This window comes from Rattus norvegicus, chromosome 6 (assembly GCF_036323735.1).
Source record: "Rattus norvegicus strain BN/NHsdMcwi chromosome 6, GRCr8, whole genome shotgun sequence".
NCBI classification, from domain to species: Eukaryota; Metazoa; Chordata; class Mammalia; order Rodentia; family Muridae; genus Rattus; species Rattus norvegicus.
The window spans coordinates 94,673,696-94,745,784 of NC_086024.1; the positions used below are offsets into that span (position 1 = coordinate 94,673,696).

The 72,089-nt window shown below is 42.7% G+C and overlaps 1 protein-coding gene and 1 long non-coding RNA gene across 4 annotated transcripts; one reads left to right on the forward strand and one right to left on the reverse strand.

Moving 5' to 3' along the window:
- Positions 1-13,853: 13,853 nt before the first annotated feature.
- On the reverse strand, positions 13,854-23,012 carry LOC102551922 (uncharacterized). Of its 2 annotated transcripts, none has more exons than XR_010052261.1 (2): positions 22,790-23,012; positions 13,854-19,842 (listed from the first exon to the last, which is right to left on the reverse strand). It is a non-coding gene; the product is annotated as an uncharacterized LOC102551922 (long non-coding RNA). The 2 variants fall into 2 exon arrangements; XR_593062.4 differs by having other exon boundaries at positions 22,744-23,012.
- Tmx1 (thioredoxin-related transmembrane protein 1) lies at positions 23,004-34,056 on the forward strand. 2 transcript variants are annotated; one of them, NM_001024800.2, is made up of 8 exons: positions 23,004-23,223; positions 25,869-25,984; positions 26,427-26,472; positions 28,594-28,722; positions 30,067-30,112; positions 30,198-30,299; positions 30,403-30,469; positions 31,976-34,056. In NM_001024800.2, exons 1-8 carry the CDS (start codon positions 23,072-23,074, stop codon positions 32,152-32,154), a joined length of 837 nt encoding a protein of 278 aa, NP_001019971.1. In that variant the 5' UTR covers positions 23,004-23,071; the 3' UTR covers positions 32,155-34,056. The 2 variants fall into 2 exon arrangements, with proteins under 2 accessions (NP_001019971.1, XP_006240240.1); XM_006240178.5 differs by lacking the exon at positions 23,004-23,223 and adding an exon at positions 23,550-24,642.
- Positions 34,057-72,089: the final 38,033 nt, after the last annotated feature.

Genomic DNA, 72,089 nt, shown 5'->3' on the forward strand with positions numbered 1-72,089 from the left:
TAATCAGGGACACCCCAATGTGTCAGGCAGCCAGCTGTGACCAGCAGGTGGCTGTGACCTAGCAGATGGCCCATCATTCAAACACATTTGCAACACCTGCTCTTGAGGGGAGCCCCTTAATGCAGGCATTTTCCCTAAAGTCAAAAATATTTCCGGGGCTGGGGATTTAGCTCAGTGGTAGAGCGCTTACCTAGGAAGCGCAAGGCCCTGGGTTCGGTCCCCAGCTCCGAAAAAAAAAAAAAAGAACCAAAAAAAAAAATATTTCCAACACTTGTACAAGTTATTCTATTATATTTTATCACTTATCACACACACACACACACACACACACACACACACACACACACACACTCCTTTTATCTCGGTCTGTATTGAGAGTTGGGGAGGCAGAGACAAAGGGGGCTGGTTTTGAGCCCACCACAGGAATACATGGAAATGAGACAAGTACATGGACACAGAGAAAGAGACAAAAAGATTATTGTGACCTGCGAGTGCAAACCCAGGCCTCCCCCAGCCCCAGCTGCCCTCTGCTCACTGAACCATGTGCTCTGCAGCTGGGACACCGCCAGAGGCTGTGCTGAACAATTAAATTATCTCCACAGATGGCCACTCCTTAGCCAGACGCTGAACCGTCTTCCCGTTGGATGTGTTAGTGATGATCTGTAACCTATTAAAAGTAACCAGTCAAATCTTAAGATAAAAGATGGGTTTTTAAGAGACTTAGGGAGCAGATTATTAAAAGAATCTTCCCATCTTGAAATTTTATTCCTTTCCTTCTGATTATTTGAAGGTATAATAAGTTTGTATATTTGGACAAATTATCCCTGTTGTCATGAATAAAAGAACTAGGTAGCGATCCCTGAACTATTTTTATCATAAAATACCTTAGGAAGATTGTGGTGATGGAGGCAAAAATTACACCCATAAAAATCCCTTGAACATTGATACTCTTTGCAGGTTAGGAGTTATGAATGACTGTCTGCCACAAGCATGCAATCAAACTGCATCAATTCAGTACTTCTACATCTCAACTGCAGCACAAAATTCAGGTGCCACTGTTGGTTTGAATTAGGGAAAAAAAGGTAACCTGTGATTTAAAATAGAATGCATCTAAGAGCAGGTCTACTAAAACTAAACCTCAAAGTTGTTCATTAAAGAAATTAGTGAGGGCAATGAGGCCACGAGACAGAGGGAGGTCTAGTAAAACCAGCCAAAGCAGGTCATTAGATCGATTCTTGACAGCAAAGGCAGCTGGATGGCAAGCGACGATGCTCTTAATGAGGCAACCTCAGCAGCAGGGGGCAGAGAAAGAGCTTCCCATGGGAGCAAAGGAGAGTCTAACAAGGCCATCCTGTGTGCATCCTTCACCCAAGAGTGTGCCGATAGCTGCTTGGGATGAGTTTATCTAGAACTCTCTAGATGTTTTTCTAGAACTTTCTAGAATATTTCTAAGTCTTTCAGAGAATTCTGGGAGTGGTTGGGGGCCACAATCCCAGAAAGCGGTAGTCCCTAACTACAAGGTTGACTATCTAAAAATCAAATAGGCAAAGGGCCAGCCACTAGAAGAACATGTCTGTCCAAGGGGGTATGTGGCGAGCCTATTTGAAGGCTAATGTGTGATGTGCGGCGTGTTGTTATACACTGCGGATCCAGTGCTGAGTCAGGCCCGGTCTACCTCGCTTCAGCTCTGGTGGGGTGTTGGGCTCCTTACCAAGGCAGTAGAGGTTAGCAGGAAAGAAAACAGATTTGAGTAACTGCCCTATTGTCCCATATCGATGCTTCATTCCGGGGTTAGGCAGAGGAAAACGGAACAAAAGATAAGGAACTGAAGAAGAAAGGAAAGAATGCAGATTTTAGAAGTGAATAAATTGGGGTGGGGGTGATGGCTTCACCGGCTAAGAACTCACTCAGCTCATGTATGGTTCTCAGCCCCCACATGGCAGCTCAGAAGCTCTGTAACTCCCAGGTCCAGGGGCTGATGCCCTCTTCTGGCCTCCATAGGCACTGCATGCATGTGATTCACTTAACCTACCTGTAAGAAAACCACTTACACATACAAAATAAAATCAAAACCTTAAAAAATACATAAATCAGAAATAATAGATATTGTATTTATTAAATATACTAATAAAATTAAATGTATTTAAATATATTTTAAGGGTGGCAAATCCTAAAAATACTATGTGCGGTAATTTACTGGTTAAAGTCTAACAATAGTTTTCAAAACAAACAAAAGTTTGTATTGCTGTGTTCCTGATTTCTTCTAACCACCAACCTGAGATGCCACTGAACGTGGTAGCCAACTAGAGCTTTGCAGCCAGTTTCCCACCTTACATGTTAATTGTACGTATGTACACAAAGACGTAAGCAACTTTGGAAACATAGGTATTAAAGTGAGTGTTTTGAGCATTTACTTTTACTTCATATAATGTGTTTATTAATCGCTTAATTTCTAATGGGAGTTATCTTTAACAATAACTTGAAAATCCTGAAAATCCAGCAAGAGTTCTTATAAATATAATAGATTAAACCCTAAGTCAATGTTTGCATAATAAGCACTGTTATTATCTACACTTTACATTAAGGGAAAACTAAATAACAGAGTTCTGGACATTGCATACTCTTCTATAATTTGTGCATCTGAGCTAGGATAACAAATGCAGACTCTAAACTTTCCTAAGGTTTAGCCTCTAAAGCTTTAGAGTCGAAAGCTTTTCTGCTTTGTTGATGGAAACGTACAAACTCAAAACAGTCCCTATTCTATCTCCATTTGCAGTCTAATTACGGATATGGACGGAACTCTCTTAATAGATCCCTCAAGGGAGGAACGGCTGATTCCAGAGCCTACAGGAGCTGGTGAGAGGGAAAGTCAAAGAATAAAGGGGACGTTACTTCCATTCTGCGCGCCCGCGGGAGGCCACGTGCCAATCAGCTTCCGTCTGCAGAGAATAGCCCTGTGAATTCACCTTGTTCTTAAAGTTAGCATCCGGCATCATTTCTGGCTAAGACACACTGACTGATAGAAACATAACAGTCACTGGGCTAAATATACATTTTTGTCAGTGCTTTAAGGGAGTCTTCTGAGTGAGTCAAAATTCTAAATATAAAAGACAATATTTGGAGAAGAAATGATATCATTCAACCAGAGAGCCTTTCACAGGAGATAACTGAATACTGCTGGTCATTAACTATCATTACTCAAGCAAACGGCAAACTTTCTGACATGATTTTTTTTAGTGAGTTTCATTTTATCTCTATATTTTGAAACAATTATCTTAAATTAGAATAAGGTATGCTATAGAATATAGACAATTTAAAAGATTTACATTAGTCTTGCTATTGTGCATAAGATTTTCCATCATAGTTATATGTTTAAATGACACAACTGATGAGATCAGTTTAATCATTAGGTTGCTTTTTCCCCTCCTTTTATTGAAAACAGATCTTTTTCTCACATCCTGGTTATAGTTTCCCCTCTCTCTTTCACACCTCCCTACTCAGACCCATCCCTCTTTCTGACTCTCATTAGAAAATCAACAGGCTTCTAAGAGATAATAGTATAATATAATCAAACAAAGCTAACACGTGGGAACAAGAAGATTTAAAAACAAACAAACAAAACAAAAAGAGCCAAGAAAAGGCAGAAGAAAAAAGACCTGCTCATTTACACACTCAAAAAATCTCACAAAACTGGAAGCCATAATAAATACACAAAGGATCTGCAGGATAAAAAGAGAAAAGAAAAAAATACAAAAACAGATAAAATTAACAAAACGAACAACCTCCCCCCCCCAAAGAAAAGCCCAGACATGACATTCTGTGACAAGGGACCTCCAAAGACGCCCTTGATTTTGTTTGTTGTGTTCTGACGGCCGTAACTGCTGGGTAGGCTGTGTACCTCTACGAGATTGTCTCCCCAGTGAGCCGCCGTGGAGAAAATTACATTTTCCGTTGTAGGTGGTTGTCTACTGGACTTTGCTTCTGGGTTAGGGATGTGGAGCATGTGTTCATTTCTCCTTTCAGTTCTACGACCCCTTCTATATTGCTTTTCAGTTGTGACATTTTGTGGTGAAGTCATGAGTAACTCTAGACCCATAAATCAAGTATTTCAATGAATTAATTTTATATGTATAACCTATGGGCTTTGACTGCATATTTAAAAACTCAAATAATTACAAAAAAATCCATACTTGTTTTTACCTAAAAATATGAGGATTATTTCAATAACTATTACAGCGAGGAGCTATATAAAAAATATTAATTGCCCTCGCCTGCTGCAGCACTTGGGAGAGCAGGCCCTGCATCTTGTCTAGGTGACGTAATAGAGTTGGCCCTGCTGGCATGGATCACTGAGGGCATAAGAGCAGGAGAGCTGGCCTTGCCCCTTGCTGGCTAAGCTTTGGGTAAGCTAGCCTGGGCAGTGCTAGAAAGCTCGCCCTGACTGATGGTGTCAGTGTAGGTGCAGGACAGCTGGCAAACTGACCAGCTCAGCTACAACCCAACCAGATCCACCGCTTTGAGTGCCCACCCCAATATCAAACCCACCTATGAACTACTGGAGCACACGAAGCACAGCCAGTCCTGCAGATCCAAAGCTGCAGGATCTCCATTGCACAGGGCAACAGCAGGATATCCGAGTAGAGTCCTGGTGAGAATCCAGTATCGATTGTGTAGCAGAAGCCAGAGGCCTCCAAGGGCAGAGGGAGGGTACAACGGGGCAGGGAGATGAATGGGATTGGGGTGCATGATGTGAAATTTATAAAGAATCAATAAAAAGTATAATTAAATAACCCAAAACATTAATTGCTTTGTAGTTAATTTATTTAGGTTATGAATTTAGAGAAAGATGGTGCCCGTGCTGGCAAGTTTTAATGCCAATTTGTCTCAGGCTGTATTTATATTTAATTGTGCATATACATAACACATGCATATATGTATGTAGACAATAACAATAATGTAATAATCAAAGGAAAAGAGTATCAACTTGAAAGGGCAAGATGGACAAATTCAATGCAGGGTAGTTGGGAGGGGCTGGAGGGTGGGGACTCACTGGTTTTGTGTGTCCACTTGACACAAGCTGGAATTATCACGGAGAAGGAGCCTTCCTTGAGGAAATGCCTCCAGGAAATCCAGCTGTAAGGCAGTTTCTCAATCAGTGATCAAGGGTGGGAGGGCCCATTGTGGGTGGTGCCATCCCTCAGCTGGTGGTCCTGGGTTCTATAAGAAAACAAGCTGAACAAGCCAGGGGAAGCAATCCAGTAAGCAGCACCCTTCATGGCCTCTGTGTCAGTTCCTGCCTCCCAGTTCCTACCCTGAGTGAGTTCCAGTCCTGACTTCCTTTGGTGATGAACAGCAATGTGGAAGTGTAAGCTGAATAAACCCTTTCCTCCCCAACCTGCTTCTTTGCACAGGAATAGAGACCCTGACTAAGACAGGATAGTAGTGATTTAATTCTATTTCCATTACAAACATGTTTGTTTGTTTTTTAATTTGCCTATAGGCAAGTGTATAATGTATTTTCTTGCTTGATGGTTGATGTGGAAAGACCCAGCCTGTGGGAGCTGCCACCCACAGGACTGGTGATCTTGAGTGCTACAAGAAAACAAACTGAGCAAGCCATGGGGAACAAGCCAGTGCGGTGTTCCTCTATAGTTCCTGGCCTGGCTTCTTGGAACGATGGACTGCAAGCTGCAAGATGAAATAAACCCTTTCCTCCACAAGTTGCTTTTGGCCATGGTGTTTGTCACAGAACTGGAATTCTACCTAAGACAGTGCTTCCTGTCATCTCCATGGTAACGATAACAGAGCAAATTAACAGAAGAGGTTTTTCTTAATCATCACAAAAGGGATTAACCCTTTACTGAAGCCTGAGCCATCTCATTAAGCTAACACCTAGGCAACTTTAAATATTTTTAAAAAGATGAGTATACTTGGATATAATGTCTAATAAACAACCTGATTAACAAATTCAGTGCTATGCACTAGTGTTGTTCACACGACATGGGTGAAAGCCTTTTGGGGGAATCAAATGACCCTTTCTCAGAGGTCACACACAAGAGATCGTGCATATAGATATTTACATTACAACTCAGAACAGTAGCAAAGTCACAGTTATGAAGTAACAACAAAACAACTTTATGGCTGGAGGGGTCACCACAGCATGAGGAACTGTATCAAAGGGCCACAGTATGAGGAAGGTTGAGAGTCACTGCTCTAAATGAAAATCTGAAAAATGCCAACTTCTAGATAATAAATAAGTTGCTGAGATCTGTGGCGAGGGCAGGTCTTCTGGGGAAAGTGTGAGGAAGGAAAGACAGCGCGAGTTTATTGTCAGAGCTCCAACCGTAAGAGCTGTGGCTACAGTGTGCAATGAACGGTCGATGAAGACAGAGTCAATGTGTGTATGTACGCACAGGAAACACAGCACAGAAAGTGTTAGCTGTGCTTTCAGTGGACTGGGAGCCTTGAAGCAGATCTGCGGTGTATATGGAGAACTGAGTCATAGTTGTTCTAAAGTAGTGGTTCCCAACTTATGGGTCGTGACCCCTTTAGGGGGGGTGGATCGAACGACCCTTTCACAGGGGTCACATATCAGATAGCCTGCATATCAGATAATTACACTACAATTCATAACAGCAGCAAAATTACAGTTATGAAGTAACAACGAAATATGGTTGAGGGTCACCACAACATAAGGAACTGTATTAAAGGGTGACAAGATTAGGAAGGTTGAGAACCACTGCTCTAAAGGTTCAAAGTGTAGGGGTGAAGTGTTGCAGGGCCATTTCCTGAAAGTCCTGCAGTCCAGGGACCAAAATCAACCCTGTACAAGAAAGACTTGCTGTGAGTAGCTTCTATGAGACTAATATCACAACCATGGGCATGGCAAAGACATGCTCGAATGCCTTGTCTTTTCTCCCCTGGCTATGGACTAAATCCTTACTTCTTGGCCTGCCTTGCATGTAACTGAATGGACGTTAAGGAATGAGAGCTGAATGACAGTGCCCAATCCCAGGCTTGCCATGCCAGTGTCCCATGGGACCCATCATATCCTTAGAGTCCTCATTTGCACCTGGGTACAGAGGATCCTGCACAGCAGCTGAGGTCCTCAACGAGAGAAGAGTCCCCCTGAATGGTGTCACTGAAGCTCCCCTCAGGCCAGAACACCTTCCCGCCTCATGAGTCAATGTGAATGGTTGGGTGAAGCCACTAGCGTCTTAAGGACTGAGTTTCACAGCAGCTAGCCGTACCTGCCTGAATAATGTGGAAAGGATACACCATGTGAGCAAACAAAATCAAACACAAAAATCAGAACAAGTCAGGAATGGTAGCACACTCCTGTAACCCCAGACCCTGGCAGGCAGAGGCAGGGGGCCTTTGTGAGTTCCAGGACAGCAGAACTACATAGTGAGACTCTGTTTCAAAGACAAGAACAACAAAAACAATACAAATGTATACATAAAACAAAACAACAACAAAAAAATCTTTGCTTGTGCTAAGGCTGTACCCATTTTGTTTAAATGAAACTGTCACTTCTGATGGAGAGATGATGGTTCTTGATGCTTATTAGATAACAAAAGCACAGCCATTTTCAGCAGGAAAACAAAGGGCTTTGGAGATATAAAGAAAAGGAGAAAGGTTTTGAGAAATTTACACATCTCTTTTGTCCAAGGGAGAGCAAGGGGAAACATAAGAATAAGTAAATCCAAGAACTAATTAAGCCAATCAATTGTAGTCCTATAAAATTCTGCATGAATTAGAGCCTATGTATGTATTGTACAGGATTTTGTGTGTCTAGATCAGCAAACTATCTTATTTAGGTGGGCAATTATATCTTATCAATTGGATCAGAGGTTCTTGTATTGTGTATTCTTTCATGTGGTGATTTAATTGAGTTCAAGAGGGTGTGTGGTGGCAGGACACATTTGACCTGCCATGGAATTAGGATGTGTATGTGTGGCATGGTGGCAACCTGCCTTGGGAACTAGATGGATAGAGAGATTGTTGCCGGACTCAGAGAGTAGCCATCAACAGTGTGATATGGGATGGAGCCTAGTGGGTGAGATGCTTTGTTGACTAAGATGAAAATATCCCACAGATGCCATGTGGCCCTACGGTGCCAGCACTAGTGTGGGTTAAAAGAAACCTTTTTTTAATTTTACCAAAATAAGTGGCGGCCAACGTGGGGCCTAAAACCATGACCCTGAGATTAAGTGTCTCATGTTCTACTGACTGAGCTAGCGGGGCAAGTATACAGTAACAATATAAAAATCTACGTGCATATACAAAATAAAATATTCTGGATCACCTTGTTTCACATTTGAAAGCCCATATTGGTTTCAAAAAATCTCTCACTTCCCCTCCATATATTTCAGTTATTAATTGCTATGTAGGAGATAAAGAGAAATGCCTTTTATTATCATAAATGCCTTCTGTTAGCTGGATGTCTTCTTAGTGTATGATGTAGTTATTTGAAGACAAGCACCCTGGACTTAGAAATGTGATTTTTAAATAGCTCTGGCATTTTGTTTTACATAAGTAAATTGATATCAACAATATTCTTGCCCATCCCACTTTTGCATGGGATTTAAAATTTAGGGATTTGAGAGGCATAATGGGAAAACTGGCTTTGGTTAAATAATTATTTATTTAGAAATATTGGTGTAATAGTAAGGAGTGTAAGGAGAATTTTAAGCATGGTTAGAAAGATGAGAGGGAGGTTGGTTTATATGGTCGTAAGTCCTTTATAAACACTCAGTTCCATAGAACATCAAGTATCAAACTCATTAATTTTGCATTGACACTGAAAATATGATATCAGATCTGAGGTCAATACATGCCTGATACCAAATCCATTACAAGACAATACTCCCTTCCGAAAATAAAATATGCCCCATGTCTAGACCTATGGAGATGGACCTATGGAAGTGGACCTATAGAAATGGACCTATGGAGATGGGCCTATGGATATGGACCCATGAGATGGACCTATGGACATGGACCTATGGAGATGGACCCATGAGATGGACCTATGGACATGGACCTATGGACATGGACCTATGGAGATGGACCTATAGAGATGGACCTATGGACATGGACCTGTGGAGATGGACCTATAGAGATGGACCTATGGACATGGATCTATGGAGATGGACCCATGAGATGGACCTGTGTTCTGAGGAGTACAACAGACCCAATCTGGATCCAGTCCCTATTTACTGATGACTTGGGCACATTGTACATCCTCTTCAAAGCTCAATCTCCTCTTCTGGATAATGGTGATTTGCATATCTAGCTGCCTTGTGGAATAATCAGCCCGAGGTGTTAGACCCTCTTAGTCTGCACCTGGTACGTAACAGACACAGCATAAACCTCTGTGGTCTGGCTGTTGTTATCCATATCGTTACTGTGAACAGTGGGCTATCTGCTCACACCAGGTCACTACTGAAATGGCAAGTGCATCTATGACATCTATAATGTGATTTTAAAATTTCTTTAAATCCCTTTCCTACTGAAGTTCTTAAAGCTATTTTCATAAGAAAGGCATCCTCTGCCCTCTAGTGGCTCCACATAATCAGCCAAGAAATGAAACAAAACATTAAAGTTATTATAAACAAAAGACTATAGTGTCGGTTTTTGGAAAGAAACATATTCAGGACAAGATTCCTTCATTTCAAACACTGAATCACTATTATAATTTTTCTCCCTGGTAGCATATTGATCATATTCCATTTTTATATTAAATGTTGTCACCACCTCCACAGAACGATGAGGAATCTTTGCAGCTTATAGGCCACAACTAAATTCCTTGGCTTCTTCATGGTAGGAAGTGAAATATCAACACAGGATTATATTTGTCTAAGTTTCGAAAATACAAATAGAAAAGTTATGATTTTTTTTGAAAAAGCAGAGTGCTCCTGGGCCTCTCTTTATCTCTTAACCTTGGGGATGGGGCAAGCCTGTGCTTATTTTATTAGTCTTTAAACTAAGTATGTATTCCTAAAAGAATGATAGAATTGGTCAACCCAATCAAGAACTGTGTTTAGACAGAGAAGACTGCATGTCAAGACAGATAGATGTGTGGAGATTCAGAACCCGTGTGTGTGCATGGGGTAGGGGTGGTGATAGTGGGGAGAGAGAGGAGAGGAGAGACACAGAGAGATTGAGATTGCTGTAGAGAGCTGGCTGACAGCCATGGAGACTGGCATGTCCCAGCAGGGTGAAAGGATGGTTGACCAGCCTAGGAGAGTGGAGAGATTGGCTTGGCTTCATGCTGAGGCAAAGCCTGAGAACCCAGAGAGCAGACGGTGCAGCTCCAGTGTGAGACTGGCAGGTGTGAGCCCCGGAGAAAGCTGGTGCTCCCATTCAAGCCCAAAGGCAGGAAAGAGTCTGTTTTCTACTTCAAAGGTCATCAGGCAGGAAGACATCTCTCCTCAGCAGCCATTTTGTTCTTGCTAGGCCATCAACTGACAGGATAAGGCCACACAACATGAAGGGCAATGATCTTCATCCAGTCGCTTAAGGATTAATCTCAAGAATAGAGACCTAGCTCAGGGGTGTAGAACATTTGCCTCCCATGTGTAAAGTGCTGGGTCCAATTTCCAGTGTGCTAAAAAAGAAGTACATTTAAGTACTTCTTAATCTCATTTAAGACACCCGTAATATCTAGCTATGAATCTGGATACCCATTAAGTTGGCTAAATAATCAATTGTCCCTCAGATGGCCTGTAGTGTCAAGTTCTGGATCTTTGCAGGAGTCTATTGTGCTTGGGCAATGAGGTAAGGGACATTAGTAGGAAAGCCCAGATTCCCACAAGCCTTGGATATATGTCTGGATTTTGATCTGTGGAACCTCTAAATGTCTCTACAAAGAAAATGAAATTATGACAGTGAAAATACCAGTGAGGACTTAAGCCATCTTTCACTACATACCTCCTAAGGACCTGTGTTAGTCAGGGTTCTCTAGAGTAACAAAACATATAGAATGAATCTCTTTCTGTGCTGTGTGTGTGTGTGTGTGTGTGTGTGTGCGTGCGCGCGCGCGCACACGCGCGCACACCAGGTTCTGTAGAATAACAGAACTTATAGAATGAATACACACACACACACACACACACACACACACACACACACACAGGGATTTGTTAAAAATTACTTACAGGCTACAGCCCAGGCAATCCAACACTGTCTGGCCAGGAACAGAAAGTTCACGAATCTATTAGTTAGTTGTTCAGTCCATAAGGCTAGATGCCTTCATCTAGTCAATCTTAAGAATACTCTCAAATCCTAAAGAAGTACGCTCTAACGCCAATAAAGGAATGCACTTGCTAGCCAGGCAAAGGCAAACAAGCGAAGAGCAAAAGCTTCTGTATCCAGGCTTCCGACAAAAGGCGGCCCAGATTAAAGGTGTGTCTTTCTGTCTCAAAAGCCCAGATTAGAAGTGGATCTTCCTACTTCAAATTAAGAACAAATTCCTCACAGGTGTGCCCTCCATTTCCAGATTTTAGCTAATTCCAGATGTAGTCAAGTTGACAACCAAGACATCAAAGGACCACAGATCTTTTAGTTTCCTAATATTATCTCAATCTGTACAATAACCCACAAAATATTTGCTATTGTTTTAGTTTAACTAATTTTACTCATAGAAAACTGAGACTCAGAGAAGTATCTTGAGGCTCTACCGCTAATAAGTGAAGAAAGACGAGTGTCATGCAAAGCTTTGCTAATATGTCTTTGGACGAGAACTGTTATTTAGGTTTTGATTGACTGTTCAGAAAATTGAGGTGTCCATGGAGGATGATCAGGATTGTTGAGATCTTTTGTCTGTCAGTGTGCACAAGGTGCTTGCTACATGACTCACCCTCTGGTTCCAGAAAGGGCGTGTGGTAGGATGAGGCAGATACAGTCTTAGGAGGGACTGCACTTTCTTTTAATTGCTCATACTTGTCCAGGAACATGGTGTTTGAACACCCCCCTTGAGGTTTCTGTGAATCTGGAGTTAATAAGTACACTGCATGGAGTGTGCATCCCATATACTAACTCCTGTTTGCCTCAGAACATTCCAAGACTACTTGCCCTAAGCCACAGGCTATTCTCAGTGAGAGACAGGATTCGAGGCAGTGCCGTCTCTCTTCAGGAACTGTGAGCACGTGGCCATGGCGTCATTCTCACTGCCTCTTAGCTCCACTAAGTGTGATTAGCACTGTCCCAGTCTCCTTGGACGACAGAGGAAATATGGAAAGGCTGCAGGTGGGAAGTTGTAGTGGGAAATACTAAAAAGGGGGCACTTCATGCTCATGGTACACATATACACATGGAGGCAAAACAGCATATTCACAACATAAAAACAAATAATCTAAAAGTAATTACTAAACTTGGGCTGGAGAGATAGCTCAGTGGTTAAGAACACTTGCTGTCCTTGCAGAGGACCTGAGTTCAGTTCCAAGCACCCACAGGGTGACTCAAAACCTCTGTAACTCCAGTTCCAGAGGATACTTTGCCCTCTTGTGCCCTCTGAGGACACTGCACACATATGGGTACAATACATACATGCAGGCAAAATGCTCATAATCATAAGATAAAAATATATCTTATAAATACTAAATTTTCCTAAAAATAGAAATAAGGTAGCTGTTAACAAGAGAATATTTCCAATAATTCTACATCTATGAGCTCCTTGTAGCCTTGGCATGCCTGGCTCTTACTATGTAGCACAGGCTAGCCCTGAACTCAAAGAGATCTGCTTGCCGCTGCTGCATCCCTGTGCTAGAACTAAAGGTGTGCACCACCAGCCTGTCTTACAAGGCACTTCTAACATAGATTTTAAGCATAGGGGTTATGGAAAAATAAAATGTATCTATGTGTGAGCATGGGCTCCTCAAAGGAAAGTCTCAATTGAGTGAGAGTCTTAGTTTTGGCCATTTGTACCATTTCGGTGATATCTCTAGAAGCTGCTAGGAGCTTTTTTCCTTTTCTCTTTCCTTTTGATAGTGAGATTATAGCATTGCTCCAGAGGTGTCTTGAACATATTTATAATTGAAAAGTAAAACCAGGAGCCAACAGGGCGGCACAAAGGGCTTACTCGGGACATGATTTTTAATGTCAACGGGGCTTCGGTTAAGATTCCTAGGAAACAGAAGGTGTACAGTGGGGAAGGGAGAAACATACTAAAAGTTGCTAACAGCGCTGGAAGTTTTGCTTTTTGGTTGGTCAGATGCTTCAAGCAGACTCCCGGGCAAACCATTCCTTTCTGTTTTCACCCCTAGTTCTCCTGTCTTTTTGTCTTGCCTAATATCAGGTCTGGTGGGAAGTTAACAGAAGACTTTGAGCTGCAAAATAACATAATCTGGCAGAAAGAAGCCTTCTGCACCATGAATGTACCCACTTCTTACAGAAAGTTTATACAATAGACTTCTTGATTCCATATAAAAGAGAAGGAAATGGATTAGAGAGCAAGTGAGAATACTGCTCCATCACACATGCATGCACTCACTCACGTATGCATCCATGCACCCACCCACCCACCCACGCACAGGACCTCACTACCAAGGTTTGTGCTGAGCGGGTTGCTACTCAGGAGGCTGAGGCAGTAGGACAAAGCAAGTTTGAGGCCAGCGAGAGTGAGTTCCAGGCCAGTGAGATCCCGTCTTAAAACAACAAATGGGGTAGCTGACCAGGCTCCAAAATGGCTCTCAGTGGACCTGGCGGTCCTCTCCTGTGGTGAGTAGGTCTAACCTATAAGGACAGAGAGCTGCTCCTGAGACAAGATCATAAAGTTTTAAAGTGAGTTTTTGAGTATGAGTATAGTCTAAAATAATGGCTGGAATGATGGGCAAAGAGCCAAATGGCCACGGCTTTACTTTTTTTCTTTTTCTTTTTTTTTTTAAATTTATTTATTTATATGTAAGTACACTGTCGCTGTCTTCAGACACACCAGTCGAGGGCATCAGATCTCATTACAGGTGGTTGTGAGCTACCATGTAGTTGCTGGGATTTGAACTCAGGACCTCTGGAAGAGCAGACAATGCTCTTAACCACTGAGCCATCTTTCCAGCCCTACGGCTCTGCTGATTACCAGCCACGTGACAGTTACTTTGGGAGGGGTCTTCCAGCATGGGTGAAGCTTTCAAATAACAGTTCCCTGATCAACATTTTGACATCATGAAACATTCTGATCTGGACCATGAGGATTAAGCCACTCCTGACTTTTACTGATAACACAGAAACTCAGCAATAATGTTAATTGTTGCTTAGTTCACTGGAGGTAATTGGTAGCATTGAAAAATAACTAATACATTATGCCTTTTTTAAAAAACCACAAAAAAATCCTATAAAAATGTTTTTTAAATTTAATTTGTGTGTGTAGATGATAACCTGCAGGTATGTCTGTGAAGCCATGGGTGTGCAGAGCCTACAGAGGCCAGGAGAGGGCATCAGATTCCATGAAACCAAAGGAACATAGGGGAACAGTTGCTTTTAAACATCATATAAGCCCTGGGAATTGAACCCAGGTCCTCTGGTAGAGCAGCCGGTGCTCTTAAGTGCTGAGCCATCTCTCCAGCCTAACACACTATAATTTTGTAAAAACAATTACCTCTGATTCTATTGGATCCAAACAGGATTTAGACTGGAAATATTAAAACTGAAAGTGTGATAACTTACTGTCTTGACTTCCCTTAAATAACTGGCCATTTTCTATAATTATTGAATTTTAAAAAGATAATGATGTGTAAATGGAACATGCTTATATGCATGAAGTTTATCCTTAAATGATAGTATGTAGATATAATTTTGTGGTATTTATTCAACTTCCCATTCTCAAGGGCAAGGTGTTTCCTTCAGACCTAGGAGGACTTGCGATCCCATTTCCGTGCTTGTCTAACTCAAGTGTCTCTTGCTGTCGTCTTGGCTCTGCATCACTTAAAATCATCTTCTTTCCCTCCGACCTTCTGCCTGGAACATTGCTGCTCCTGTCTGCACCTCAGTGCCTCAAACTCAGAATTTAAATTTGGTGTCTGTGGCCCTGGTTTTCATGGTGCCTTTTGCACAGTCCCAGGAACTTATTAAAATAACCCTGAGCTACAAGCCCTCTGCGACCTGCCTTGACTACTGTAGTAGTTAGTGAGCTATCTGATGGCCAGATCTTTCTTTACGAACTCTAAAGTGGGGATTCACATGAGAAAAGACTCTCTGAGCTGTCAGGATTTTCTCTAGGAAAATCACTAGGTTTCAATATTTTATGCATGAGTAAGAACACTGTAAAATATTTAATAAGCTTTTTACAAGTTAAATGTGAAAGCCAACCTCATAAATTTAGAATGACCCTGACTCGTGCCTTTCCCCTCACGTCTCAGTGGGAGAGGAGAACAATCAATTCATCTTCTCAGTCTTGGCTTAAAGGCCTGCGAGACTGTGATGTAGTTGCATCCTGTCGTGGTGACATCCAGCCAAGGCTTCTACAGCTGAGCTCCGCTTCCGGTTTCCTCCTGAAAACTCTTAGGTGTAAAACTCTTTCCCCTTGGATTATACAGACAAGGCAGTTTGCCACTCTGCTCATAGGGTCAAATAATGCCATAATTTATCTGGAATTGTAAGCACCTATCAAAAAGGTCATTATATACATGATGGGGAAAGTCCACATTTTTGGTTCATTTCTTGTGAAAAAAGACCTGGAGTCAGGTCCTAGAGTGCTCTGACACAGTTCCGACTCTTAAAGGAGACTATTATTCTAAGTATACAAGTAAACTAAGGATTCCAAACATGTCACTCAGATTCATCAGCTGTCATGCCTGACGGCTTTAGTGTCGGATCCTCTGTGCCCACAGGTTCCATATCTGTAGATTAAAACCATAGGCTAAAAATATTCCGGTGAGGCCTGGGGTGACTCAGTTGATACAGTGCTTGCTTGCTGAGCAAGCATGAGGACCCAAGTTCAGATCCCCCACATCTGTTTAAATGTTGGATGCAATGTGTGCTTCTGTAATCGTAGAGCTGGGGTGGCAGGGATGGGAGGCCTAGGAGACAGGAGGGCCAGTGAGCTCTAGTTTTAGTGAAAGACACCGACTCAAAGATACAAAAGGTGGAGAGAATGAGGAAGACACCTGACTTGGACCTTTTGAGCTCCACACATAACACCTGTGCACATGCACAACTGTGCACACAGACGTACACACGTGAACATGTACATATAACACACACATATGACTGAACTGAACACGAAAAGGTTTTTATCGTTATTTCTCACACTACCCAGTAATCGCTATTTACATACTTTTAAACTGTGTCACATGTTGTGAATAAACGGAAGGTAATTTAAATGTCTGGGAGGATGGACATAAAGCACATGCATATAAAATGTCATTTCATATCGGGAGCTTGATCGTCCAAGGATTGTGCTATTTTTTAGAGTCAGAATCAATTCTTCCATATGCCAATGGATAATTATTTTTTAATTTTAAAAACTTTTACACTTGATCTTAGCCAAAAGGCCGAGAAGCGATAATTTTAAAAACTTTTAAGATAAAATCAATTCACAGAATCTATAGTTATGATATATACAAATACATTGTCACACTGACTGAATGTGTGTATTCACATATACATGTAGATGTGGATATATATATTATACATTTATGTCTGTATTGTTAAAGACACAAAACTTCCATAGTTCTTATTTTTAATTCTTTTTATTTTAACTCATGCGGATGAGTGTATGCCATGAGTGTGAATGGATGCCATGAGTGTGCAGGTAGCCAGTGATGTCAGAAGGGGGTGTCAGCTCCCCTTGAGTTGGGCGACTATGAGCTGCCCAGTGAACTGGGAACTGACCTGGGACCTGAACTCCAGGTGCCTGGAAAGGCAGTCAGTGTTCTTAACCACAGAGTCACCTTTCCAGCCCCCATTCCTGCGTTTCTAAAACATTTGAGACCACTAACTCTTTGGGTTAAAGGTTTAATTGACCTATAGAATCTGGTAACGCCAATGACCTGTAGCTATCAAAGATGCACTGATGAACATGACAGACACAGTTCAATCAGGAGACACCATGTGAAGGAGACACCACCGTACAGGCAAATGTAAGATGCTATGATAAAGGTGAAGTCCAGTGTTCAGTGTGGGTGTACCAAGAATATGCTTACTCTAAAAATAAAAAATAACAAAGGTAAATCTAAAGGTAAAACAGCCAGCTATCAGTTTCCTGTATCTTCATATAGCTAGCTATTTGCCTAGGTAAATTAAATGCCAGCTAACAAGAACATGAGAAACTGTATTAAAATATTTGAATTTGGGGCTAGAGAGACAGTTCGGTGGATAAGAGCACTTGCCGTTCTTGCACGGGACCTAGCTCAGATCCCAGAATGTTTTGAGGAGACTTGCAACCACCTGATCCACCCTCCAGGGGGAAGCCCCTCTGCTGGCCTCTATGAGCATGCACATGCACACACATATACATGATAATAAAAATAAACCTTACAAAAATATACTTGAACTTTGAGAATAATGGAGAGCCTATTACTCATCCATTAAATAATTTTTGCAAGGAAATACTCAGCCTTGAGTTCTAGGAAGCCTTTTTTGGTTTCAGTTGGGAAATGAAAATGGATTTGATAGCTGAAGGCATGGAGTGGGGTTCTGTGCAAGCATGAAGGTACTGGGGCTAGCAAAAGTTTTCTCATGTTATAATGACGTAGTTCTGGACAGCATTGCAGATGGCTCTGCAGCCCCACTCCTCAGCAAAACAAGTATAGCTGGTTAGTTCTGAGCGTGCCCTAACAAAGTTCCAACACAGCCCACGTTTTCCAAACAACACACAATTTCCTTCCAGTCCTGCAGGCTGGAAATCTAAGGTCTAGTTAGGGTTACTATTGCTATAATGAAACACCAAAGCAACTCAGGGAGGGAAGGGGCTTTATGTGGCTTAGGTGTTCACTTCAGTGTATATCATTTAAGGAAGTCAGGACAGGAATTCAAACAGGAAAGGGACCTGGAGGCAGGAGCTGATGCAGAAGCCATGGAAGAGTGCTACTTACTGGCTTCCTTCATATAGCTTGCTCAGTCTGCTTTTTTATAAAATCCTGAACCATCAGCCCAGAGGTGGCACCACACACTGTGTACTGGGCCCTCCCACATCAATCCCTAAGGAAATCTCATCTAGGCTTGCCTACATCATGATGAGGGAGGCATTTTCTCAGTTGAGGCTCCCTTTTCTCAGATGACTATAAAAATAGCCAGCACAACGGTTCGATTTTTATTTATTTATTTTTTTTTTGAGAAATCTCCAAACTTGATTTCCACAATGGCTGTATTAATTCGCACCATCACCAGTGTGAATAAGGGTTCCGCTCACCAAACAGCTCTCTAACACTTGTTATTGGGTTTACTGACGAGAGCCATTCTGACTGGGGCAATGTGGTATCTCAGAGTAGTTTTAGTTTGTATTTCCCTGATGTCTAGAAGTATAGAACATTTAAAACAATAGGTACTGGCAATCTGTGTTTCTTTTTTTGAAAAGTTGTCTATTCAATTCACTTACCTATTTATTGTCAGTTTTATTTCCTTGGTATTTAATTTCTGCAGTTCTTTGTAGTCTGTCTGAGGCGTAGCTGGTGCAGATGATATCCCGTGCTGTGGGCTGTCTGTGCTGTGCTGACCATTTCCTTCGCTGAGCAGAAACTTGATTTTCATGTAAACCCATCTGCCGATGCTAGTTCCCGTGCTGTTGGTCCTCCATTAAAAGGGTTCTATATTCCCCTCTATCTGTGTTTTCTTCTAGAAGTTTCAGTGTTTCCGGCTTTACATTAAGATATTTAATCCAATTTAAATTGATTTTTGTATGAGGTGAAAAATACGAATCTAATTTCATTCTTCTGCAAGTAGGTATCAAATTTTGCCAGAACCATTTGTTGAATAGGCTTTTATCTAGTGTATGTTTTTTATTCCTTGTAAATAAATAAGTGGGCACAGCTTTCTTGTTTGACCTCTTTTCTACCCCATTGGTGCATCTGTCTGATCTTATGCCAGTATCATCTATCATCTAGGATTGCTTTGGCTGTTTTGGATCTCTCTCTCTCTCTCTCTCTCTCTCTCTCTCTCTGTGTGTGTGTGTGTGTGTGTGCGCGTGTGTGTCCATTCTCACAATATTAACTGCCAATCCAGGAGCATGAGATGCCTTTTCATAATCCAATATCTTGTGTAATTTCATTTTTAAATATCTTGATAATTTTTGTAAAGGTCCTTTATTTCTTTGCTTAGATATATTTCTAAATGCTTAATTGGGGCTGATTATTTTAAATGGAATATTGCCTCTGATTTCTATTCCTGGGAGTACAATGAAGGCTCTTCTTTTTTTTTTTTTTTAAACATGTATTTTGTATATGGTAACTTCACTGTATTTATTAGTTTTCTAGCAGACTCAATAGGGTCTTTTAAACAAGAATTGTGTCATCTGTAAATAGAGATGGGTTTATCTTCTTCCTGTCCTATTTTTTTTAATCCTGTTTATGCCTTTCTCTTGTCTAATTGCTATAACTAAGACTTCAAGCACTTATAGATAAGAGAGTGTGAACGTCCTTGTCCTGTTCCTGGTTTTAGAGAAAATGCTGTTTGTCTCCATGTTATAACATTGATTATAGGTTTATCGTACGTAGCCATTATTTTGAGGCTTGTTCCATCTGTTCCTAAAATCTCCAGAGGTTTGACGACATCCCTGTGTTGTGAGCTCCTTCCCGCCTGTGGATTCCCTTTGTCTTAGCACTTCTCTTGCTGTGGTGACACTCCATGACCAAAGGCACGCTGGGGACGAAAGCCTTTATTTGGCTTATATCTCCACATTGTGGTCCATCACTGAAAGAAGTCAGGACAGAAACTCAAACAAGGCAGGAACCTGGAGGCAGGAGCTGATGCAGAGGTCATGGAGGGGTGTTGCTTACTGGCTTTCGTAGTCTGCTTTCTTTTAGAAACCAGGACAACCAGGCCAGAGATGGCACCACCCATAAAGGGCTGGGCCTTCCTGTGATCTATCACTCCTTACAAAAAGGCTTACAACCAGATTGCCTGTAGGCATTTTCTTAACTGAGGCTTGACCATCTCACCTTAATTGTCTTCACTGTATCTCAGGTGGCTTCAGCTTGTGTTAAGGTGACATAAAACAATCCAGCATACCCCCCCCCCTTTTTTTAAAATTGAGGCCCCTGGATGACCTCATTTAAACTACCTCTTTAAAAACCCTATCTTTAGCTTGATGCCCCAGCATAGGGGAATGCCAGGGCAGTGAGGTGGGAATGGGTGGGTGGGTAGGGAAGCACCCTCACAGAAGCAAGGGGGAGGGGATGGGATAAGGGGTTTGCAGAGGAGAAACTGGGAAGGGGGATAACATTTGAAATGTAAATAAAGTAACCAATAAAATATTTAAAAAAAAAAACCAAAAAGATGTCACTGAGCTTTGTAGGGTTCTAAATGGGAACAGAAACAAGGGATATTTCATTTGACTTAGGTACTTTCTGTTGTGCAATTTTAAATAAAATGAATATAAGTTACTGGAACTCAAAAAAAAAAAAAAAGACCTTATCTTTAAATGCACTCTCAGTTCTGAATTACTGAGCATCAGGACTTCAGTGCATGAATTCCCAGAAACAGAACTGACCTGGGAACTACATAAACAAAAACTCACTAAAGGTTTCTGGAAATTGCAAACAATGAATGATGCTTTTGCTGCTGCTATTGTTGTTCCTTCAGTAGAACCGAGACCCTGGCATCCACCCCATCTCAAACTCCTGTTCTCTTATCACTTTCTTAGCCCAGGCCATTGTGGTGAAAACTCCACTGTAGGTGGGTGTGACCAAGAACACAGGGCTCCACCTCCTCTCCATTCCCAATCGAAAGACAGTGTCTGGTCAGGAGGGGAAGGTGACTGGCATCTTAATCTCTCCCAAGTCCAGGCCACAAGGACAGAATCTGTGATGCATTGCACACCACAGGCACAGTGAAGCTCTCGTTATGGCAGATGGAGACGTCTCCAGACGCCTCCTCAACCTTTTTGCCCATGTAATAGAGGCTATAGGCCATTAGAAGTAAGTCCAGAAAACCAGATCCTGCTGGTCTACACTGTGCAGAGAATGATGACTGAGGCTGCCTGTGCCCAGGAGAGTTAGTTCTGAACTCTTCCCAAAGTAATGGACTTTATTAAACAAGAGTACAGTCAAGCCTAAAGTCACTCTTTTATCTTTTTACCTTTTTTTTTTTTTTTTTTTGCCTAAAGTCACTCTTAAAAAAATTTTTTTCCCTTAAGAGCAAGATGCTAGTGCATAAGCCACTTAGTTCACCAGAGAGAACTAAGAAAGGAGACAATGAAGAATCATCTTGGGGTTAAAATAAATCTCAACCACTAACCTCAAAAACTATCTGCCAAAATTTATTAGACTTTGGAACAATTTATGCCCTGAGAATTAAAACAAAATAAAAACAAGCCATCTGTGAGCACTTCATGTAATATTACAGCTGGAAATAAGAAATGAGGCAGACACATCCCAAAAAGTGATAGCCAGTGAGCCCTGCTAAAACCACTACCATCACCCAGATTACCTGTGTACCCGCCCAGGGCTGTATTCTCTGAGAAACAGACTTCACTAGAATGGCCTTGCCAACTCACTAAACAATCAAACAAAATCAACAGAAGATGGAAGGCCACAAGGGGAATCACTATCCAGAATTGCGGACCTTAAAACCCTAGTTTCCAATAAGGTTTTGAGTTACACAAAGACAGGAAAATATAACCCTTCTACAGGAAGGCAAAGAGCATGCAGCAAAAGTTACTTATGAGAGGACCAAGAAATAACAAAGTCTTCCATTACGACTATGTTAGAGGAGATTCAAAGACTCATGCTTAAAGAGTTAAAGTAAGTCAATCACCAAGGACACACAAGATTCAATTAGTAAAGCAGGCAGGACAGAAAGTAGAAGCATGTTTGCAGAGGGCCAGGGTAAGGAGTGAATGGATGGACAGAAGGGGCTGGTGACTCCACATGAATAGGAAGATTTTTAAATTTGACTATGGTAACCATTGCCCATCTTGTGAATATACTAGGAACCACTGCATCATGTATCATGTAAAATTGTATGACATGTGAATTATATATTATTAATATTATGTTTAAAAACAAACACTAAGAACTCCAGAAAAAAAAAAAGATTATGGTCGACATCAATACCCAAATGATAGAAGGAAGAGACGGTGAACCCAACAGGTGGTTGATAAATTAGCAGTGTTGATTTGATTTGATCATCTCAAATGTAGTAGCATTCTCTTAAGAGTTTTTAAGGCAAGCAGCAGCACATTTCGGTCATAAAGAGATCCTTTGCCCTAAAACTAATAAAATCGATGCTGGAGAAAAACAAAACACGTCCTCAGAGGAACAAACCTACCCTGAGATGGATGGCCTAGCCACATTACGACAATAAAGCTGTACTGCTTAAACTATCTCTACGATGGAGGGTATGTATCTGCTGCTTACAACCACCCATCCCACTCTAAGCCTAGAAGCCTGGAGCTGCTGCAGCCATCTTGGCTTCTTCCGCGCACGCCTACTTTCCTTCTAAAGAGGCATCCCTCCACATCACCCCGAAATTGATTAGCACATGGCGTCGTGGGCCATCGGAATATTACAGGAGCAGTACATCCTACATTCAACTAAATGATGCTATTTTCAAAGGGGAACGTTACAGAGAAAACTGTCGTGGTGACCCTACTTGGCACTGGTGAGCACTACAGGGCCACTCATCTCGAACGCATCACCTTGATCCTTCCGCCTACCGCCCCTTTTAGCGCTTTTCGAGGGACCACAATGGGCAGCCTCCTTTTGCTCCTATGCACGGAAACAAAAGCACCTCCCTCTTCCCGTCTCCACCTTCCGCTAGGGGTCAGGACCCGGACATGCGCACTGAGTTGCTGGGGGGGGTGGGGCTCGCGCGCCTCGCAGGCTCGTTGTGCGCATGGGCGGAGCGGCCGCCAGAGCGGAAGTGGAGCTGCGGCGGGGCGGTGGGGCGGGAGCGCTCTGAGACTGGGCAAGTGGCTGACATGGCGCACTTGGGGCGTCTCCTGGTTCCCCTGGCAGCCCTGGTCCTGTTGCTCTGGGCGGTCCCTGGGGCTCACGGACGGCGGAGCAACGTGCGCGTCCTCACCGATGAGAACTGGACCTCATTGCTGGAAGGAGAGTGGATGATAGAATTGTGAGTGCGGGGCGGTTGTCTGGGTATCTGATGGTGGTGGCGGTGGCCTCCGCCGCCCCCTCCCTCAAGCTGCACACCTGACTGGCCCATCTTCCTCGGCCAGGTCTTGAGGTCCCAGCCTTCGCCGCCCCCAGCTCCAGGGTTGTTTCTTAACCGGGCGTATTACTTTTCTATCTAAGCGTACACCGAGCCTCGTCGTTGCTAAGCACTGTGGTGCGATTAAAGGATTACGTGCCACATCGAATTCTCTGGAACAGCCTGGCGGGTTTGAGGGTGGGATTGGGTGGGATGGAGGTCTTAGCTATGACTTTGATCTACCGCAGACATCTAGACTTTAAGTCTCCAAATTTTTACAAAAGATTATATTGAATAAAATATCGCTTTTAACCTGTCATTCGGAAATTGTTATATTTACCTATTTGTAATGCTTGAATTTTGAGCTCCTTTTTTTTTAATTTTGTGGATTAGTTATTTATTGTAAATGCCAAATAAATCGAAATGTATTTTAAAATATTTTATTTTATTTTCTCCTTGCCTACATTCATTTCTTTTGATATGAATCACATTTTTCCTTGGCGGTGCACGTTAGCAATTTAGAGAATGGCTTGAATTGTGACTTACAGGCCTGCGAATGGTATTGCGTATTTGTTGGTATGATTATTAATAGGCCCTTTAAAAAAACTCCAGTTCATCATTTACTATTCAAACAAGATCACTTATCTTGTGTGATGATTCTACTTCAATAATGTCCATTCTGCTGCTGTAGGAAATAAACTACCATTGGCTTTTGTTTTAGATGATAAATGGAATGGTTAGTTGACAGTGTTACTGGTGGCTAGCGTTATTGATCTGGCGGAAGCACCACTATTGAATGTTCATTGTTTCCTGGACACTACTCAGTACCTTTGTACACATTTTTTGGTAATTATTCTCCATATTCCTTATAGTAGTTAACCACTCCCATCCCCTGCTTTACAGATTGGCCTGTTCAGATGTCATAGTAGCTTTGTTGGAATTCAAGAGTAAATATATGCAGGCACTGTTGTTAGCAACCCCTCAGCAAGATTCTGGTGTTTTTCCATATTGTAGTTTATGTTTAGGGCCTCACGCTGAGGAGAAGATGGAAGTGAACGTCCTCAAGAAAGAACCCAGACGAGATCCATGATACCTGAGTCATAAAACAAAAGGAAATGTGGAAGCGTTTTTTATGGAGACTGTGACAGGGAAGACGCTCAGTGTTCTGGCAGTCAGTTTCCAGCAGAGGAACACTAACCAGTGCTGTTTGTTTTCAGTCATTGTCATGAATAGCAGTGTTAAAGCAGTAGTGATTATAAATTCATATGTAAAATATAGTCCAAGATTGCAGGAAGATACCTTTAAGCATTTTTTGTTACATTGTAAATGTAATATCCACAAAAGGTATGAAAGGGAATTAAAGCTACCACAACACTGAAAATGAGATAAAAACATCCATCTGAAATATGGATCTTGTTCTTCCCTTTTTCCTTGGCTAAAATTTGGGAGTTTTAAAGAACCTCGGGGGGGGGGGGGTACTGGAAGGGGTCAGTGATTAATTAAGAGGGGGGGAAGCTCTTAAAAAGCACTAAGAAACTGCACACTTGATAGTCATAATAGTCTACCCTTAATTACAAGTGAATTATTCTCTGTAAGTTCACTTCTGATAAGCTTTATTACAGAGCTGTTTTCATGGTACTTTTACTGTTTGACTTTTGTATGTAACACTGGTTTGCTGTATTTACATGCCTCTCTTAGAAACTTAATTTTCCTAAAACAGTTCATGAAAATGTGAGATCACAGTTTTTTAATATGTGTAGGCTTCGTTCCTCCTGGTTCTATAAACGGAAGCAAATTACAATGTGCAGTGAAATGGAAAAACAAAATTGTAAGGAAAACCTTGAAACTGGAATGATAGCTTCAGAGATGTGTTTTGAGTACTGGTGTCCTTGGCTGTTGGTGACAGGGTGCTGGCCAGTAGAGTTTTGTCCACTCTGCTCAGTATCTGTGCCAGGGTTAGGTTTAAGGTATATTTGTACATAAGAATGTAGTCTCCAGCTTGGTTTACTGTGAATAACTTGCCTTCCTGGGTCATTCTTCTCAGTAGTGATTGTGTACTGGTTGCAACTTGTAGAGCCCAGGTACTTCCTATTTTCCAATACTTTGCTATGACCCTGCTTGTACAATTAGCTTAATTTGGTGAACTTAAACAAAACTTTTTGGTTGCCATGTTTTAATTGAAAAAATCTAAAGGTTTGAAAAGAGCTACTCATGTTAGAAAGCTCCCGTGTGTGTGTTTAAGAATGCATTCTCAGGCTTGCTTCAGCTTATCAGCTGAGCTCTCCCATTTCTTGATGTTCACCTTGTCAGGTTCCTACTTTCAATTTTTTCATTTGCATAAAATTACCCAGTTTGTCTCCTCGTTCAACCCAAGATCACACTCTGTAACCCATGCTGGGTTTTCTCAGAGTCCTCCTGCCTCAGCATCCTAAATTGGTTTTACAGGTGTGAGGCACCCCACATAGGTCATTTTCTATGTCATAAATAGAAACTTCCTGGAAAAGTGTGGTTCAAATGCTCTCTCAGTTAGGTCATTAAAGTCCCTTTAAAATGTTAACGGTGTTTTGTAGTTATGCTCCCTGGTGCCCTGCGTGTCAGAATCTTCAGCCAGAATGGGAAAGCTTTGCTGAGTGGGGAGAAGATCTGGAGGTTAAAGTTGCAAAAGTGGACGTCACAGAGCAGACAGGTATCACAGCTCTGGCTGGTTCTCTTTCCTTGCTAATGCTGTTTATCGAATTTTGACATATGGTGAATGATATGTGTCAAGACTCAGTTTTTTTTTTTTTTTTTTTTTTTAGCAACAAAGCTACCTTTGTTCTTGAATGGTTTAAGAAGTCCTTAAGATTGTTTTTACTTGGCTGGTCACTACTAGTCAAGTACTGTGGTAATACTAATGCCTCAGCTACTTAATTATTCACAAATAACTTCAGTATTTAGGCTTCATAAACTTGAGCTGACTTACGTACATTAATGTGTCTTTAAAGTTGCTTTAGCAACTAATTCACGTTTTCAGTGTTGATTATGTTTGTGTGTTTTCTTGTTCTTATTAGCATTTAAATAATGTAGAGTCAACTTTTAAGTAAGCAGTTGTCCCTAATAATCTGTTGTTTGCTCCTTGTCATCTGTAGGGCTGAGTGGACGGTTTATCATAACTGCTCTTCCTTCTATTTACCAGTAAGTATTTGGAGGTTCTTGGTCATGAAGAGGGTTAGATCACAGTGTACTGAGAGCAGTAGGCCTCTAACTCACATTATGTTTGAAGAGCTGAGGTGATCTCATTATACTTAGCAAGGACTTGAGAGCTTGATTTGGTTTTAGTTAGTGGCACATTGAGTCTTATAAATAACAGTAGATATATAAAACACTCCTTTTTTTTTTTGGAGATCTATCATTTCTTTAGACAGTTCTCATGATTGGTATGGTCCTCTTCAGTGTAGTCAATAACTGTTAGCCCACCGTCCTGATGAGTCCTGTAGAAAACTGGGTGATGGGGAGAAGCCACAGTTGGTCAGAGCAGTTCCTGGAGAACATGAGTTTTAAATGAAACCCCAGGACTAGGTAGAATTCTCAAGAATGCAAAGGTAAATGTTCTTTCCTGAGTAATCTAAAACACTGTCGGAGTGCGGGTTATACAGCTTGGGGGTGACACTGAGTGGCCGTGAGTTCAGTGAACAAATCTTGGCCCTACCACTTGGTGTTTCCCAAACTACACTAGAGGGAGACAATCTCTTTTTACTGACCTCTGCGTCAGTGTGATTAGCTGGTGACTAAGTACCAGGAAGTACATATTTCATTTAAAATTACAGCAGCAAACTAAATCTTCCCCTTTTTATGATCTTTTTTTTTTAAACTTAAAACTTATTCCTGCTTCATATGTGAAATCAACAAGATTGGCAAGTAAAACTAGAGGTGAAAAGGGGGATAGTACAGCAGACATCAAAGAAACTCAGAGAATCATAGGGACAGTCTTAAAAATCTGTACACCATCAAACAGTAAAAGAACTGGATGAATTTCTTGATATATCCAGTGTAGTAATTAAATCTCCCAATGGACAAAAGTTCGGGGCCAGATAGATTTAGTCCAGAATTCTACCTGACCTAAAAAAGAATTAACACCAATACTTCTTAAATTATTCCACAATATTGAAGGGGCATGTCCCAGTTCTTTTTATAAGGCTACATTACTCTACTACCAAAACCACACAAAGAACCAAGAAAGTAAAGTATAGACCAATAATATCCTTTATGGGTATGATGCAAAAATTTGTAATACTTTATGGGTATGATGCAAAAATACTTGCAAACTGAATTCAAGAACACATCAGAAAGATTATCATGATCATGTTGGCTTCTTCCCAGAGATCCAGGAATGGTTCAACATTGTAAATCAGGGAACATAATCTATTACATAAAAAAACAAAAACCACATCATTGTCTCATTAGATGCAGGAAAGGCTTTTAACAAAATTCTATACCCCTTCACGATAAAAGCTCTGGAGAGACTAGGGATGAAAGGGACATAACTCAGCATAATTGCAAATTATAGCAAGCCCACAGCCAGCATCAACTTAAACAGAGAGAACTGCAAGCATTTCCTCTAAAATAATTAGGAAAAAGACAAAGGTGCTCACTCCCTCCATACCTATTCAGTATAGCTGTTGAAGTCTTAGCTTGAGGAATAGGACAACTGAAGGAGATCAAGGGGATACATACAGGAAAGGAAGAGGTCAAAGTGTCTTGAAGATGATACGGCTATACAGAAAAGACCCCAGAAATTCCACCAAGAAACCTCTATAGCTGATAAATACTTTAGTGAAGTAAGCAAAATACACCATTAACACACAAAAATCAGCAGCCTTCCTATAAACAAGTGGCAGACTGAGAAAGTCAGGGAAACTCACTGTAGCCTCTTGGGTAAGTGACTTACCTAATAAAAGCTTGAAGACAAGTCTGCTGCCTTTGCTTCGTCCACCTTCACACTCTGAACATAGGGCGTTCTGTACTAGATGTGAATTCTCTCAGCCTCCAAAGTGTCAGTAGTGCCCTACATCAAGGTAAGAATCCTTTACCCACAGCAAGACTGTGACTGAAATGATTTGTAAGTTTATTATTTGAAAGAATAAAATCTTAAAGCTTCTGGTTTTATATGTTTGGGGCTCTGATGCCATCAGTACATAATACTGTATTCTGGTTCTTGGCTAGATTTTTTTGAAGATTAGGATTGACTGTAAAATGAAGCAGTGGTTGAACACAATTATTTTTTGCTGCCAGTTAATATTTAGTTCTGATCTTTAGTTGTAAAGATGGTGAATTTAGGCGCTATCTGGGCCCAAGAACTAAGAAAGACTTCATAAACTTCATAAGTGAGAAAGAATGGAAGAACGTTGAACCTGTATCATCATGGTTTGGTCCAAGCTCTGTTCTGTAAGTATGAGGACTGTAAGTAAAGCAGGCATGCTGTTTCTTGGATTTGTATGCTATGCATATTCAGATGTGTTTACTGTGATCATTATAAGATACTTTTATTCATGTGAGCTAGGAGTAGGCATTTTGTAGGATCTCATAAAATATGGTTTTCAGACTATTTTAGCTTTGATTTGGTTAAATGTATCATTGAGAACTTGATTCTTTAGAAACTGAGCAGTTCTAGGTAAGAAAGGCTACTGCTTGATCCTAATTTTAATCGGAGTAAGAGTATTCAGTCATGCGCTTTCACTGTTAATGTGGAGTAACTGTCAGTGGCTACTCCTGATGACTTGTATGAATACAGTAGTGTGTCTGACAATGACTAATGATGTGAGCTTACAGCTAGGAGGTAGATACATTCGCCATGGCAGTTAGGCTTGAGAATGGCAGGCATGTTTCCTTGAATCCAGTATGCCAGGTTCAGAAACCTGGCAGGTAGACTTTGCCAAGACTCTCATGGTCCCATTTTGGTGTGACTAAATTACTCCTGACCTTCCCCATATTTGCCATCAGAAGATGGAGAGTTGGGATACTAACTGTAAGAACATTGAGCTCCTGTGGATTCTGGGAATGGGGAGAAATCAGCCCTTGTATGTGGAACTAGAAGTGCAGCCTTCCCTTTGTGTCACTGGACGCAGAACAGTGAGGTTTTTACATTTCAGTTCCACTGTTGTTTGTGACAAGTTCTTGCTGGAGAGCCTACATTGAACTTTTGATTCTCCTGCCCTGGCCTCCTGGTTACATTGTGAACCACCACACCTGCTTGGCCTTTAAACGGCACAAGCAACACGATGAGTGCTTTTCTGGGTGAACTTAAGCAGCAATCCAGTGAGCTGCTCTTGGCACTCTAGTAGAGGAATTGGTTGCTTTAGTGCACACCTCTTGAATCCAGTACAGCAGGTTATCCCTTTTTCATCAGTAGACTGAGCGGGCTACTCCGAGTTCAGCAAGGCTGCTCTACTCATCCTAGTAGTTTGGCAGTCGGGTTGGGTGAAGCTAACTCTGGGCTTTTGTGTGAAGAAGCTCTAGGCAGCACCAATTGTATATGTTACAGGAAGCTTGTTATAAGCCCAACAAACATTATTATTATTTATTTAGCTTTAAAGCAAAACAAAAACCATCAAACCACTTACATTTAACAGTGTGAAAGTAGTTAATTTTCTTTATGTGATGTGTGTGTTCATTTTCCTTATGTTATTTCTGCAAGAAAGTCCTGTCTGTGGAGAGGCTGACTAGAAAGCGCAGTGTGTAGGTATGGGCAAGCTGTGTATCTCTGCTGAGTTTTCCATTCCTCTTTTTTAGGATGACCACTATGTCAGCACTTTTTCAGCTCTCTGTGTACATCAGGGTATGGATTAAGCTTTTCCTGTCTTAACCATTTCTAACACTTGTTTTTAATGGGCATGGTTTTAGCTTGTTTCTCTCTATTGCAGACTAGCCACAGCTATTTTGTTCATGACCTTGGAATCCCGGCATGGGGCTCATACTTGGTTTTTGCTTTCGCAACAGTGCTCTCAGGACTCCTGCTGGGACTCGTAAGTATTCATGTTAAAGCACTAAGAAAAATCGTGAGCGCACGATGACATTGTTGTTAGTCGTGCTGCATGTCGCTCACTTAGATTTCCGCTTGCTCTGCAGTGTATGATATTTGTAGCAGATTGCCTTTGCCCTTCAAAGAGGCGCAGACCACAGCAACAGCCTACAAGTAAGTCGGTGTGTGTATGTGCATGTGTGGGACTGGGGCTTGGTTTGGGGATGTATGCGTGCTAGGCAACACACCATTGTGCTACACCCCCTCTACAGCCAACATCTGGAGTGGTTTTCACTTCCGTAAGTACAGTCACCAGCTGCTTGAACCTAGATTATTAAATGTGAGGGATGATCCTGCTCAGCTGAGGCATGAGGGGAAGGGGAGAGGAGAGAAGTATTTCATGAAAATGATAACTCTGGATCTCAGAACAGTTATACTTCAGAGAATTTTATATTTCATGTGGCTTGTAGGCATTGAGAGTTTCTTTGTACTCAACTGATTTCCTTTTTTTTTCCTGGTAGTATAGTAGGAAAAGCTGATTAGGGGTCAGTTGGTGTGGATGGTGGGCTATTCTATAAAATTAGTCTACATAATAGAAATAGTTATTCCTTACTAATAATATAACTTTCTGCCACTGTTTAGTTCACTGCTCCTTTGACTTGGTGTGTACTGAACTCTTCTCTATTGATGTACGGTGAACATAGAAGGCCATGGTTCATAATCCTAGAGTTGAGGAAATTCTGGTGTATTCCATGTGTATACAGCTTGCTTCTTGACACTCTCTAGTTTGCACACATGGGTTTTGTTTGTGATGGGCTGTCTTGTGTATACAGAAGTTGTATAATGCTGACTGGTCAGCAGTGCTCCACTGTAGCCGTAGTTCTGTCCCTGTCAGGTGTGACACCCCAAAGTGTCTCCAGACATTATTTGGTGTTCTTTGAGGGGACAGAATCATTCTGGGTAAGCAACTGCTGTTGTAAACTGTAGTACTCACTGAAATCCCGTAGGTATGACATAGGACAGGAGTAAGTGCCAGTATGAAGAGGCATGCCAGGTTGTCAGCATTGCGTTTCCTCCCATGGCTTGCAGTGTTTTCTAGCCCTCCCTGTAATGGCGGGTTGCCTAGGATTGGAGCAGTTTAGGGTACTGCATACCGTAAGCCACCTGGTCCAGTCCTCATTCTGTACCTATCTCTTTAACACATTGTGCTTTGAAACTTAATTAGCATTGAGCCCTCTAAAAAGCAGAAAGGCTGTACTTGGGTGTGTGTTTGAGGTTTTTCTATTTATTTCTTGCACTTACACCCTAGTAAATTACGTAGGTGAGGTTGGGGAAGGAGAAAACATCTGGGCAAGAATGCAGCTTTTATAAATATGTGATTATTGTTTCTCTCAGAGCTTCAGACAGATTAGTACTGAAGTTTTAGTATACTCATGGGCTGAAAAATTATGTTGTTACAAGATGGTTCTGTTTAATGCAGTGTATTTTATCTTCTATGTTCACTGCATTGACATTGATTCATTAATGTTGGGTTAGGTAATTGATTCTTTGTTTAATAAATACCCGCTTTATTCTGTTTGAAAATCTAAATATAAATGTCAGGACTTATTATCCTTGTACCTTAGTTTTACTCTCAAGCAAACTTAGTTCATTAACTAAAGTACGTTTCTGATCTTTAAGAAAAACCATCACCAGAATTTTCTCAACCTCTGAAGAAAGTGGAGGAAGAACAAGAGGCTGATGAAGAAGACGTTTCGGAAGAGGAGACAGAAAATAGAGAGGGAGAGAGCAAAGACACTCCTCAGAGTGGCCTAAGACAGCGCTGCGTGGGCCCGTCATCGGCCACAGACAAATCCTAAGTTTTACACATATCTTAATACTATGATTTTGGCAGAACTGAAGATTGGTGATGATCTCTGTTGCAAACTGAACTTGACTTGCTGTATATACAGTTTATAGGTTGTCGCTAGGTTGGACAGTTTTCATTCAGGAAATAAAAGCAGTTAGACATAACAGTTTGAAAGATGATTTAAGAATATTATGATGGTTTAAAGTTGTTTAATTTCAGAAGAGCCTGGTGCCAAGCACTGAGACTTGTGTTTATATTTAATAATCTATTTTGTGTGCGACTCAAAACTGCCTTTCCCAAGATTTGCATTACTGGGGTATTTAAGAAAATCACCGTAGAGAGAAGGATTTCTCATTTCACAGCATTTTCTCAGTTTCACTGTGTGAAAAAGGATCATATTTCCCATAAGTGGGAGCATTGCCCATGTTTCCAGACGTGTACTTCATGATAGCGCTACGCTTTGGTAGAGTCCATAGCTTCCTCACAGATTTTGGATTATACAGCTAACAAAACTACCTTACCTTATAGCTTTCATTTCCACACATTACATTTAGGATATGCTGCTGACTTAAGAAGTTTTTATAAGTCTATGGCATTGTGTTAATTCTTAAGGTCGATGCCTGTTTTGGTCTCGTGTTCACTGTATGATTTTTATTTGCCATGTGTTTTTAAAGTTGGAAAAAATTAACAATATCACTGTTTGTTTACTGTGGGTAAACAGAACTTTTCTATCCTTTTAAGTTGAAGTTTACGGAGAGAACCATCAAACTGAACTGTTTACTTGAAAATGTACAAATTTGGCTATACATTCCAGATTTTAAATTATTATTAAATGGTCTTGACGTTTTCTTTTCTCTTTTTAATGCGAAGATGAAATTTTCTGATTTTTAAAATTTGATGTGGAAAAGCTTTGGTATTTTATATTTTGGAAATTCAGAGCTTAATTTGATGTAAAATGAAGTCTGCATTCTACTCAAGAAATATCTACTACTATGTGATTTTACTGTATCTCTGTCCTCTACAGGTTCTTGATGAATTTTATAGTCAGGATATTGCTTTGTGTTTGAAAATCGTAACACTGTTATGTTTTAAAGACAAATTTCATATTGTATTGTTCTTGACTGCTAGTACTGTGCATCTCACAAGTGGAGATCAGGTCAGCAAGATGACTACATGGATTTCATCTTACAGAAAGGGAAGGGTGTCGTCGGGGATTGTCTGATGTCTGGAAGGGGAAAACAGACTAAATTCTTCATGAGTCATCCAGCCTTTGTGGAATAGATGGTGTCTGTGATGCTCCCTCCCCTTACGTTCTCTGTGTGAATTCCTTAGACTCGCAGAACTGTGATGTGTGACAGCTTCCTTTAGGCCTCTCCTTTACAGTATTAAATGTTCTGCTGTCAGTTATGTAGTTTGTGGTGGCTTAGAAAAACATTCTAAGCACAAAATAAATGTTTCTAAGCACTTCAGTGATGGTGAAGAGAAGTATGATTTCTGTTGGTTTCTTTTCAGAGTCTGTAACCCAGGCTGGCCTCCAGCACTGTATAGCCAAGAGTGATAGAACCAATGGTCCTCCACCCCTATTAGCCGGAGGGTAGGACTGTGGGCGTGCACCATCCCTGAGTGCCCTCCTGCATGCCGGGCAAGCATGAGCTCAGTCTCTAGCCCAGCAGTGATAGTAAGCAGGTTCCGTTCTTAACCACTTACCCCTCAGCAGTGCTCTGGGACATGGGGTAGGGCCACCACCTGCGTGCTTCCTGTGGTCCCAGATGACTAGTCTTGTCAATCATTTCAGGAGAACAATGCTCTGTAGTCAACATTTTGTTCTTAGTGTTTCTGTTGTTCTCTAACATTGGTAAGTTTTTAACTAGAAAATGCTTTATTACAGAAAAATAAAAGTATACTGAATTAAGGTGTGGTATTCTCATAAGCATATTGTATAATTCTTGAAGATTGTCACAGTAGACTTCTGAAGAATTTTGTTTTGATACCACCAGTGTACAGAACCCCATAGGTTAACTTATGAGTGATTGTGAAATGAGCAATGTACAAGTAGCAGAGTGGGAAATTCTGGCCCATCCACACGTATCCCACGCCACCAACGTACTGCAAAACCTGGTCTCTATGGAACACGTAGTGTTCTGCCATGCACCGTTCAATGGCTGTCCAGCAAGACTGGTTCAGAGACGTGAGTGCAGGCTCATCTCAGAGCTGCCTGCGCGTGCTCAGCATGCCTGTTGCAGCTTTGGTAAATGTTTCAGTGTGAGCATTGCAACTTCCATGTAACCCAGGCAAGCATCTTTCAAAAGAACAGTTTGGGGTAACAACAGAAGTAGGTAGAATGTGGATCCAATTCTGATTAGTCCTGTCTTTTTGTCATGGAGAACTGAAACTTGAGGGACCCATTGTGGGGTGTGTGTGAGAGTGTGTGTGTGTCTTATGTGTATGAGTGTGTGGTATGTGTATGTGTGTGTCTGTGTATGTTAGGTGGTTACAACATAAGGTTGCAGTAAATTGTGCTTTTGAAAATCGGTTTTTTCTTGTCAATGTGTTGGCTTTTTTTCCACATCGTGTTGTTAGCTTTTACAAATTAAAATGATGTCTGATGCCCAGTGGTTAAGAGCCTTGCAGAGGACCAGAGTTTGTTTCCTACGTTGGTCAGCTCAAAGCTGCCTGTAATTGCAGCCCCAGGAAAGGCAACACCACCATTCATCATGGGCACCAGCACCTCATGTACACGTAATGAAAAATAATAAAGTATTAAAAATCTTTAAAGTTCTTTAAAATCTCAACTTTATTATATAATGAAGCAATTTAAAGACTTTAAAGGTATATTCAGAAAAACCAGGCTGTTTTAAGAAAGCTGTATTTCCTTACAAGAAAGTTTCCTGGGTTTGAAAAAAAAAGCCCCATTTCATAAACATTGCAAAGAAAGCTAATGGAGGTGGTCAGGGGGTAAAATGCAAACATTTATATCTTCGTTGACAGTCTTCATATTGTTGGAATGTCACACGGATAATGACTACTTTGGATCCCTATAAAATGGTTTCTATTCACTCAGCTTGCCTAGAGAGCAAGCAAAACTGCTTTTGGGTGCTGTCTTGTGGTTTAATTTTCTGCCTTAGTAACAGGAGTTGAGGTACTGCTGCGGTGGTGAGGTCTTTACTGACTTCCCTTATCTCTTGCCTGTCATTATTAGACCGTCTTTTGTGAGGAAGGCCCCTGAGGAATTAGGGCTAGAGACCCCACACTGTATGCTTTGTGTGCTGACGGTGGGGACTGGAGGGTGAAGAGAACTGTAGCACCTCTACGTGGGTGTCACAGTAACCAACCTGGCTGCCACATAGTTCCTCAAGGCACACTAAGCTAAAGTCATGTACGCACATGAATGCCGAGGCTGAAGAACTCGGAAATTACTCTCCCCATAGCTCAGCCTTACTCTTCGGAACCGGGAGGTACAGTTGATAAGAATGGCAGATGCACTGAAGATCCCAGGTCTGCCTTGCCAGGTTGGGATTTCAGTAGCCATGAGCCCACCAGCGTTTCTGTGGGTACTGGGAACCAACCTCCAGGTATCACGCATGCATGAAAGCAGCTTAGCTGCTGAGCCAGCCCCACCTCATAATTGTTTTATAAATATTTTAGTGTATATGTGTGTGTGTTTCTCCTGCTTGCATGTCTGTGCACATGTGCATCTGGTCCTGAAGAAGCCATTGGGTTCCCAGAACCTGGAGTTAAAGAGATCGCAAGCCACTGCCACATAGGTACTGGGATTCAAAACGTGGCTCTCTGGAAAGGGTTAAAATAAAAGTGTTCTTGTCTCTCCAGCCCTGAAATCTCATAATTTTAAAGGTAAATTTCTCAGTTGCATATTTTAATTGAAGTGTAGTTGTGCCTGGCAGGTTTTGCATTTATTTGAAATTCAACATTAAAAATGAAGCAACAGGGGACTGGAGAGATGGCTCAGTGGTTAAGAGCACTGACTGTTCTTTCCAGATTCCTGAGTTCAAATCCCAGCAACCACGTGGTGGCTCACAACCATCTGTAATAGGATCTGATGCCCTCTTCTGGTGTGTCTGAAGACAGCTACTGTGTGTGTGTGTGTGTGTGTGTGTGTGTGTGTGTGTGTGTGCGTGCGTGCGTGCGTGCGTGCGTGTGTGTGTGTGTGTGTGTGTGTGTGTGTGTGTGTCTTTAAAAAGAAATGAAGCAACAGTGAACTTAGGTTGAGAACTGGTAATATCTCAAGCCTGCTAAGCACAGGTCTGACACCGTCCTGAGGACCATGCCCAGGAGCACACACATACTCTAATTAGGCATTCTACCATGGTAGGATCTTTAGCTTCAGCTCCAGATTCTCAAATAAAATTGTGGCTGCTAACTCACGTGGAAGACGAGCTCTCTGAAAACGCCAAACGATACTGTTGACTCAGTAACGCTGAATTCGCTGCTCACCCTGAAAAGGGCTGTCACTGCATTGCCAGCGTCATTGGTAGCATCTCTGTGACGGAAAGAGCAGAAGCAGCCGTTGGCATTCTTTTAAAGCCTGGCTTAAGGTTGACTGGATGCTTGAACTTGAGATTCGGGTTTTAATGTGATTTATAAAAAGTAGACTTCCATTCAGTGCCAACTGCCTAAGAAGCAAAACTCCGGAATGAGTAATTTCAGTGGTTTAGATAAATGAACGTTCTCAACCCATGAAGTTATTTGGGAGTAAGTTTCCCAGAATTCTGAGACCGTTAAGAACAAAAATGCCTCAGTAGTATGGATGTTAATAATGAGAGCAAACCACGTAGGTGCGAACGCTCTCCATTTTGGTATTTCTGGGTTTACAGTATTCCACATGCAAACACTCAGACAAGCACACAAACCCAGGCATGTGTGTGCATGCACACCATACTTAAACTGCCCTGCCTCAGATCCTGAAACCCTTGTTATTTCCTCAGTGCTGGGGTGTTGGCAGCATCTCTGGTTAAAATATGTGGTCTTTTCCTCCTTCCTGATACCAGAACTTACAGGCACTTTGGATCTTTGGAAATGAGTGGTGAGGGTTTGTACTGACGAGATCAGTGATGACTGAAAACAGCCACTGCTAGGGTAGGGGCTGAGTGCAAGACCAGCATAGCTATGGTTTAGAGATAGAAACCCAACCCTGCTGCCTCCTACCTTTCAGTGGGGAGAGAGGCTAAAGAGTGAAGGCATGTGCCTTTTGGCCAGTGAGTTAATCCATCATCCCTCTGTACTAGAATCATTACCAAAACCCTAAATGAGCCTCGGGTTGGCGAACACATGAGGGTGCTGGTGTAGGGGTGCAGCATGCTCAGAAGACGGAGAGACTACTTCCCCTCCCTCATGCCTTGTTCGGTATTTCTCTCCTTTTTGACTATTCATGAGTTGGAGCCTTTAGAATAAACCATCAATAGTAAATGGACCATTTTCCAGACGTCTGTAAGCCTTTCTAGCAAGTGTCCACACTGGGCAGGAGACTTCTGGTGAATTGTTTTGTAGCTGTTGCAAGATTGGGAGGCCTGGACTTGTGCTTAGCAGCCTGAAGCTTGTGGGGTGTGCACCGACTGGATCAATAGTGCCAGAATTAAATCACAGGTTGCCTGGTTTGGAGCCACAGAAAAACATATGGTGTGGGTCCCTACGCCCATATTTGGTGTGAGAGTTCTGATTTTGATTATAGATGATGCCGTTTTTCCTATTCATCCCTTTCTGAGGTTCTTTTGGCTTGAGATGCAGGCCTCACTGTCAGTGCTGTAATCCATGCCCATCCCAACGCTATGTATGGCATGTGATCATGGCTCGAGTTCCCCTGATGGTTGTTCCAGTATCAGGAAATGTTAGGTTTCCCTGTTGTTCTAGGATAAGCCTCTGTTTAATCGCATGCTCAGATAAGAGTTGTGTGGCCAACCATCCGATCCCCTGTAACAGAGAAACATCTGGAGAAGGGTCTGATCAGAGTCCATAGTCTTCCAAGCCTTAAGTCGGGAGTACAAGGCAATCCAGAACAGATTTCTTCCCTGCTGGGACGAGTCTGCAGTACCAGCCACAGAATTAGTAACACGGTCCCCTCACCTTTTGTATTCTTTTGTTTGAGGCAGGGTGGCTTATCACCCAGGCTGACTTAGTACTTGTAATCTTCCTGCTTCTACCTCCCCAGTGCGGGATTACAGGCATATATAAGTCATTTACTTTTATAACTTGTTAGCATCTGAGTTCTCTGATAATACTTTTATAATGAAAACTTTATGGTAAATAACATACATATATGCATTTATGTACATATGTATATATAAATTAATTGAGACCTGAAGTCTATACATACCAGTGATCCTCTGTACAGTTAGAATAGTCATTCTAGCTGTGGAACTTCATACTAGATCTTACCCTTTCTTCTCAGTACATTTTTAGCACTTTCCACTAGATGGGCAGGGGAGGGAGGATCCATGACAGAGTTAAAACTAGAAGAACAGCTTTATATTCGCCCTCATGACCATTGGCCTGCATTCCAACCCGCTACAGGGCATGGCAGGTGAGGAAGCGAAATGCGGGGAATTTGACTGCTCTGCTGGGCTGGGCGGGTGCTGGACTTCAAGCTTGAGGGTGGGAAAGTGCAGTCTGAGATGTGAGAAAGCTGAAGCTGGTATTCCCTCACTTCCTGGTATCTAGTTGTTGCTAAAAGACCGCACAGAGAAGTCGGAAGGAAGTGTCCGGGGCCGAGGTAGGGGATGGGCATGTGGTGGGGTAGGGTGGGGCAGGGTGGGGCCATAAGGCCAGGACTGGAAACTCCCAAACTCCTGGGTATTCAGGTGCTGCTGAGTCTTAAGGAGTTGAGAACAGAGTGGGGCCAGTTGGCTGAGGGTGGCATCTAGCCTGGGGCCTGGGGAAGGGGAAACTCAGCACTGATTGTTGATTGTCCTTCTGTGGGAGGCTTAGGCTGGGGCTAGGTAGTTGCAGACCCCCTTCCTTGCTCCCCATGGTGAAAGGGACTCCATGATTCTAAACTGTATTGACAGTTCAGTGTAAAAAATGGATATATATAATGTGATGCTTTGCATATGCTTGGCCCAGGGAGTGGCACTATTAGAAGGTGTGGCCTTTTTGAAGGAAGTGTGTCACTGTGGGGTGGGCTTAGAGACCCTCCTCCTAGCTGCCTGGGGATGTTTATGTTCTTGGCTTCCTTTGGGGGAAGATGTAGACCTCAGCTTGTGATGCTGCCATGCTCCCTGCCTTGATGATGATGGACTGAACCTCTGAACCTGTAAGCCAGCCCCATTTACATGCTGTCCTTTATAAAACTTACATTGGTCTTGGTGTCTGTTCACAGCAATAAGACACTGACTAAGACACATACCCTACCAACTTCTCAGGGTGGACCAGAGATTAAATTCCTTCTGCAGGGAGGACTGCCTGGGAAGGGAAGCTTATTGGCTAAACCCTTAGGGCCTCTAGGTAACTCATTAGCATGGAGAGCCCTGTTCTGGGCCTATGTGACCCCAGGTCAAGTTTCCTTATATTAGAAGTGTGGCACATGTTCCAGGCCAGGAATTTGACAGAGAGGAGGGAGGTGCCTACCATCTCAGGTGTGAGTTTCTGGGGTCCCAACCTGCTCTACCCACCAAGCTTTCTGGCATAGTTTACCGTCCAACACATGACACATCCATTACCAGGATTTCATTCTTCCTCATCACCTATTTGCTGTTTGTTCTCTTTTCCACAAGTTATACTGTACTCACATGTATGCACATACATGTGGGCTGTGACTCCATATTCTGGAGAACTTGCTTAGTTTTTCTTTCCGAGATTGTAGAACTTTACTTGATGTACACTGTAAGTCTATCCATCTTCCAAAGAGCTGCTATCCCTTGTTAAAAGTATCAGATTTTCTTATTCATTCATCCATTGATGGACAGTTAGATGGTTCTGTTTCCTCGAATATTTACCAGCAGTAAACATGGGGGCACACATATCTCTGTGGTAGAGTACGGAATTCTCTGGGTCTGTGCCCAGGAGTAAAATAGTTGAGTCATATGATACCCTGACACGCCAGACAATTTGAAACAATACAAGAATTCCTATGGAATCAACAAAGACCATAACAGCCAGTGAAATCATAAGGTGTAAGGCATCCCTGGGGCCTTGACAACCTGACCTCAAATTATACTGTAGAGCCATAGTGATCTAGATGGCCTGGTACCAGTATAAGATCAAACAGACAGACAGACCAATGGGGTAGAATAGCAAAGATGTGCCTACTTAATTTTTGACAAAGGAGGTCAAAACACAACATGGGGGAAAATATAACCTATTCAACAAATTGTACTGGGAAAACTGGGTACCTACCTTCAAAAAAATAAATTAGGTTATCTTTCACCTTGTGTGAAAACCAGTTCAAAATAGATCAAAGATCTTAATTTAGAACCTGGAATGCTGAAACTTGCGGAGAACAGAGAGAGTACCAGTCAAGACATTGGGGTAGGCAAGAATTTTCTGAATAGAACTTGAGTAGCACATGGGACCTAGCCCCAGACGTCAGCAGATGGAACTCCATGAACATAGAAAGGGGTTCATCAAAGGATGTTTAGTCAGCAGAACACAGACAGCATGGGAGAACATCTTTATCAGCTGCGTACCCTTCAGACAAGGAACTAATATCCAGGACTTACCAAGAACTGCAGAAAGTAAACACCGAGGAAATAAAACTGCCGGTTAACAAATGAGCTAATGAATTGAGTAGCCATTTTTCAAAGAAAGAAACAAACACACTAGTCCAATAACTATTTTAAAGGCTATTTAATATCCCTAGCCATTAGGGAACTACAAATTAAAACTACTTTTTTTAGATACCGCCTTGTCCTAGTCAGAAGAGTTATCAACAAGAAATCTGACAATAGCCTGTCAGTGGTACACAACTTTAATCCCAGCACTCAGGAGGCAGAGGCAAGGCAGATCTCTGATTTCAAGGTCAGCCTGGTCTACAAATCGAGTTCCAGGACAGCCAATGCTACACAGAGAAACCCTGTCTCAAACAAACAAAGGAAAAGCAGTAATCGGAGAGGATGTGGGGGAGAGGAATCCTCGTTCACTGCCAGGGATGGTGCAAATGTAAGCAGCCATGTAAATCAATTTGGAGATCAATATAAAGATACCAGATGTAAGTGTGGTAAGTGTACTCGACCTTTAAATCAGCAGCTTACCATCTATACCAGTGGTTCATTCAACCTTTGGGTCGTGACCCCTTTGGGGTTGAATGACCCCTTTCACAGGGGTCACATGAGATACCCTGCATATCAGACGATTATATTATGATTCATAATGGTAGCAAAATTAGTCATGAAATAGCAACAATAAAATGGCCAGGGGTGCTGAGAACCACTGCTCTATATTGTATTCAAAGATGCCACTATTAAGTTAGCTTAGTGTCCTGAATCTTTTGACTGAGGAATTGGCTAGTCTGAGGGGTATTGTGTCTGTCTGTTTTGCTCGGTCCTCCTACTTGCGTGTCTTGTGAATAAGCTGAAAAGGTGGGGTGTGCGGTGGGGGTGGGATGCTGTCCTAATTTGCCTTGAGAATTCAGGCATTCAGTTCTCAGATCAGAGCTTACCTTATGCCTTTCATTGAGTTATATAATCTATTCTCCAGGAGCTGACATTGGTGAATCAGACAGGCCTTGGGCGAAGTCAGGGACCAGAACTAGGACAGGTATTAATTTACCAAGATAACAAAGCCCTGTCTGGCTTGCAATGGGTAACCTTCAGGCTTTTGTATTACTAATCTAGTCCTTGGTGACTAGTCGGCTTTCTGTCCAAATTTCCTTACTCGGGTTGTCAAATACTTTACTGTGATGGGGTCACTCATGATGAGTGGTCTGGTCCAGGCAATGGAACACACAGATCCAAGACTATTATTAATTAGGTGGCTGGGAAGTAAAAAGAGGTGGCCCATCTTACCTGTCAGAGTGGATAGCACGAGGCCTTTAACAGTGTACCATCTGCTTTCCAGTTCTCTCACATTCTATATCCGTGTCAGTTCGGGTGTGAAAACTGGCACTGAAAGTCTGGGGCACAGTTTTGATAGAGACAGGAGTCTCTTTTTCAAGGTAAAATGGTAGGGGGGTTTTAGATTCCTGGTTATCCTTGTGTTATAAGCCACTGAAAGTCTCCTAATAAGATGACTGATGTACTTGTTGTCTTCACAAGAGAATGGAAGCGATAGACCCTGGGTACAGGCCTGACGGTCAGTTTTCTGTGCTTAGCTATGAGATGAAGAAATGAGGGAATGTATTCTCCAGACAGACAGGTTCCTGGCTTTAACTCAAAGTAATGGAGACATTTTATTTGTTTGATGGGTCTTTGGTTGGTTGGTTGGTTGGTTGGTTGGTTGGTTGGTTGGTTGGATTGGTTTTTTTTCTTTTTTTTCAAGACAGGGTTTCTCCGTGTAGCTCTGGTTGTCCTGGAACTCGCTCTGTAAACCAGGCTGGCCTTGAACTCACAGAGATCTGCCTTCCTTTGCCCTCTGAATGCTGGAATTAAAAGCATGGACCACCACTACCTGGTGCAAAGAAAAGTTTTAAGTAAAGGCTACCCATGTCTGTTGATGTTGAGATAAGAGGTACTAAGTTCTTTCAGATACTGGCCCCATCTACTAACACTTGGAATCTAGAATCAGATGCACCATTTCCAGATGCCTGAGCAGGTCTGTTGCAATGTGAGAGGCATCGAGCATTCAGAATCTCAGAAAGCTTCGCTAAGTTGAGAGTCAGAATTTCATTTTTTTTCCACTTTACCTAGATATGGGGGTGGGAACCCTGAATGGTCAGCCCTGATATTGGGGATCACTGCAAGCACCAAGTAAACTGGATGTCTCTATCAGAGAGATAAGTTTAAATTTTCCGACCTCAATATTTTTTCTAGGCTAGAGCCCTAGCTGCATGGTAAGGAAGCTGCATGCTTCAGTCTCCTGAGAATAAGCACCAAGGTCAGAGCACGCTGGAGCTCAAGTGCAGAATGTGCTTCTGTGAAACCCATTTGCAGGTGCAAAATGGCCTGGAGCTTGGTGCTAGCAGCTTTAGTAAAATTTTCTTACCAATGCTTATTCAGCAATTGTCTTCATTTTGTAACTTTATCTAAGACTTCCCGTCAGTCCATGTTGAAAGTTACCCAAGGTTACACCATGCATTCTGCATCCGGTCCTCTCTAGTACTTCTCTGAGTCCTGATCCTAATCACTGGCGTTCTTTGGTGGCCATTTTGAACCTCTCCAAAGGTTTGATCTCTGGACATTTACTGAGTGCTACTATCTTAGCAGAGAACCTGTGTCTCACAAGGGGAGCAGCCTGGCATTTTGTGTACCCTTTTGGAATAAGTTCTGAGCTTCATAATACTCACCCACCTCTGAAGCCAGTCTAAGCCAGTTTCTTTCTGGGCGACTTGTGGTTTGTACTCTGTTCAAATCTGTTCCCCATCCCTTTCCCTACAGTATTAAGTGTCCTTTGGGGCTTTTTGATCTGAGGCTTTTTATCATCTATCAGTTTAGGAAACTTTTTAGTCCTTATGTAATTGAATATTGTCTCTCCCTTAAATTCTCTTAATGTCTCTTTCTTCCGACTTTACTAGGGTGAAGTTAAACATTGTCTGTGTACCCTCAGTTTCTATTTGATTCTTTTATATGTCTTTCTTCTCTTTACTTCATTCTAAGTAATTTCTCAGAACTATTTTCAAATTTATTAATTCCTTCTTCAACCATAACTGATCTTCTGTATACTCTGTTTCTGAATTCAGTGATATATTTTACATTTCTAGATACTCTGTTAATAAGATAAGCCCATTCATGCATCTCACATTTAAACACAGAGAGTCTGAGACCTCCCATCCTTCTTTTCTGCAGTCATTGTCTCTGGTGCTGGTTTCCACTGGGCTCTTTCAACCACATAATTGTCTCCCTCTTGTGTATCTAGAACTTTGACTAGAAGCTCTAATTACTCATGTGTCAGTCCACAGAGGCCTGAATTCCAGGGGTGTCCCTCTGTTCCATATACGCCACCCTAGAATTTGCATTCACTTCTACCGGTCACGTTTTTAACCTGATAATTTCCACTCCCAAGAATGGGCAGGATTTTGCCCTTGTGTACAGGCCAAGGTGAAATAGGCACATTTCCCTAGGGGGCCTTTCCTAGCCCTTAGTGTGAGTGAGTATGAGGTTCTCATCTGCCTTGACACCCCTCTATCTTTTCTGCCTACCCAGAAGCTCCAAGGATAGCTGCCCATTTCTCTTCTTGGTCCCTGGAGAGTTTATCAAATGATTCTATTCATGACTTTAGAGCGATTTTTAAAAATTACCAGAGCACGGTGTATTGTCACATGCCTTTAATCCCAGCTTTTGGCAACTCTCTGTGAAGTCAAGGCCAGCCTGGTCTACAGAGTGAGTTGCAGGACAGGAGAGCCAAGGCTACATAGTAAGACCCTGCCACGGATAGGGAGTGGGGAGGATACTCAAATTATTTGGTGTGTCTGTCTTAGGAGTCTTTTCAAGTTTTCCCTCTTACTAAAGTACCTGGAACAGAAGTGCTCTTTTGATGTAGTGGGCTTGTAATTTAAATTTGTAATTTAAAAAGCTTCTTTTCTTTTAATTTAGTATTTTGTAAACATTGAGCATAAATACAACTCTTATACAAAATTACTCTTCTGTCACATTGGGAAATCTGTATACTGTGACATAAGGATAATAATGTCATGAACATGAAATGAGTTTAACTTATCCACTGCATCCTGAAGTTAAAGACAATGCTTTTGTCTCTCTCCCATTGGCTAGGAGCTATTACTAAGTCAGCTGAGCGTTTGTGTCCCTGCTTTCTACTCAACCATCTGTTAGCGCCAATTAATAAGTTCTTCCTTTAGTGAAAGTTTAAAATATGAAGTATTATAAAAGTATAAATGCTGGGTTTTTTACTTCTGTATATACCTTCTATAAAATCAGCCCTTAAATGTTTTATTCTGGTATGTCCAACCTGTGGCCTGCGGGATAGCTGTGAATGTGGCTCAACATGTGTAGAGAGCAACGTTGTGTTGTGCAGTGTGACGTGATTGACACTCATGTAGAGAGTGACTTTTCTCAGGGCAGAGGAAAAATTTTAGAGGAAATGCTTGAGCGCTGCCTTCTAAAGAAGTTTATGTTTTATAACAGGGCAATTTGGTAAAATTAATTAATGGAGTACATTAATTGAACAAAATTTTTTAAATTACACTTGTAATTAGCTTTCTTGCTGTGGGAAGATTGATATTAGGAAAATTTTAACTCACTTGGCAAGATGCGAGCCTTGTTTATTTGTGTAGAACATCAGAGCAGGGTTTTGAACTAAGATCTGGCTCTTAGTATAGCCTGAATCCCCATAATTTGTGTGGAGTTTTACATATGTATATTTTTGGTCATGCATTTTCTAGCACCCATCCTTTCTTGGTCCTAGGGTCCTGTGCTATACTTTTATGCCAGCTTGACATAAACTAGAATCATTATTGAGTCTTAATTGAGAAAATGGCTTTATCAGACCCTGCTGCAGGACATTTTCTTAGTAATTGGTGGAGGAAGAGGGCCCAGCTCATTGTGGGTGATGCCATCCCTGGGCTGGTGGTCCTGGGTTCTATAAGAAAACAAGCTGAGCAAGCCATGGGGAGCAAGCCAGTAAGCAGCACCCCTCCATGGCCTCTGCATCAACTCCTGACCCCAGGGTCCTCCTGTTTGAGTTCCTGTCCTGTCGCTCCTCCAGGGATGAACAGTGATATGGAAGTGTAAACAGATAAACCCTTTCCTCCCCAGTTTGCTTTTGGTCATGGTTTTAAATCATAGCAATAGCAACCCTAAGACAGGTGCTTCTGGCTGGGTTTATTGTCCAATGCACAAAGTAGGTACCTGGATCTTAGAGTTTGCTATTTAGGAGAATGTTTCAGAAACACTATTTTTCCTTAAAGAGGTCATCCCACTCTTTAAGAAACTGAAAACAGAGGGGTTGGAGTAGAGTGGTAGAGCACTTGGCCCTGGGTTTGGTCCTCAGCTCTGGAAAAAAAAAGGAAAATAAAAAGGAAACTGAAAACAGTAGATGGAAGTGATGTGCACTGGGATTCGATATGCTGAGGGAGCACGCTTAATGGGTCTGGGTATGTCATCCTCGGGTGTTTTAACTCTGGAGTCTGTTCCACTTTACGGTAAAATTCTCTGTCTCTCTGTCTCTCTGTCTCTGTCTCTGACTCTGTCTCTCTGTCTCACTGTCTGTCTCTCTGTTTTCTCTTAGTGTCTGTCTGTCTCTGTATGTGTGTATATATGTGTTTTTATGAATGTGTGTGTGTGTTAGTGTATGTGTGTGTATTATACTTAGGAAGTGTCATTCAGCATAGCGGGAGCCCTCTGGCTCAAGGACCCTCAAAACTTTGCCTGGTCCCTTGAAGACCACACTTACTGTGCTGTACTTTGTGGCTATCCCCAACTGCTATTTATGTATTCTTTTTCAAGGCAGCAAGGAACTTGGGCACCGACTAAGCGAACTTTGGCTCCACAGTTCCTGTTTCGTTTTTCTGCAGGGACCCTCACCGACAAGCAGACAGTGCTGGAAGGATAGGAAGCCCTGGGCACTTGGAGTTAGAGCTCAGTGCTAGAGTTTGCCCAGCACTTGGCCAACACCACAGGAGAGGAAGAAAAATGCTGCAATGAGAAGAAGCAAAGCTTCATGTGTAAACACAGAGCACCGTGGTTGTGTGCAGCAAGGCAGCTGGGCTGTTCAAATCAAGCAGCAGCAGTAAGGTTGAGTTTACGGCAAATGGAGATGACTTTTACTGTGAGCTTCTCTTGGGCTCCACTTAACAAACAAACACACACAGTCTCTACTATTTTACACAGGCAATCTCTCTGGGGAGAAAACGCAGCATAAATACTGTTTTCAAACTAGATTTAAATGTGTTTTTTCATCATTGTTGATACCCAGGGACAGGCTTCTTTAGGAGCACAAGAAAACTGGGAGCAGTGCTGAAGGTATCTGTCTGTGTGGCAAATAAATAAATAGATAGATGGATGAATGGATGGACAGACAGGCAGACAGACAGACAGACAGTAAAGTTCAACTTGATTAACTTCCTGAGTTTTCTCTCCATGACCATAAGCCCTCTTGGCCTGTGCTCTCAGTCCTTCATTGGAATCTGGAATAGTTTCATAATGGAGTAGAATTGTCAGATTCAGTCTGACAGAGTAATGGATATTTTGTGGATTTTGTGAATACTCCCACTGACTGGATTTTTTTTATTCGTATCTGTAACTTGGCTTTAAGGGATAGCTTGTATCACGTTCTTTTCTTGAGCCTCCATGATCCCTCTCCACAGTCGCTGAGACAACCGTGAGTGAGGAGTGAGCAAGCAGATCGTTTGGAAGAGATCCCATTAAGCTAGACTGAGAGACCAGAGGGGCCGAACGGGGCCGGGGGAAATCTGGGATCTACTGCTGAGCTGTTTTTGTGTGACTGACTGCTACCCAGTTATCGATGGGATAGTCTTTCAGATTTTCTCAGAACTGTTTGCCTGGGAAACAAAGCTGGAAAGATGTTGTCTTCTGCCTCCTGTTGGCTGGGCTTGGCCATTTCAGGCATTAATTACAAGAAGTGAGACCGATTTATAGGCAGTCTTTGTGGTGGGTAACAGATGTCCCACAAAGTGCAGCAAGGTTAATGAGAGTCGGATGAATTCTGAGCTCACAGTATGCCTCCGGTGACTACTAACTGCTTTAGAAGTTATATCTGTGAAGAAAGAAACCACAGGTTATCTTCCCCATCTTTTCAGATCTGGCAAAGTGACGAGTGGGCTAGGCTTTATTTTCTGATACTTTAAACAAGATAATTATTCTACTGACTGGAGATGGCTTTCAGCACTCTTCCGACATGATTTACATGTCACTGTCTGGAGGTTTCAATCAAGGAATAATAAAAAGGTATTTCACCTGATCATACCCTAAAGAAAGGAAGTACTAGGAAATGTTCAACCCCGAGGTTCCAGTTATCTTGATATGTGTAGGTTCACAAAATAGACTTATTAAAAAGAATACAAAGAGTCCCCTATGTGCTTAATCAACTTTCCCTCGCATTAGTTTGTATTCAACAAAAAGATAAGGAGGTTACCATTGACACCATACTATTAATCCACAATTAAATCTTATTGGGGTTTTTAACAGGTTTTCCAGTAAAGTACTAAGATTCTGCAAGGCACTTAGTTGGCACTCTAAACCGGCCAGTCTTTCTGTGTGATTCATGACATTAACGCATTTGAAAGTCACTCACTGTTGCTTCAGACTCTCCCTCTGCCAAGGTTAGTGAGTCATTTTCTCATGATTAGAATGAGATTGGACTTTTTTTTTTTTGCAAGTTTACCAAAGACGTCAGCTCGTGCCTTTTTCCTGGGTGCCATGTGTGGGAATACCTGCTTTAAGAATGTCTTAGCACAGGGTGATGCTTCGCTTGACCTCTTTGAGATGGTTGTATCAGACCTCTGTACTCCAGGGTGGCTGTGTTTCCCTATGTAACCAGTGGGTGCCTTAAATACTGTGTTTCCCAGAATATTTTGGCCCACATTTTTATCATCCATTGCTAGTTATTGTAACAGTTACTCAACAGATTTGCTTGATAGTGATCTATTATCTCTTCCTTGTGCACTAGTTAACATACTGATTTATTTGGGCTCACAGGCAAAATCTGCTGTACCCAGATTTTGGCCCTTGCCATTGGGAGTGACCCTGAGTTAGCTCCTATGTCCTTTGAACATTCCCTCTCTGGTATCATGTTCTAGGCCTGGAAGCAGTCCTTTTTCCAATGAGCTTCTGTTCTGTTTCTTTAGTTTTTTTTTTTTTTTTTTTTTTTTTTTTTTTTTTTTTTTTTTTCTTTTCGGAGCTGGGGACCAAACCCAGGGCCTTGTGCTTGCTAGGCAAGCGCTCTACCACTGAGCTAAATCCCCAACCCCCTTCTGTTCTGTTTCTTAGGGAATGTTTTTTGTTTGTTTTGGCTTGATCCTACATAACCCTGGCTATCTGAGAACTCACTGTGTGGACCAGACTAGCCTAGAACTGTGATCTGTCTGCTTTTGCCTCCCAAGTGCTGGGATTAAAAGTATGCTAACTACCATGCCCATCCTGAGGGCAGTATTTAGAACGTAAACCTTTAGAGTTGTGTTCATTGCTTCTAGGCTCTTGTGGTTGGGACCTAGAATGACCCCCATAGTCTTGTGTTTTGAATGCTTGCTTACCAGATAGTGGCACTATTTCCAGAGGTTTGGAAATGTTGAGGGGGGAGGGGGTTGGCTGGAGTAAGTAGACCCCTATATGTGGGTCCTGAGAGAATGTAGTCGCTGTTTCCTTTCTGTCCCTCTGTTTCTTGGCAACTGTGATGTGAGCTCTTGGTCTGCTCCCTCCACTGTGATATTCTCCCAAGCTCGTGGGGCCATTCTACAGTGAGACTGAGGTCTCAAAGACTGTGAGCTAAAACAAGCAGTGCTCCTCGGAGTTTCTCCTCGGAGTTTCTCCTCGGATGTTCTGCCCACACTGATACAAGAATCAGTAACACAGAGACGCTCACAGAAGACAGAGCTTGGCAATGCATGGTTGTACATCAAATACACACATTCACGAGGTTTTTCCCTTTTTTTTTTTTTTTCTTTTTGGAGCTGGGGACCGAACCCAGGGCCTTGCGCTTGCTAGGCAAGCGCTCTACCACTGAGCTAAATCCCCAACCCCATGAGGTTTTTTAAAAACACTTTTTATAGTGGTCACAATACTTGGGGTTGTTTTTTTCTCTCCTTCATATAGCCTTATTATTTACTTATAATACAGTTAAATTCATTTGCTACTGTTTAATCCATCATTAACTTCCCCCAAATCCTCTTATCACAGCCATTTACTTATTTGAGCATATGAAATGTTATTACATACCCCCCCACTCGTTAATTTTAGATAGAGTCTCGCTATGCAGCACAGGATGACCTCGTCCTTGTACATAGCTGTGATCGTTCATATTGATTGTCAACCTCATAGGATCTAGAATCGCCCAGGAGACAAATCTCCAAGGGATTGTTGTCTGGGGGGGGGGGATTTTCTATATCGGTTTAATTAAGGAAGGACAACCCACCCTGAACATAGGGACACTACCTCCCCATGAGATGGTTCCCAGAATGAACACAACATAGAGAACAAGCTGAGCCCCAGCATGCATATCTCTGTACCTGACTATGCCCAAAACGTGACCACGTGACCAATTCTCGCGCTCCTGTTGCCATGACTTCCTGTTATATGGCTGTGGCCATCAAACTTCGAGTCAACGCGAACCCTTTCTTAAGTTCCTTTGACCTGGTATTCTTGCACAGTGCTGGGAAATTAGCTGATCCATAAGTTTGACCATGGGAAGTGGAGTCCTTGCTGTGATAACCTTGGCCTTGGGGCTCTTGGGCTTTTGGAACTGGTTTGTGGGAGGAATGCAGAAGAGTTTGCAGCTGCAGGATAAAGGGCTAGAAAGCTGCAAGCAGAGTCTTAATGAGTCTGATGGGGTTTGGGAGGTGACAATGCCAAGAGAAATATGGATGGTGGAAGCCTAGACTATACACAGGCCTTTCCAGCTCTATGTTTTGGCAAAGAATCTGGCTGTATTTTCCCCATTCCTGAGACGTTGGTTGAGGCTGAATTTAAAAGTGAATGAAGGTTCAAAGATCACCCTAAATGTCTGGGTAGCACCGTTCTGTAGGCTGGGGTCACAGACTGTGTGAAAAGAAGCACCAGGATTCATTCATCCCGCTTTGCTTCCTGACCATGGATGTAATGGATTTAATGTGACCAGTTTCCTCAGGCTCCCCTGCCCTGCCCTTCCCCATGACCTCCCCTGTGCTTCAGCCAACATCAGACTTTCCTTCCATAAAATGCTTTTGTTTGCTGGAATTACAGGCAGCACCTCCAGACTTGGTTGTGTGCAGTACTAGTGTGTATTCCCCGGTTGCTGCAGATAGGGGACATTTGTTCACGGTATTTATCAGCCATCTGTTTGGTTTATTGGTGCATTTGCTTGTTGGAATATTTGTTTTGGTGTTCAATTTTCATGTTTCTTTGCATATTGGAGCTATCAAGCCTCTGTTTGATATAAACTTGACAACTAATTTTCCCCATTTTGTAAGCCTTCTTTTGTTCTTGTGGTTTGCCCTGTGAAACCTTTTCAGTTTCCTGTAATCCCATTTGTCAGCCGCTGGAATTATTTCCTGGGCCACTGTGGTCTTTTCAGAGAGACCTTGTCTAGGCCTGTGTCCTGGAGTGTTGTTATCTGTGTTCACTCCTGCAGTTTCATACCTTAGGGGGTCTTACGCCTTACTCTCATCTATTTAGAATTGATTCTTGTGCTGAGTGCCCAGGATCTCGTTTCATTCTGCTGGCCTGGATTGCCGACTCCTCGGAACCATTAGTAAAAAGAAACAGTCCCTTTAATGTGTGTTTGTGACCCTTTGTCAACGTAGGTGGCTGCAGGTAGCTGCAGGTGTATGGATTTACTTCCAGGTCCTTTATTTTATTCCACTGCCTTGTGTGCTTGTTTCATGTTGAAAAGGCTGTTACAGATCTCTAGTATAATCTGAGATTAGATATAGTGACATTTTCAGCCTTGTCCCTCCTGCTCTGGGCGTGTGGAGTCTTTGGAACTTCCTTATGAATCTTAGGATTATTTTCTACTTCAATGACAGTGAAGAGTATCATTGGAATTTTTATAGGGACTGCGTTGAACCTATAGACAGCTATGGGAATGTGTTTTTACAACATTAGCTCTTCCTCTGGAAGAGCATTGGTGGGGAGGAGGTGTCTTTCCATCCTATGATGTCTTCAGTTTCTTTACAGTCTTCTTAAAGTTTTTACTGTAGATGTCTTTTAACTCCTTGGCTTGGTTTATTTCTGGGTTATCTATTTGGTTATTATTTTGAAGCTATTGTGAATGAATTTTCCCTCTAATCTCTTTCTTGGAAAGTTTGTTATTAGAATGTGGGGAAGCTGTTCTTTATTTGTAACTACTACTTTGCTCAAAGTATTTATAGGTTTCTAGAGCTTTCTGGCAGAGTCTTTAGGGTCTTTCTAGTACAGCATCATGTCATCTGCCAATAGGGATAATTTGACTTCTTTTCTTACTTATATTGCATTTATTTCCCTTTCTTTGTTAATTTCTTTGTTTAAAATGTAGAGCATTATTCTGAGTAAAAGAAAATAGGCCCCTGGGTCTGGCTTAAGTTGCTTCTTTGTCTTTGATTCAGTTGGGATAGTTTTAGGAAACTATCTAGTTCTTCTTGATTTTCTAACTTTCGAAACACAAGTTCTAACAGTTTTCCTTAATGATTCTTGGGATTTCATTGGAGTCTGCTTGCCGTCCCCTTCCCATCTCTACTTTTATGAAATCAGGTCTCCTTTTTCTTTCTCCTGGTTAGATTGATAGGAGTTCGCTGGTGGTTTACATAGGAATGGCCCCCGTAGACTTGTGTGTTTGAATGCTTGACCCACAGGGAGTGGCACTATTAGAAGGTGTGTCCTTGTTGGAGACAGTGTTACTATGGAGACGGACTTTGAAGTTTCAGATGCTCAAGCTAGGCCTAATGTGGCTCAGTCTTCTGTTGTGGCATGTAGATCAAGATGTAGAAATCTCAGCTCCTTCTCCAGCACCATGTCTGTCCGCATGCCGCCATGCTTCCTCCATAATGATAATGGACCGAACCTCTGAAACTGTAATCCAGCCCCAGTTAAATGTTGTCCTTTATAAGAGTTGCCGTGGTCATGGTGGCTGTTCACAGTGATGACTCAAGGCGGGTTCATCACCCTGTTTACCTTTTCACGACGCTCACTCTTTATTCAGCAATCGTGGGTATGTGCACATAATTGTTCATGCTCATGCGCACACGGGTGCAGTGCCTGTAAAAGCCAGACAAGGCCATCAACTCCCCTGGAGCTGGATTTGTGGGCAGTGATGGCCCGACTAATGTGGTTACCAGGAACCGAATTCCTTCTCTACAGGAACCCCAAATGCTCTTAACCACTCACTCAGCCATCTCCCCTGCCTCCTCTGTTTGTTTTTGTCATTAAATATTTATGAATATAAAATTACTTCTTCTAACAGTCTTACCTAGAGCCCAGAGTTTTGAGTGAATTACAGAATTTTCACTTAATCTAGAATTCTTAAAATGTCTTCCCTGATTTCTTCCCCGACCCGGGGTTGATTTGGGGTGGATTGCTCAGCCTTTGGATGTTTGGATGGTTCCTGTGGTTTCTCCTGCCGTCGATGTCTTAGTTTACTGTGATCTGAGTGGATAGAAGTAACTATCTCATTTCCTTTCCATTCCTGGAATATTGTTAAGCATTGTGTGACTTCCTTCCAGAAGGCTGTACCAATGCTATTTCTGCCTAAAATCACTCCCACAGCTGTGCCAGCAGAACATATTGTAAGACTTCCTAACGTGTGCCCCACAGGTAAGAGAGCACTGGACTGTTAACCCATTTACACATCCCTACCCATCGTCACCCCTACCCATTGTTATGTTCATGTCTTTAAGGGCCTTCAGCATAATTTCAGATAATTCACTTATTTATCTAAATTTTTCCTCTGCTGCTGTTCAATAACTCTACATAGGAGAAATATGTGTCATGTAATTGTATACACCATGTTTATGCTTGGCCTGTTCATTTTGGGTTTGCTTCCTTGCTCTCCACTCTATCTTACTTCGTGTGGTCACATTAACAGTAGTGTCTCGCCTTTGTATTTTAATCTTCGTCTACTCTGAGAGTGGAGGAGCTCATGTTTATTTTTAACACTTGGTTTTTGCAGATTTATTTATTACGTGTAAATCTCCGATACACCTGGACTTTGTGTCTTTTGAATGGCATGCAACATAGACATGATTTTATCTTTTTCTTCAGCCTCTCATTTGTCTTGATACCCTGGCTGGCTAGTCTTACGTCAAGTTGACACACACACTAGAGTTATCTGGAAGGAGGGAATCTTAATTGAGAAAATGCTCCTGTAGATCGGGCTGTAAGGCATTAATGATAGGGGAGCGCCCAGCCCATTCTGGTTGGTGCCATCTCTGGGCTGGTGGTCCTGAGTTCTATAAGAAGTCAGGCTGAGCAAGCCGCTCAGCAGCACCCTTCCATGGCCTCTGCATCAGCTCCTGCCTCCAGGTTCCTCCCTGGTTTGGGTTCCTGTCCTGACTTCCTTAAATGATGACCAGTGCTGTGGAAGAGTAAGCAAAATAACCCCCCTGCTCCCCAACTTGCTTTTTTGGTTATGGTGTTCATCACAGCAATAAAAACCACAACTAAGACAACACCCTTTCTTAATACAGGTCTTTAAGCCAGCATGGTGGTACATACCTTTGATCCCCATAGGTGGGATCTCTGAGTTTAGGGCTAACCTGATCCACATAGTGAGTTACAGGCCAGCCAGAGCTATATCGTGAAAACCCATCCTTTTTTAAAAAAGGAAAGCCATCTCTGTCCCATTGATTTTAGATGACACTTTTATCAGATGCCAAATTTTACAGGAGTACCTTTACCATTCCCTTTTCTCTTGTATTTTGTTGCAGTGTGCCTTTCCATCATATATAGGAAATGCCGGAGTACTTCATGGCATCTCTTCATTGCCCCTGGCAACCGATGATGTTCTGGTGTTTGTTCTTCAAGGATAGTTAACTACTGCATCGATAATCTTGAAAGATAGAGAGATGTACCTTCCAGCTGTGTGTTTATACAACACTGTTACCCAACCCAAACCCACAACTTTGAGATAGTACATCCATCACTAACCATCACCAGTGTCTGTTCCACTGTAAGCCATTAGGACTGGACTGAGATTTATAAGCTCTCAATGCTGCCCCGATTCACTGTCCTGAAACCTTGAAGACTGGCTCTGGAGCCTAGGCTTCATTAAGGTTCATTTCCCTTGGCTCTGGGACTTGTTTCTGAAATTCAGCTGCTGGATCTGGGTGGACAGAGCCTGACACTGCGATTACAGCCAGAGCACAACCATCAGAATTACGAACTTCACCTTTCCTGTGGCTCTACATTTAGAGACCAGACTTGCCTAGGAATGATGATGTCCTTGTTGAGTTGGTAATCTTCACTGTCATTGCAACCAGACCTGGAGTCAACTAAAAGGCAACCTGCTGGGCATCTCTGTGAGGGATGTTCTTGATCAGATATGTTATTTGAAGTGGGCAGCACCTTCTAGTGGCCACACGCATCAGGGGTGAAAGCAAGGACCTTTGCTTTGGCCCACTTGTTTTATTTCACTCTTGTTGGCAGGTTTGTCTACCTCGATGCACTGCTTTGCTGATATTAGGACCTAGCTTTTGTCTTCCAATGTGCAATGAAGGCCAGTGGCTCTCCTGGAAACGTCTGGGCCTTCAGTGCCAGATTGGGACCGCTTAGACATCCAGCCACAGTAACTGAGCAACTGCTAGGTTCTTGGCCTCTCTGGCATGGGACGGCCATTGTTGGACCACCCAGATCATACTCTGTACACCAACCCAATAAAAATCCCTTTAGTATACATTCACTCTATCAGTTCTGTTCCTTAGAGAACCACAGCCTTGATGGTGACCATTCTGACTAGGGTGAGATGGAATCTTTAAATAGTTTAGTTTGCCATTCCCTAACAGCCGAGGATGAAAAAAAAAAAAAACATTTCAAGTGTTTTCTTAACCATTTGGATTTCATCTTTTGAGAACTCTATTTAGTTCTGTAGCCCATTGTTTAATTGTGTTGTTTTTCTCCGTGTTTAGCTTTCTATTTTGTTTCTGTTGCTGTTTGCTGGTTAACAAGGAGTGCCTGTGAAAGCCAGGACACTGGGAAGAGGTTAGGTGGGGGCACCTTAAGTGATGGGGGATGGTAAGAACATAAGTAAGGTAAAATTATTTATAGGAAGAAAATTATAAAGGAGAAACACTGTGAATGGGAAGGTTTAAATGAGGAGGCAGGGCTAAGGGAGGGGTGTTAAAGAAGGGGGAGGGTTACCTTGGACAAAGGGCAGAAAGAAGCCATATACAAGCCTGTTATCCTTGTAAGCAAACATATAAAAGAGGGCTAAAGGCTGCTACTGCTGGCTTGGGTGGGGCTGCTCCTCGAGGTAGTTCCCAGTTCCAGTGTGGGATACCTACACAGGCTCTTGTCAGGAGACACTGGAAGCCTCCCAACCAACACAGGCTCTTGTCAGTTCTCTTGGTTGCCTAACCAGAAATAAGAAGGTAAAGCCGTGCTGTAGACGATAGGACACAGCTGTATGAAGGTTGTATCATGTGAAAGAAAGCAAGCTGAGCCTGAGCGGCAACTGCCCTTCCATCCCTAGCCCAGCGGGCTAGCTTTCAAAGTGCCTGAGCGTGCTGTGCCCGCCGCTGAGAGAGAAGGCATCAGCCCTAAACAAGCCTGTACACCACTTCCTTTAAGGATCAGGTAACACTGTGGAAGAGGGGGAAGACAGTATGTAAAATTTCAAAGATGGAGTGGCAGGCAAGGAAATGACGTCCTTTAAGACCAGATCCGACCCTTGCGATCCTTTACAGTAACTGGTTATTTGTAAGGGGCCCACACAAGATTGTCTCAGTCAGTCATAGAAGGGGAGGGGGCCCACAGGGCCCTGCCCTGTGCCACTGACCATCACTGGTGTACCCACTGCTCAGCCTACCAGACTCCAGCTCCAAGCCCATGATCACACAGAAGGCACCGGTTAAACTCAATGGATCTCAAAAGGAAATGAAGACATGATCCTAAAAGAAAGATCTGAGGGGGTTGGGTTGGGTATTTAGCTCAGTGGTAGAGCGCTTGCCTAGAAAGCGCAAGGCCCTGCGTTCGGTCCCCAGCTCCGAAAAAAAAAAAAAAAGAAAGATCTGAGGGGAGAATGGGAATGTGGCGGACGGGGTGGGAGGGAGATCTGAGAACAGGGTACAGTGAGCATGGTCGGTATGTACTGCTGAAATTGTCTAAGAACCAGTTTAATTAATAAAATGAAACTGCAGCGGTTAGGATATTTGTTATATCCACACTGTTGGCCTCTAGAGGGAGCACGAAGGTTGCGTTTGTTAAGTAGTAAAGCGCCTTAGAAAGAACTCAGGGCTCACCCGCGGAAACTCACTCAGATCTGTAACCCACGGAAACCCGTACCAGCAGGTGGGGCTATTTCCTTGCAAATAGTCGTACGGGTTTTCTTCCCTCCTTTCTCTGCGCTCCCATCCTTGCCTAGCCTTGAGTAGCTGGAGAGCCCACCCTACAGGCAACTTCTCGCCTAGGAAGTCAGTGTTAAAATTCTAGAGTGCCCAGTTGTTTGCCCAGTCTTTTTTTTTTTTTCTTTTTTTCGGAGCTGGGGACCGAACCCAGGGCCTTGCACTTGCTAGGCAAGCGCTCTACCACTGAGCTAAATCCCCAACCCCTAGAGTGCCCGTTGTTTCTTGCCGGTTTCCTGCCTTGCGGGTGTTTTTTCCTATAACTGTTCCCAATAAACATGGCAACTTTCTCTGAAATAAAAACTCAAAGAATAGCGATCGATGATTTAGTTCTAAATACCTGTCTATTCTCTCCCTCCGATTAAGGCTAAATTCACGGTGGCTGTTCCTGGATTTTAAACGTTCTGTGACACCCAAGAGTTTTCCTTGTCTACCTGGAGTCTGGTTGAGATTTGTTTTTTCTCCTTTGACCCACGGAGACTTTGGCCCCTGGTGCACTGTTTATCGCCAGGGAGAGGCTGTCTTCACTCTGTCTGCCCAACATTAAGCCACCATCTGTGTGTAGCTGGCTCCCAAATACCATCTTTCCATCTGCTTGTCTCTCTACAAGGAATTTTTTAAAAAAAAATTTAGTTTTCTTTTTATTGGTTATTTTTGTTATTTGACAATTTCATGTGTGTACATAATTTATTTTAATTTTGTTGCAATTGTTTTTTTAAATAGCGTTTCACTGTATATAGCTTTGATTGACCTGGAATGCACTTGGTTGATCAGGCTGCTCTTGAACTCACAGAATTCCAACTCTCTCTGCCTCCCAAGTGCTGAGATTAAAGGCGCGGCCACCAAGCCTGGCTTTTGCTGGAATTTTAAGTTGTTTTAAAACAGAGAGCTTGATTTCTTCACATTAGCCTGTTTCTGCCCCAGGAGTCCCCACTCCAGAAAGAAGTCCATCATGTGTTCCTAATTCTTACGTGTTACCTTCCTGTCCACTGTTGTCAGGTGCATTGGCCAATCCTGGAGGTCCTGCTTGGGAAGTATTTCCTCATATGCTTCCTTCCTTCCTGCTCTCTATTCTCCTCTGATAATAGCAAGTTACATCTATCTCATCCAAATATCTGGATAGCTTCCCACAGGAGCAATGATGGCCGTGATTTGGAGAAAGCAATGTGCTTTTCTCTTTTTCCTGACTATGTCTTCAAACGTGCAAGCCAAAAATAAATGAATGAATAAATAAATAAAGTCAAGATCTGATTTTGGACATAAAAAATGGAGTTTTGCAGAAAGACAAGAAGTTTAAAGGTTGCCTTTGAGGGAGACAAAAGATTTTATTAATGTTTTCGGTTTCCAGTTCCACAGCAAGGATTAGCCTGGAAGAATATAAATGTCTACCACAAAGTAGGAGGTGTTTATTATACCAATTCTCAGTGGCAAGACTGTAGCTCGGAAGTGGAGGGCTGTGAGAGTCTGCCCTTCAGCCTGAATAAACCACCGGAGGTGGATGGGGTGCATGGTCTTGTGGATGTCTGACTTTCCCTTCAGGCTGCAGTCTGGAGACAGGCAGGAAAGAGGAAGAGAGGTTCCAGGAGGCCTGCTAAGGAACTTCTTGGCCACCCTGGAGGGTGATGAGATAAAGTAAGCTAGAGATGTCCGAGAGACCGACTGTAATCATGTCCCTCCACATTCGTCTTTCCTCTCAGGATATAAGAACACGGGGTGAGAGCCAGAGTGCCCCTGCGGGCCTGCTGACACGAGGGCATAGAGGCGCCTGAACATCAAACCAGTGAGAGCTGAAGGGAGGGAGGGAGGGAGGCAGTCAGAGAGCCACTAGGGACCAGCTGAAAGGGAGGGACAGACAATAATGTCTACCAGCTGCAATCTCAGCGGCCTCCCTTAATGACACCGCTGAGGATCATCAGCAAAGGGGACAAAACGTAGCTCTGGAAGCCAGAGGACCCCGTGTGGTTTTGAGGACTCTTTCCTCCTAAATCCATGAGCCATCCTCTTCACTAGGGACAGAGCTGGTAATAAAACTGCAGATTAAGCACAGTTCCCCCAAGGGGCAGATTGAACTGTGTTAGTTAGCATGAAGGCTCTCTCCGGACGCATCTGTCTCCCCGGACTGGGGAGGGGCTAGTGGGCAAGCGCAGATCTAGGCGAGTTTGGGTCTCGTTTCCGAACACTGGAGCTCTGGGGTGAATTTGTTGCACCCCGGTACTTGTCTATCCTTGTGCTTCATAGGCGTTCAGGAGTTATAGAACCTTTAAAGGCATGAGAATTGGATGCGATCTCCAGTTGGGCACTGAATGAAACACCAGCACTTCAGTGCCTAGGCCTCGGCGGTGCTGAGCCTGCCAAGCCCCGCCTCAGCCTTTCCTAGCTCCAGGTCTGTAGCTTCATAAGCGTCCCCCAGCCCCTGCTCTGTACTTTGTTCTACCTCCTGCCAGAGCAGATGTCTCCTACCACACTGCTTCGTTCTAGAACACCCCATGCCCCCTCCACGGAGGGTCTGTATGCTGTTTCCTTCTCCCTGCATTTCAGCTCTGGTGCTCTGAGACGACTCTTTAAGCAGCATGGTAGTAGCTTAGTGCTCGATTCACACCCAGGTCTCTGGAGGCACAGGCTAAAGCAGGGGTTCTTAACTGTGGGGGTCGCCAGCCCTTTGGCAAACTTCTGTCTCCAAAAAGATATTTACGTTACAATTCATGACTGCAGCAAAATCGCAACTATGAAGTAGCAGTGGAAATAATATTATGGTTGGGGAGGGTCACCTCACCACGAGGAACTGTATTAAAGGGTCAATAGCATTAGGAAGGTTGAGAACCACTGTGCTAAAGGTCAGGTCAGGAGTCTACAGTTCATAAACGTTCTGCGGGTACATCTGGGTGCAGCCAGCCTGAGAGCTGCTGAACCAGCAGGCGGAGGACAGACTGTTTAGCTCCATAAACTGAGGGAATTAATTGTGTTGTTTTAAATTTCTCAATTAGCACAGAGCTAATGATTCAAACACATTTTATGTCTGAATCTATAGATATTGGCTCTCCTGCCTTTGGAAGCATTTCTCAGTAGCAATTGGAGTCTTCAGAATTTCCACTTGAATGCTAGCTTCAGCTTATAAGGGGAGGAATCAAAATTGAGAAGGCTCGTGAGCATCCCAGTGCAGAGGCACAGCGGTCCCTTTCCTTCTCTAAGCCATAGAACTCCACAGTCTACTGCAGAAAGCTCTCTTAGCTTTAATGAGATCCCCACTGGATCCCAGAGACATCTGCTTTCTTTCCTCTCCGTTCCCTCAGTACTCCAGGGCCTTATTTCCGCGAAGAGCCATGTCATCAACAAGATTAGCATTTCCGGATAAGCCCTGTCCTCAGGAACCTTCTTCTGCTCATTTATTCTCTCATTACCACTCGTAAAAAAGCAGGTGGGCATCTGAGAACCAGGCTGGTCCACATCATGTGCTCATCAATTTAAGTAGATAACTCCATGATAGATGTTTCCTTTTAGGTTATACTGTGGATCTTGTGCGTGTGTGTCTGTGAGTCTGTGTGTTAGTGCATGCACGAATGCACACGCGCACGTGTGTGTGTGTGTGTGTGTGTGTGTGTGTGTGTATGTGCGTGTGGCCAGAGGATGTCAGCTGTCATTCCTCAGGTGCTGTCCACCTTATTTTTTTGAGATAGGATCTCTTACTTCCTTGGAGCTTGTCACGTAGGAGAGGCTGGCTGGTCAGAGAGCCCCAGGCATCCGCTTGTCTCTACTCTCTTCTTTAACGCTAGGGTTTTAAGTACATGTCACCACACCCAACTTTTTTTTTTTCTTGATTTAGATCCTGGGAGAATGGAGCTCAGTTCCTCACATTTGTAACACAAATCTTAGTAAGACATAATTACCTACAGTGAATTATATCCATTTAGGTGAAGGCAGTTTTGTCACCAAGTAAGATTTTACAAATGTCTGTAATAAGTTTCCTCAGGGCTACGGGGGTCAGTCTCTCATCCCTGACCCCAGGCAACAAGGATCTGCTTTCTGTCCCCACAGGTCAATTTGCACTATATAGAATTGCAAACAAATGATTTTATGCAATAGTATGATTTTTTTAATCCAGTTTCTTTTGTTTGTCGTAATATTTTTAATGCAAATTCCTTTCATTTTATCCTAACCTTTTGTTTTCCTCCTGCCTTAGTTTCTTTTCCTGCTGCTGTCATAAAACACCCTGACAAAAGCAACTTATAGGAGAAAGGGTTTATTCTGGCTTACAGTTCATCATGGCAAACGAGTCAAGGCACCAGGAGCTTAACGCAGTAGCTCACATCATACCCATTATGGTACCCAACCTGGTACCACCATCAAGAAACAGAGTGATGAGTGAACAAGGAGTGAAGAAAAGATCAGCTCCTTCCCTCCATGTATACAGTACAGGATCCCAGGCAGGGAATGGTGCCGCCCACAGTAGACAGCCTTCCCTTTCAGTGAACACAGTCAAGATGACTACCGCAAGCACATCTAGAGGCTCATCTCTCGGGTGACTCTACAGTCTTTGAAGTGGAAAGTTAGCACTAACCATTACACTTAGGTAGTCTTTCCAGTACCATCACCACTCCTGCTCTCTTAAATCTGGTGACTCCATCCCTTCTGTCAATACGCATACATAGACATATAAGAGACCCAGGGTGGTTCGATCTGCACAGATCTCATTTGCAGTACACAAACTAGGACAGAGTTGCGTGGAAGAATGGATTTGGAAGGGGCAAAGGAGAACATTCCAGAGCAATAGGTAAGCATTCCTTTAAACAGAAAACTCAGAAGTTCTGAAGGGGCCTGTCAATGGTAACATCATTTCAATGGTGCAGCGCACGCATGCACACACATAATATCCACAGTTAGTTAGGGCTTTACTGCTGTGAACAGACACCATGACCAGGGCAACTCTTATAAGGACAACGTTTAATTGGGGCTGGCTCACAGGTTCAGAGGTTCAGTCCATTATCATCAAGGTGGGAGCATGGCAGCATCCAGGCAGGCCTGGTGCAGGAGGAGCTGAGAGCTCTACATCTTCATTTGAAGGCTGCTAGGACAAGACTGATAGCCCTGAGGAGGGTCTCAAAGACCACACCCACAGTGACAGCCTTCCTTCAACAAAGCCACACCTACTCCAAGAAGGCCACACCTCCTAATAGTGACACTCCCTGGGCCAAGCATATCTAAACTACCACAATAGTGTAACGTAAAAGGAAGATATCTATCATGGGGTTATAACATTTGGAAATAATTATGGGCAAGGAAACATGACCTGTAGAAAAGTTAACTGTGTCCGTGATGATGAGGTGATAATGGTTATCATAACTGTGATGACGGTATCAGTGATGGAGATGATGATGGTGAGGACGGTAAAGATAACCAAGATGGGAGTATTGATGAAGATGGCTACGATGCTGTTGGTGATGATGAAAGGAATGACAAAGGTAGGTAGATGGCGGGAATGGTGACAAGGGTGATGACGGCAGTGATGACAACGATGATGACAACGGTGATGACGACGACAGTGATGATGACAGTGACGACGATGGTGATGATGATGGTGACGATGATGACAATGATGATGCCAATGATGATGTTGAGGATGGTGGTAGTTTCAACAATATTCATCTCTCCAGGGAGAGCTGAAGGTAGATAAAACCCACCTTTCCAATACATTTCCCTACATTTTCCAATTTCATATTACCACCTCCTGTGAGATACGCACTATTCTTTCCATTCTAGAGGAGGGGCCTGAAGACAACTCGGTTTCCCAACAATTTTCAGGAAGAATCTGTAATAAGCATTTGCTTTGCCCCTTATACTTCAGTATTGGTGAAGATCAGCTACGGGCATTTCAGTGGCATAAAACCCACTGACTTTTCATGCTTAAAATAAAAGTGCATTTTCCTCCACACCAAATTGTTTCTAAGCCTTTGAGAGAGAATAAGTTGAAGTAGGCTCCCTTGGAGGTATTTCCAATTTGTTATCAGTGTTAGTCTTAGGCAGCAAACGCCGATTTAAAAAGCCAGTGGTGTACCGTCTTCTTATTTTATTTTAAAGTTCAAAATCTTGCCGCCTGCCTTGACCAGTTTATGACTGTTCCAGATCAGCATTTGGAGAGAGTGATTGGGAGTTGGGGAGGGGGAGGTTGGTCATCCACCCCTGTTCAGTTCTTGCCTTGTATGGCCATGATTTAGATAGATGTCTGCAGCTCCTGCAGGGTAGCCTGTGTGCAGTAGCATAGCCCTAAGGATCCTGACAAAGTTCCTCTAACACATCTTTGTGCCCTTAGGCTTAGGGGTGGGGCTCCTTCCTCTTGCTTACTGGCCCTATAACCTGGCCATGCCATGTGCTCAGCCTTATGCCAATGCTGTTCAGCTCCTTAGCATCCTCGTCTGTCCTGCTCTTTGGTCCTAAGCTTGAGAATTTGCAAATCCCCTTTGTCAGCTACTTTGTTTGGCTTGCCAATATAGACTGGTTCAAGGAGCCCAGAAGACTGGAGGAAGTGGAAGATTTCTGTTCCTCCCTCTGATTGCTTCCCCCAACCCCAGCACATTCCTCTCAGCAGCCACCCCCTCTCTGGATACTGGGGATGGGTTCCAGTCTCTGGGTCCTTTTGGCATCCTTTGTACCAGCCCTTGGTGCTGCTGTCCCGAGGCTTCACCTGTGCTTCTCTTCGTCAGGGGCCTGTATCCAACATCTGTGCTTCCTTTGAGTTCTGGGCTGTAACATCCAAACCTTTGCTCCTCAAGCATGGTATTAGCTGCCTTTCCACACCTTTGTTCAGTTTTGTCTGTGTGGTGCGTGTGCTTGGAAGCACTTTCCTTTACACATCCAGATTCCATTCCTCTGCCATTTTCTTTTTTATTGAGGTGAGGAATAAGTAGCAGAATATATGTATGAGAACTAGATAATGAAATGCATCATCTTGACCATGCTGGCAGCACAGCTGGGTAGTATTATGTACAGTCACTGTGCACCTAATCTCCAGAACTGTTCTCACAACTCCAAACCTGTACCCATCCATCAAACACCTCCTGTTTGTACCTTCTGACCCCCTAGCCATCAATCTATGTCCTAGATCTACTAATGTGGCTACTTTTCATATGTTATATAAAGCTCCTCAACCATTTAAAATGGAATCCTTCTACCTAATTTGTCTTATTAGTAAGTGGTGTGGTTTCTGTTTTCTTGATTGGTTGGGTTTCTTAGGCTCAGGGCTGATGACTACTTCCTGTTGTTGTCAGTGGCCAGTTGTCTTACCATTCTGATAGCCTGTTCCTACTGTATGCTCATATTATCTAGTATCGAGATTCATGTTATCTGATTAGTCTTTGGAATAGTCCAGTCTTTAAAGAATTTCCAGCTAAATACTTGGAGCATGCCATTGGATTCATCCAATTCTTGCTGGGTTCATGACAGATGAGCTTATGGAATTGTTGGGAGAGAGGATTAAATTGAGATCAAGTTGATGTGATAGCAAAGCTGAAAGTTCTATGAACTCAAAAACACTGTACAGGATTAGCATTACTGGTGGTGGTGGTATTCCAGATGAGACTATATTGGAGGCTCTCCACGTTCCCAGTGTCCCCTGAGGCACTAAACTCTGCAAGAGAAGAATAACAAGCAGACAAATAGCTATAACTTTCATTTCATCAGACCCTTTGTGAGGCAGAAAGAAAAGCTAAGAGCAGAACCCTGTCTCCTGCCCAGGAGAGGATTGGGGAAGTTAATTAAAAGCCCATATTCATATTCTCAAGTTAATGTAGGGGAAGAGGCCAAGTGTCTGTGTCCTTACATGATACAGACTCCAGCTTCACCAAGCAGGCTCCAATCCTATTTGTCTGTCCCAGCACTCCAGTGACACTACATTGTCCTCACTTAAAATGAAAAATAGAGTTGCTTTTCCAGAATAGTAAGAGACGGGAAAATCCCTGACCACCAGCCAGCTCATAAACACCAGGAAGCCGAGTTACGGCCAGGAGTCTCCCTGGCAGGGAGCAGGGGGTCTCTGACTCTTTGAGGAGATGTCTTTCCCTCCAAGGGAGGGAAGGATGAAAGGCGATGCAGTGGGTCCCCCAGGAGTTGTCCCTGGCTCAAGGATCATAGGATAGCATGGGAAGAGGTGGAAGCTGTGGAAGAGCTCAGTGAGGATGGCCCTGGCTTGCTTGCACGGTGGCTCGGTGGGTTGTGCATTCTAAAAACTGATCATCGCCAGCCTCTGCCTGAAGACCAAACAACGAGAAATTAAGGAGCATCTTTAGCAACTGTTAATGGAAAACTTGGATATCCTGGACAGGAATTTTCTTCTTCCAAGGCTGGATTGGTCTCTTTAAATTCAGGTAGAACCAGGCATTTTTTTTTTTTTTAAGTCCTCATGTATGTGAATGCTGTGCTGAGATATAATAAGACGCAGGCAGTGTAAGTCCTCAGATGTCCAGAGATTGTATGAAATTCAAGAACGCATTTGCAGGATCTGTGTCATCCAATGAGTAGTCATTGAACGGAGCATCTACAAACAGGCTTCCTTCGATTTCAAGTAGTGCATAGTAAGTCCTTTCCACCACGAAGAGTGGTTTGTGGTGAGGGGCTCCTTAAGGGATCTTAGTAACAGTTTCTTGTCTTCGTGTGACGTCTCTTCCCACAAGGGTCTTAAAGTCAGAGATTAAACAAGGTCAGAAGGCTAGACTTGTTTTCCACCTCCACCCCTCCCCCCATATTGTCATCAGAAGAATCAGTCTTTCTCCCTTCTACCACTCAATAAAAGTATGATTAAAAAGGAGAAGAAGGAATTGTATCATGAGCTTGTAGTGCTAGCTTTGACAGCTAAAATGTGAGTCAGCCACCTGCTTGAGCTTTTAAATCACTAGAGAAGAAGACAGACAAACACTCTGTGTGTGTGTGTGTGTGTGTGTGTGTGTGTGTGTGTGTGTGTTGAATAGTGTCGTGAAGATCATGATAAAAAGATACACTGTAGGTGAGTAGGTCAGAGGAGCTTTAAGCTCCTTTAAGATAGAATAATGGATGAGGACGGAGAGACGGTTCAGTGGTTAAGAGCACTGACCAGAGGGTGATTCCTAAAGCCCACATGGTTGCTTACAACTGTCTATAAAAACTTCAGTCCCAGGGGATTCGACACCCTCTTCTACCCTCTGTGAATACCAGGCACATACATAGTCACAGACATACATGCAGGCCAAATACACATACACACAAAACAATATTTTTTAAAAGATACAATAATGGGGGTGGGACTTGAGATAAAGATAAGTGGTAGAGCACTTGCCTGGTAAACAGCAGGCCCTGAATTTACTCCCAGTGCTGCAGAAACAAACAAACAAAGACAAAGTAATAGAAATGAGTAATTATATTGCAGAAAGGGGTGGGGTTATTCACTTACTAGTGTCCTACTCTTGGAGTTGGAGTCATTTTCTTCTTTGGCTTTGTTACGACCACTGGTTGGCTACAGCAGTAACACACAGGCAGGATTATTGAGTCAAACCACATTTGAGTGATTCTAAGTGTACATTCTTCACGACCCAGTATCTCTGGGGATCCACTGATGGTGATGGCCAGGTTCAGCGGGCATGCAGTTGTTAGGAAGACAGTCCTAGCAGCATTTTTTTGTTATCCCTTCAGCTGACCTGAGTGCATTGAGAGCATAGTAGAATTAGAGTTCAGTTGCCATTCAAGAGGTCCTCAGAAAGACTAAACCGTGATTTAACGTTGAAAAGAAAAATATCGCTTCCTTTGAAACACAGCAGCGGGGCTTTAATTTGATGTCTGTGGAGCAGCTATGCATGCTCTGAGGAATGAACAATCAAAAAGCTTCCCAGAATCTAAAACAGGAGGAGCCATCCCTTAGGTAGCCAAGGCTAGGTATACAAAAGGGTTGGCTCTCACAAACCCAGCAGCATAAACTGTTTGCATCTGTTGAGTGAAACATGCAAGCAAGCAGACGGTGTTGTGACGGGGGGGGGGGGGGGAGGCATTACATCATGAAGGTTGAAAGAAAGTTGTTTGTTTTGTTTTGTTTTTGGTGGTATATGAGAAAGTGTGCTTGACAAATATAGAAAATGGTGAAATGCAGATTACATTATCCAAGGAGCTATGACCATCTCTATAGAAAAATGCTAACAGTCCCTTTCCTGAGAGCCTCCTGAGACTGACTGCAAAGCTAGCACATAGTTACCCAGACGGCATGAGAGCAGGGACATCTTGTATACTTTTCAATCCTCTGTGCCCTCTTCATGAATGTGGGAAGAACCTGTCCTCCTCTTAGACATGAACTCAAGATCCACAAAGAATCAAACAAACCAACCTACAGATCTTGAATTAAGCAAAGGATGTCGAGCTTCAGGATGCTTCTTAGAAAGCAGCCAGACCAACCTGCATTTCTCAACAGTCTATCAGCTGCAGTACCTCACAACACATAGAACATGCGTTAAAGCAAATCTTGACTGGTAAATATTTAATTATCTCCAAGATTACACCTTTAAATTTGCCAAGCATGATTATTTCATGAACAGATTAAATTCTATATAATCAATTATTAATGTCTCTAAGACAACAAAACCACTTGGCGTTAATAAAAGCGCCAGCAAATTAAATGTTGCAGATGTCTCCATCTCTGTCACATTTTGAACAAGCAGAACAGGAGGAAAGAGAATACTAATAAATTGGTCTTATTCAGCCCACCCGACATACCCCAACTGTCTTTCTGGTAGATAAAAATGCCGTAGACATTTCCCCACCATGTGTATCACAATTATTAACCTGGGTTCCCAGTCAGAGTACCATGAGGTGGCTCCAGAACGCTGTGCATCTCTGCAGTCGTATGGGAAGTCTTGGGTAGCATAAGCTTTGGGATGCTAGGATGAAGGGTAGATTCCCGGTGCTGTAGATGTATTAAAGGTGTTCATATTTCAAAGGAAGAAGGAATCCAGGAGCCATTAGTGAATATTTTATTTTGGATCTGTTGCGTCCTTGGCCGCTCAGATAATGAACACTAGGTGAATATTTTGCTTTAGCAGGAGGCTGGGTGAGGAGCAGTGACAACTGACAGGGAGACTTGTGAGTGACAGACACTTAGAAAACGGTTCTGTCTTGGTTTGGGAATTGGCAGCCCCAATGTCCCTGCTCAAAATAAACAAGCAAAATCCATTGCATTTCTGTGCCGTCCAGACCTCGTCTGGAACTTTGAATTGTGTTTTTAAGTGACAAAGACCAGGCCAAGCTATTTAGTTGTCCTATCTCTCTAACTGGGCCAGAGGTACTCTGTGTGTGATAAGTTTGGGATTTCAAAGGCTGCTCCCTCCCCAGGCCGCTGTCACTGTTTCGGGTCAGCATTTGTTTAAGAGCTTTTCAAACCAGATGCCTGGAGCATGCGCATTGGGTGTTTGTCAGGCAGTCTCTAGTAGAGTCTTGGAGTTGGCTTTTGCTACTGTGTAACTGCTGGTGATTTTAAGAAAGGAGTTGTAAAGAGTTCGGTTCTCCAAATGTTGAAGCAGATGAAAATATACAGATACTATGAAGAGAATGATGATGAAGTGAACGGAGGAGAAGGACGCCCTGTTTCTCGAATGTTTTGTCCTTCCTGTGTTCAGTCTGTTGGATCTGAGTCTTTGGCTTATCTACTGAGGATGGCCTGAGAACAGAGTCCCCGAGCCTTTGGCCCAGGGATTATAGCTCCCCGGAAGTCCCTGTTCCACCTCTGCATTAGCATTTCCTTCTAATAAGGAAAATAATGTGACATCCAAGCCAAACCCATAAGCAAGATTTGCGTGCCAAGCTGTGCCTTTCTGAACCCCTGACCCTGTCAAGGCCACGAAGAAGAATGTCTGTAGCCACAGTGCTGCAGCCTTCCACCTTGGAAGAGGCAGGAAGGCAGAGTGTACTAGTAATGACTGGAGGAGCCTAAATCATTGCCATCCATTTATTCAGCAAACACTCGATTGCTTACCGTGTACTCAGGCCTGTATTAGGATTCAAGGGTATATGAGATACAGTTCCTGTCCTTGAGAGGGTCTCATGGTTGTCAGAGTAGATCTGAAGTTTCTACAGAAGAGAGGATCAGAACTTGCATTCTAGTTTTAAGAAACAGTGAGAATGACAGGAAGCCACATTCTTGCAATGATCCATTACTACATAGTGGCAGATAATCTGTTTATTTAAAAACTAATGGATAGGGGCTAGAGAGATGGCTTAGTGGTTAAGAGCACCGACTGCTCTTCCAGAGGTCCCGAGTTCAATTCCCAGCAACCACATGGTAACTCACAACCATCTATAATGAGATCTGATGCTCTCTTTGGTGTGTCTGCAGACAGTGACAATGTACTTGTATATAATAAGTAAATAGATCTTAAAAAAACTAATGGATATGTTGAATGGTCAAGGACACATCTACCCACCTATTCCAACATAACACCCAGTCTCTTGATTTCTACAAAAGTCATGTTCGAATCCATTTTAAATATCTATCAGTTGGTTGTTTAATGATAATTGTAAGTGCTAAGATGGATATGGCACCGTGAGGGCTCATAAAAGGAACCTGGCTCAGGGCTGGATGTGAAGGAGATATTTCTTAAGCAAGTAACTCCAGCTGAAACGAGAATAAGAGGAGTATGAGCTGAGGGCTGGGCTGGGACCGCGCCAGGAAGACTGAAGCCTGGGAAGTGGTCCAGCAAGGTTAGAGGGAAGCAGGTAAGCTTGTGCAGGTTTTCTTTCTGCTTATTGTATGTGATCTTGAGAAGTGTTCTTATCTATAAAGGACCCAATCTGACCAGGCTGTAGAAAGGTGTAAAATGTAACTTTACAGAAGCAAATTATCTTGGGATGCAATGTATTTCCTCTTCTGAAAATTATCAGATAGTTTTGGTGGGTTCCCATTTGGGATGGCTCTGGCCACTCAGAAAGCTTCTGTGTTACAGAAGCTGGCATATGCACCCTGTTACTGATCTCCAGATGTCCTGTCCAGGGTCTCCTGTAAACTCGGCCAGAAACACATGCCTTTCCATAGCCTTCAGGCTCTGGGAAAGGAGCAGCCTTTCTGGTTTCTGGAGGCACCATCATTTTGATTTACTCTCTCCGTTTTGTTTTTGTTTTTGTTTTTGTTTTTTTTTTAGACTCAATGAATCCTAGCATTATTTTTTCCTTTTGAATTTTGAAAAATAAGTTTGAGACCAGCAGCCCACGTTTAGATAAACATCCATTTTTAAATAACCCATTAAGTCCACATTAATTAAATCTGTAGACACTGATGAATTGACATTGCATTTGGTGTTAGGTGGCCCCAACAAAATGGAATTGCATCTCAAATTTGCATAAATTTTACATGTTAATTCTGCATGGTTTCAGAATGCCCAAGGGAGACTGGATTGAGATGAGACATGTCTGCTCATCCTGTCCATGTGGTCTGCCCTCTGTAAAGGTGGGCAGGCATCTCAGGTGGAATTCCTAGACTGAACATGGTATCTGCCCTCAAAATAGAATTTCATCTCTGCAAGTGTTCACAAAGCATCCCCCAATGCACACCAGCGTCTTCACACTAGCACTTCTTACTTAATGAAGGAGGCATAGGAAAGTCTCTCTGGGCCCCTGATAGCAAACATTGGCCATTTTCTCCACATGCTTGTGGCCTTATTCCAAGAGATGTTCATGCCCATCCCTGCTGTATACACTGTATCCTCTCTCTGGCCAGACAAACAGGGCAGGGGACAGGTTCTACATATGCTCCACTCTAGCAGACTTTAAAGGGATTACCTGAAGCATTTGCTAGGGGTCTGTGCAAATAAAACAAAAAAAAAACCCAAGAGTTTTCTTCACCTTGTAAGGTGGAAAGTTGCAAGAAAGAAGGCTTAGAAAAACCTATGTGGTTGTTCTGCATGAAGTCTGGGAATGATTTGTAGGGCTTGTCATTTTCCTCACTCAGAAAATGATGTACCAGGGACTCAGTGGTTAAGAGCACTAACTGCTCTTCCAGAGGTCCCGAGTTCAATTCCCAGCAACCACATGGTGGCTCACAACCATCTGTAACGGGACCTGATGCCCTCTTCTGGTTTGTCTGAAGAGAGTGACAGTATACTTATATACATAAAATAAGTAAATAAATCTTAAAAAAGAGAGAAGGAAAGAAAGAAAGAAAGAAAGAAAGAAAGAAAGAAAGAAAGAAAGGAAGGAAGGAGGAAAGGTAGAAAATGAGCTACCTTAACCAGAATCTCCTGGGGTCTCATAGCTCCTAAAGCACAGTTTCTTGAGCTATAATGTGCACACAACTCACTTAGAAATCTTGTTAAAGCACACTGTGATGGGAAAAGGTTTAGAGCCTAAGCTTCTGCATTTCTAACAGTCTCCCAGGTGATGGAGAAGCTGCTAGACGACATTTGATTTGTAAGGTTTTAGAACCCTATGAGCCCTTTGACATCTTTTTCTTACAAGGCAAGCCACCTTAAAACACAGGCCATACAAAGCCCTTAAACTGCCTAGGATGGTTTGAATTCACAGAGAGCTCCTGTTCATCAACATATGTGCACATTCTAACTTTTCTTTCTTTCTTTTTTTTTTTTTTTTTTTTTTTTTTTTTTACATCTGAGGTAAGTCCCAGTCTTAAGGAGGTTGTAAGTAGTTAGAAGTAAGAGAGGGTCATGGGACAAGTTTTCCCATTTAGTTCTTGTAACAACCTTAGGAGGCCAGCA

Excerpts from the sequence above, each read along its gene's own strand:
- Tmx1 (XM_006240178.5), top strand. The coding sequence starts at position 24,431 with ATGGAGACTGTGACAGGGAAGACGCTCAGTGTTCTGGCAGTCAGTTTC. Across the intron at positions 24,643-25,868 it reads AAATGTAATATCCACAAAAG|TTATGCTCCCTGGTGCCCTG; the intron begins GTATGAAAGGGA and ends GGTGTTTTGTAG. Across the intron at positions 26,473-28,593 it reads GCTCTTCCTTCTATTTACCA|TTGTAAAGATGGTGAATTTA; the intron begins GTAAGTATTTGG and ends TCTGATCTTTAG.